Source organism: Dendrobates tinctorius, unplaced genomic scaffold, assembly GCF_039654945.1.
Source record: "Dendrobates tinctorius isolate UK_male_01 unplaced genomic scaffold, ASM3965494v1 ptg000004l, whole genome shotgun sequence".
NCBI lineage: Eukaryota > Metazoa > Chordata > Amphibia > Anura > Dendrobatidae > Dendrobates > Dendrobates tinctorius.
The window spans coordinates 39,409,558-39,481,646 of record NW_027361672.1 but is presented as its reverse complement, the minus strand read 5'-3'; positions in this window follow the sequence as shown (position 1 = coordinate 39,481,646).

The following is a 72,089-nucleotide window of genomic DNA, read 5'->3' as shown; positions in this document are numbered from 1 at the left end:
ACTGTCTATTAGCCATAAATCATGCAGCTACTTAGACAAAACCTAAATCTCCAGGCACGCCAAAATACTCGGGGGTCACCCAAGCATGCTCGGGAAAACCCAAGCAACGAGTAAACTCGCTTTTCACTACTGCCGAGGTATAACAACATCTTCCTGGTACATGAAAATATACTGTTTGTGTTTTTCACATGTATATCTTCTATACACAACTCCTAGTATAACATAACCATATCTAAAGCCCCCGTCAAACACAGCGATCTCGCTAGCAAGATCACTACTGAGTCACAAGTTTTGTGACGCAACAGCGATCTCACCAGCGACATCGCTGTGTGTGACACCTATCAGCTACCGGCCCCCCTGCCGGGTATCGCTGATTGTTGTGGAAAGCCCTGGACTTATTTTTGATCGTTGGTCTTCCGCTGGCCAGCACGCATCGCTGTGTTTGACAGGGAAAGCGACGAGCGACCTCAAAACTACAGGTCTGAGAGACAGGGTCCCAACGACCATCATATCGTTCCGTATCGTTGCCTCTTCATTGTTGGATCTGACTGTTTGACATCTCACCAGCGACCTCGTAGCGATGCACCAGCAATCCCTACCAGGTCACATCATTGTCGGGATCACTGGTGCGTCGCCAAGTGTGACAGTACCCTAAGGATTGACTGAGCACAGCATTTTTGCTCGGTGTGGAACTACTGACCACATTTCCAGTAGACCAGAAGACTGTGTACTGAATGACCACAACATTTACACTAGAGTATGGGCTTACTGACCACAGCATAGACTGTGGACTGATTGGCAAAATTTACAGTAGCCATGGAGTGACAGACGAAAACTTTTACACTAGTCAGTGGATGAATGATCATAGCATTTACATTAGTTTGAAGCCGGCCTAACCACAATATTTACACTAGGTATAGACTGCCTGGCCACATTTCCAGAAGACTTTGGGCTGCCTGAGCACAGCATTTGCACATCTGCACTTGTTTAAGAGACATAAGGCCCTTTTACATTTAGCGATGCACCAGCGATCCAACCAGCGATCCGACCCGGTCAGGATCGCTGGTGCATCGCTACATGATCGCTAGTGAGCTTTCATACAGAAAGATCTCACAGCGATGCAGCAGCGACGCAGCGGACGATACTTACCATTCACACACAGCGATCCTGCGTCCTCCCGCCCGCGTCCACGCGTCGCTCGTCGTCACAGCAGGAAGCCCAGCAGGAAGCGCCCGACGAGAAATGGAGCCGGACATTCTCGCGCGATCAGCGATGAGCAGCGGGGTAGCCGGTCGCTGGTAAGTATCACACATAGCGATATCGCTAGCAATATCGCTATAACGTCACAAAACCAGTGACGTTTTAGCGATATTGCTAGCGATATTGCTTAGTGTAAAACCCCCTATACTGACCATGTCATTTACATTAGATTTGGACTGCTTGACCACATTTCTAGCAAAGTTTGAGCTGACTGACTAACATTTACACTAGTCTAAGTACTGACTGACCACAGCATTCATGCTAGGTTTGGAATTTCTGACATTTCTAGTAGACCAGAGACTATAGACTGAATGACCACAACATTAACAGTAGAATGTGGACTGACTGACCATTTTAGAAAGGACTGTGGACTGGCGAGCTTAAGCTTTTACACTAATTTATGGACTGACCATAGCATTTACAGTAGGTGTGGACTGCCTGACCACATTTCCAATAAACTGAAGTCAAATTATAACATTTACAGAAGACTATAGAATGACTGAACATAACATATACAGCAAACTACCAAATGCCTGACTACAGTTTTCACACTAAACTGGCCACAGTCCTTAGACCTGATATAAGTAATTTTATCCTTAGTGTGTTATATTTTTCTTTGTGTATAGCATGCAGCAGAAACATATTATCACACCTTTGACTATTTACAGGTGACTGACACCCAGTGAGATGGCAGAATAAGAAATATTACTTGTAGATTTCAAGAAGAGAATAAGAAAAATCTCATCACAGGTAATTAATTTTTATATTAATTACTGATAATCGTCAGTTTAGGCCTAATTTCTAGGCCTGCTGAGGTGTAATAACACCTTCCTGGTACAAGACAATATACTGTTTGTGTTTTTCACATGTAACATGTATATCTTCTATACACAACTACAAGTATAACATAACCATATCTCAGGTACAGAGGTAAGGAACATTTCTTATCCTTAAGGCCCCGTCACACTAAGCGACTTACCAGCGATCCCGACACCGATATCAAGGTGTCAGGATCGCTGGTAAGTCGCTATGTGATCGCTGGTGAGCTGTCACACAGACAGCTTCACCAGCGATCTGCACAGCGATGCCGAGCGCCCGGCATCGCTTGCCATCGCTGTAAAAAATAGAATCAAAATAAAAAATATAGTTATTCTCACCTTCCGACGTCCCGTTCAGCCATCCTGCCTCTCTCCACGCTCCGGTCCCAGTAATCCTTTGCACGAATGACCACGAGATGTCACGGTCTCGCGGGAGCGCGAAGTCTCGCGGTCATTCATGCAAATGATTACTGGGACCGGATTGTGGAGAGAGGCAGGATGGCTGAACGGGACGTTGGAAGGTGAGAATAACTATATTTTTTATTTTTTTATTATTTTTTACACCTGATCGCTGGTCTCCCGCCTGTCACACACAGCGATGCGTGCTCGCCAGCGGGAGACCAGCGACCAAAGAAATGTCCAGAGGTTTCTTCCAGCAATCAGCGATACCGGCAGGGGGGGGGGGCGCTCGCTGATCGCAGTCACACATAGCGATCTCGCTGGTGAGATCGCTGTTACGTCACAAAAGTTGTGACTCAGCAGCGATCTCGCTACCGAGATCGCTTAGTGAGACGGGGCCTTTATCCTCTGTTTTCTAAAATAAGAAAATGTTCCTATTTGTCATAGAAAAGGCTTCTTATCAGCGGTATAACATTCAATGACTCAATAATAAGATACTGATGTCATCATTTACTTTAGACTGTTGACCGACTGACCACAGCATTTTCTCTAGACTGTCGATCGACTAACCACAACATTTACACCAGACTGTGAACCAACTGAACACAGAATTTACACTAGACTGTGGACTGATTCACGACAGTATTTATGATAGAATGTGGACCGACTGACAACATGACTTACACTAGACTGTGGACTGATTCACCACAGTATTTATACTAGACTCTGGACCGACTGACATGATTTATACTAGACTGTGAACTGACTGACTGGCCACATTTATAGTACACCTTGGACCGTCTGAGTATAACAATTACACTACAGCGTGGACATTTTAGATGGACAAACCTAAATAAAATGGGAATGGTTGGTGATATCAACTTCCTGTTTGCGGCACATTAGTATATGGGAGGGAAATACTTTTCAAGATGGGAGGTGACCATGGTGGCCATTTTGAAGTTGGCCATTTTGGATTAAATCTCTATTAATGGCCAAGCCAGGTTTCTTTATATAGATGGCCCACCCTGTAGTCTAAGGACTGATTGATCACAGCATTTATGCTAGGTGCGGAATTTCTGAAAACTTTTCTATTAGACCAGAAGACTATAGACTTAATGACTGCAACATTTACATCAGAATGTGGACTTAATGACCTCTTTTAAAGTGGAATGTGGACTGATGGACCAAAACTGTTACACTAATTTATGGACTGACTGACCATATGTCACGCCGCGCTCACCTGGGGGCGGGACCGATGTCCCTACGTCATCTCTTCCGGAGCCGCGGTCACTCCGGGGGTCCCGCCGGGTGCGCATGCGCACCTCTCGTACCTAGGTCCCTGACTCTTTCATGTTATGTCTGCGCTTGCGCGCTTTTCACAGTTCTGTCTCCAGGTCAGTCCTCTCTATGGTACTGGAGGACTTGACCCGGAAGCTCTCGTGATCATGTGCTATATCAGGCTACCTCTTCCTAGGGGAGGTGCCTGATTATTGTTGTGCTTCCTGGCTTGGTCTGCCGTGTCCCTGCCTGGCTGTGTGCTGCATTCGGGTCCCCTGCCTTGCACTCTGTTGTGCCTCTTGGCACACGCTCTGAACCTGCAATGCACTCTGCCTTGTGCTCGGTTGTGCCTCCTGGCACACGCTCTGACCCTGTGCTCTGTCTTGTACTTAGTTGTGCCTCCTGGCACACACTCTGATCCTGTGCTCTGTCTTATATTCAGTTGTGCCCTCTGGCACACACCCTGCTCCTGTACTCTGTTACACCTCCTGGCACACCTGCTGCCTGACTCAGTGCTCTGACGTGCTCCTTGCACGCATCCTGCTTCACTCACACCCGGACGTACGAAGTCTCTGTATACCACGTGTTCCCGTCTCCACTCTTTACACGTTCCTGCAGACACACTCACCCACTCGTGTCTCCTGTGAGCCGGCCGCATGGTGCCAGCAGTCGTGGTACCTCACCCCCTGGGGCTTGCCCCTGACACTCCCTGTATAGGGGGTGGTCTTCACTAGGTCTGCTCGCCCTGGGAGGGTTGGTGCCACGACCCAGAGGGTCCACTCCAGGAGTCGTCACACCATATCATGTGGACTAGATGTGGACTGTCCGACCACATTTCCAGTAAATTGTAGTCTAACTATAACATTTACAGCAGACTAATAGTAGAATAACTGAACACAACAGATGACTGTAGAATGACTGAACATAACATATACAGTAAACTATTGACTGACTGACTACAGTTTTCACACTAAAATGGCCACAGTCATACCTGGGATAAATAATTTTAGCCCTAGTGTGTTATATTTTTCTTTGAGTATAGCATGTAGCTGGAACATATTATCACACCTTTGACTATTTACAGGTGACTGGCGCCCAGTGAGATGATAGAACGTGAAATTTTTACTTGTGGATTTCAAGAAGAGAATAAAAGAAAAATTTCATAACAGGTAATTAATATTTATATTAATTACTGATAATCGTGGGTTTAGACATAAGTTCTAGGCCTGCCGAGGTGTAATAACACCTTCCTGGTACATGAGAATATACTGTTTGTGTTTTTCACATGTATATCTTCTATACACAACTCCAAATATAACATAACCATATCTCAGGTACAGAGGTAAGGATCATTCTTTCTCCTTATCCTCTGTCTTAAATTATAAAATGTTCCTTTTTCTCATAGAGTAGGCTTCTTATCAGAGGTATAACATTCAATGCCTCAATTATAAGATACTGATCTCATCATTTCCAATAGACTGTGGACCGACTAACAACATCAATTACACTAGACTGTGGACCGACTGACCACAGCATTTTCTCTAGACTGTCGATCGACTAACCACAACATTTACACCAGACTGTGAACCAATTGAACACAGAATTTACACTAGACTGTGGACTGATTCACCACAATATTTACACTAGAGTGTGGGACTGACTGACAACATGATGTACACTAGACTGTGGACCGACTGACCAAAGCATTTATTATAGACTGTGAACCGACTGACCACCTCATTTACACTAGACTGTGGACTGACTGACCTCAGCATTTATACTACACTGTGGACCGCGAAAAAAACAAATATATAGTAGACAGTGGACAGACTGACCACATCATTTACACTGCACTTTGGACTAACTGGCCACATTTACAGTAGATCTTGAACTGCCAGACAAAAACTTTTATACTAGTCTGTGGATGAATGGTCAAATCATTTACATTAGTCTGAAGACTGACTAAGGCTAGTTTCACACTAGTGTTTGGCAGAGCTGTGGAGGGCTGCGTAGTTCCTCTGTGAAGCTCCGCCCACTGCCGCACCTCCTTGGATCAGCTCGGCCTACGCCTGCATGCGTCCTGCGTACCTATCTTTAACATTGGGGACACAGTCTGTGCGGATGTATGCGGATACGTCCGCATGCGTCATTTTCACAATGCGTCGACCACAACAAATTGCAACACGTTGCGTTCGACGAGGGTCGCAGCATCTTCAAACGACACATGCGGAGGCATTCGCATACATCCGCATGGTCTGTGCACTCGATCTTAAAGATAGGCCGCATGCAGACGTAGGCGGAGCTGACCGGAGGAGGTACGTCAGTTTGTGGAGCTTCACGGAGGAACTACGAAGCCCTCCGCAGCCCTGCCGAATGTAAATATGAAGCCGGCCTAACCACAGCATTTTCACTAGGTATAGACTGCCTGGCCACATTTCCAGAAGACTTTGAGCTGACTGAGCACAGCATTTGCACATTTGCACTTGTTTAAGGACTTACTGACCATGTCATTTACATTAGATTTGGGCTGCTTGACCACATTTCTAGTAAAATTTGACGTGACTGACTATAACATTTACACTAGTCTAAGAACGGATTGACCACAGCATTTATACTAGGTGTGGAATTTAATTTCACACTAAACTGGCCACAGTCCTTAGACCCGAGATAAGTAATTTTAGCCCTAGTGTGTTATATTTTTCTTTGTGTATAGCATGTAGCAGGAACATATCACACCTTTGACTATTTACAGGTGACTGGCGCCCAGTGAGATGGTGGAAAGTGAAATTTTACTTGTGGATTTCAAGAAGTGAATAAGAAAAATTTCATAACAGGTAATTAATATTTATATTAATTACTGATAATCGTCGGTTTAGGCATAAGTTCTAGGCCTGCTGAGGTGTAATAATACCTTTCTGGTACATGAGAATATACTGTTTGTGTTTTTCACCTGTATATATTCTATACACAACTCCAAGGATAACATAACTATATCTCAGGTATAGAGATAAGGATCATTCCTTCTCCTTATCCTCTGTCTTCTAAAATAAGAAAATGTTCCTATTTATGATAGAATAGGCTTCTTAGCAGAGGTGTAACATTCAATGACTCAATTATAAGATACTGATATCATCATTTACTTTAGACTGTGGAGCGACTGACCACAGCATTTCCACTAGACTGTGGACTGACTAAGAACAACATTTACACCAGACTGTGAACCAACTGAATACAGAATTTACAACAGGCTGTGGACTGATTCACCACAGTATTTACACTAGAGTGTGGACTGACAACATGATGTACACTAGATTGTGTACCTACTGACCAAAACATTTATTCTAGACTATGAACCGACTGATCACATCATTTACACTAGACTGTGGACTGACTGACCTCAGCATTTATACTACACTATGGAACGCCTAAAAAAATAATTTATAATAGACAGTGGATAGACTGACCACATCATTTACACTGCATCTTTGTTATGAATGACCACCACAAAAGAAAACGCGGACGGCACCACTGTTACCGTGTACTTGCTGGTGATGTCTGTCAATCAGTGAACCAACACATGGATTCCGGGTGCTTGACCTCGAAGCAATCACGTCTGAAATCCTTGAAGAAAGCAGGTTGCACTCCACGGGATGAATTATTCAAATTTATTGACACATATATGTTACATGTCAGGGTTGGGAGGGTGACATCTAGAGTGCAAAAGACTGACAACGGCCGTTTCGGGCTGCTCAAGTGCTTCAACGGGTCCCGTTGACCCGTTGAAGCACTTGAGCAGCGTGAAACGGCCGTTGTCAGACTTTTGCACTCTAGATGTCACCCTCCCGACCCTCACATGTAACATATATGTGTCAATAAATTTGAATAATTCATCCCGTGGAGTGCGACCTGTTTTCTTTGTTATGAATGAGTCACCGAGGAGGAAAAATCAGAAAGCAAGCTAAGCTCAGAAAACCGGAGAGGTTGGTAATTAGCGGATTGCAGACCCCTGATCCTATCCACAACAACTAGCAGTAGCCGTGGAGCGTGCCTACGGTGGTCCTAGACACCTCGTCATGGCCGGAGGACTAAATAAGCCTAAAGAAAGAAAGGGAAAATCTAAACTGCCCCAGACCAAACCCCAAAGCAATAGACAGCCCCCAACATGTATTGTCGGTGAAACAAGATGAAAACACAGACACAGGTAGAAAGATAGGCTGAGCAAACGATGGGGCCCTCGCTAACTAGAAAGGACAGGAAAGAAAAGCTGCTGTCTGCAATCACGCAAAAAACCCTGCCAAACAGAATGTCCAACACGTCTGATAGAAAAAGGCCCTGAAGTCGCTAGTCTTCAAATCACTATATCAGCACTCAGGTATATTCTGAAGATAGAGCAAAAGAGATCAACTGATCAGAGACAAAATGGGGATTCAGCCCAGTCCAAGCCAGGGCTGGCTGAATGCAAAACTAAGTAAACCAGACAAAAACTCATATGAACAATAGCAGAGAAAACTTAGCTTTAGGAAGGCAGGAACCAAACTGGAAACCAAAAGCCACAGTCAGGAAAAATCACCAGCAAGAAACTATGGAGTCGGCTGCCTTAAATCCAATCAGAAACTCCTGATGTACAATCACAGTCCTCTTCCTCAGGTGGCCCGTCTCTGCCATTTAGATCAGCTTCATTACCTCCCTTCACCAACAGAGGGAGTCCAGATAGAGAACTCACTACTCCTCTGTCAGCACAGCCAGCTCCATAACCCTCACCAGAAGCCAGAGGCATACCCGAAAATGAGCTCACAATAGTACCCCCCCTTGAGGAGGGGTCACCGAACCCTCATCCACGCCACCGGGCTAATCAGGATGGGCCCGATGAAAAGCATGAATCAATCTATCGGCATAAATATCAGAGGCAGAGACCCAAGAATTGTCCTCCTGGCCATAACCCTTTCACTTGACCAAATACTGGAGTCTCCGTCTAGCCAGACGAGAATCCAGTATTTTCTCTACCTCATATTCCACATTACCTTCAACCAATACAAGGTCAGGAGGTGCAGCCATAGGGACTACTGGCTCAACATATCTCTTCAACAGCGACTTATGAAACACGTTATGGATCTTAGACGTAACAGGAAGAACCAATCGAAAAGAAACCGGATTAAGAATCTCCAAAATCTTGTAAGGTCCAATAAATCTTGGCTTGAACTTTGGAGAAGCCACCTTCATAGAGATATTCTTTGATGACAACCAAACCATATCACCCACTTTAAACCGGGGACCAATGGTACTATGCCGGTTAGAACACCGCTGGGCCTTTTCCTGGGAGAGAGACAACTTATGCACTACTCGGTCCCAAATCTGCTGCATTCTCTCTACCACAGTGTCAACACCTGGGCAGACTGAAGATTCCACTTGCCCTTAAGAAAAGTGAGGATGAAACCCAAAGTTACAGAAAAAGGGCGACATCAAGGTGGCAGAACTAGCTCTATTATTTAAAGCAAATTCGGCCAAGGGCAAAAATGAAACCCAATCATCCTGATCAGCGGAAATAAAAATCTCAAATACGACTCCAAGGTCTGGTTTGTTCTCTCCGTCTGCCCATTGGTCTGAGGGTGAAACGCAGAGGAGAAGGACAACTGAATTCCCAGCTTGGAACAAAAGGCTTTCCAGAATCTGGAAACAAACTGAACTCCTCTGTCCGATACAATGTTCTCAGGAATCCCATGCAACTGAACCACCTGTTGTATAAGCAAGGGTACCAACTCTGAGGAAGATGGCAACTTTGGGAGTGGTTCAAGATGGACCATCTTAGAGAATCTATCACAAATCACCCAGATAACAGTCATTCTCTGAGAGACAGGAAGATCAGAAATAAAATCCATTGAAATATGGGTCCATGGCCTCTTAGGCACCGGCAAGGGCATCAACAACCCACTAGAGCGAGAACAGGGTTTAGACCGGGAACAAGTCCCACAGGACTGCACAAAATTCCTGACATCACAAGATAAGGCGGGCCACCAAAAAGACCGACTCACCAAATCTCTGGTACCAAAAATACCTGGATGACCAGCCAATGCGGAGCAATGAGCTTCAGACATCACTCTCTTCCTCCACTGGTCAGGAACATACAATTTTCCCAAAGGACAACACTCAGGTTTGTCCTCCTGGAATTCTTCCAGAGCAAGTCTCAAATCGGGCGAGATGGCAGAAAGAACTACCCCCTCACCTAGGATGGTAGTAGGCTTGGTCACAATAGGAGAATCAGCAAAGAAACTCCTAGAAAGGGCGTCTGCCTTAACATTCTTAGTGCATGGAAGAAAGGAGACCACAAAATCAAAGCGCATAAAAAACAAGGCCCACCTAGCCTGTCTAGGATTCAATCGTTTGGCCGACTCAAGGTAAATCAAATTCTTGTGGTAGGTGAGGACCACAATTTGATGTCTAGCTCCCTCCAACCAATGTCTCCACTCCTCAAATGCCCATTTCATGGCTAACAATTCCCGATTCCCCACATCATAGTTGCGTTCAGATGGGGAGAACTTTCAGGAAAAGAAGGCACAGGAATTCATTTTAGACGTCACTGGATCTTTTTGGGACAAAACAGCTCCTGCACCAGTCTCTGAAGCGTCTACCTCCACCTGAAAAGGAAGTGAGACATCAGGTTGCCGCAAAACTGGAGCAGAAGTGAACCTCTGCTTCAGCTCCTGAAAGGCCGAAACAGCCTCTGAAGACCAATTAAGCACATCAGGACCCTTCTTAGTTAAATCAGTCAGTGGTTTAGCGATACCAGAAAAATTAGCTATAAATTTACGATAAAAATTAGCAAAACCCAAAAAGTTTTGGAGAGCCTTCAAAGAAGTGGGTTGAACCCAATCATAAATGGCCTGTACCTTGGCCGGGTCCATTTCAATAGTTGACGGAGACAAAATAAATCCCAAAAATGAAATCCTCTGTACACCAAAAAGGCACTTCGATCCCTTAACATACAAGGAATTCTCCCTCAAAATCCGGAACACTGTCCGAACATGTTCCACATGAGAATCCCAATCCCTGGAAAAGATCAAAATATCATCCAGATAGATGATCAAAAACTTATCCACAAAGTCCTGGAAAATATCATTCATGAAGGATTGGAAGACAGAAGGGGCATTACTGAGCCCAAAAGGCATCACCAGGTACTCAAAATGTCCCTCCGGAGTATTAAACGCCGTCTTCCATTCATCCCCATGCTTGATGCGAATAAGATTATACGCCGCCCTGAGGTCAAGCTTAGTAAACCAGCAAGCACCTTTAACTCTGGAGAATAAATCAGATATCGGGGGTAACGGATACTGAAATGTAACCGTAATTTTGTTGAGGGAATGATAGTCAATACAAGGCCTTAATGAACCATCCTTCTTGGCCACAAAAAAAAACACAGCACTTAAGGGTGAAGAGGATGGTCTAATATGACCCTTCTCCAACGACTCCTTAATATAAGATGGCATAGCCTTGTGTTCGGGTACAGATAAATTGAAAAGTCGACCCTTGTGAAATTTACACCCAGGTCTCAACTCAATTGCACAGTCATACCTCCTATGAGGAGGCAAAGACGAAGACTTACTCTTACTAAATACATCATAAAAATCAGCCAAATATACATCATGCGACTGAGGACAGGTGGAGAAAACAGGAGTGTCACCAAGAGCACACTGACAACCCCAACTCACCACTGACACAGACTTCCAATCCAAAACAGGATTATAGATTTGCAACCAGGGAAAACCCAGAACAATGGTATCATGTAAATTATGCTACACCAAAAATCTGCAATTTTCTTGGTGGTCTGGGGCGACCCGCATTATCACCTGGGTCCAAAACTGTGGTTTATTATTCGCCAAAGGAGTAGCATCAATACCTCTCAAAAGAATAGGCGACCGCAGAGGTGTCATAGGAAAACCACAACGTTTAGCAAAATCCAAGTCCATTAGATTCAAGGCCGCTCCTGAATCCACAAAAGCCTTCGCAGAAAATGTGGATAAGGAGCAGATCAGAGTAATTGCCAAAAGAAACTTAGGTTGTACACCACCCACAGCAAATGTGTGTGCAAAACGCTTCTTTCATTTAGGACAGACAGAAATAACATGAGAGGCATCTCCACAGAAAAAACACAGCTTATTACGCCTTCTAAACTCCTGACGTTGCGCCCTAGACAAAAATCCATCACATTGCATAGGTTCAGACATTTGTTAAAAATGTGGCAGCGCCTCCCGTGTAGTCTTGCGTTCACGCAAACGCCGATCAACTTGAATGGCTAATGACATAGAATTGTCAAGACAAGAGATAACAGGAAATCCTACCAATTGTATCTTTTAAAGTCTCAGACAAACCCTTCCGAAAGAGAGCTGCCAATGCACTATCATTCCATGTAGTAAAGACCGCCCACTTTTGGAATTTCTGACAGTATAACTCTGCAGGATCCTGACCCTGGTTCAATGCCAATAGGGCTCTCTCAGCTTGATCAATAGCATTAGGTTCATCATATAACAACCCCAAGGCTTAAAAAAATGCATCCACATTAGTCAAAACAAGATCTTCAGGTGTCAAAGAAAATGCCAAATCCTGGGGATCGCCGTTCAGCAAGGAGATGACAATTTTAACCTGCTGCGCAGAGCTCCCCGATGTTTTAGGCTTCAAGGCAAGAAATAATTTACAATTATTCTTCAGATTCAAAAATTTAGACCGATCCCCAGAAAACACATCAGGAGCAGGGATCCTTGGTTCAACTGCATGTGAATGAGTGAGATAGGCGGAAATTCCCGATCAGACAATTGCTTAATCTCCATCAAGGAGAAAAAAAAAAGAATCCTACGGCCCCAGAGAAAAAGAGGAGAAAATATACATATAAAAAAAAATTCTGATACTTTTTTTTTTTACAATTCTCTCCTGCTTTTGAGTACCCTAGAATCTGTGGTATGGCTGGTGATTCTGTTATGAATGAGTCACCGAGGAGGAAAAAACAAAAAGCAAGCTAAGCCCAGAAAACCAGAGAGGTTGGTAACTAGCGGATTGCAGACCTCTGATCCTATCCACAACATCTAGCAGTAGCCGTGGAGCTTGCCTACAGTGGTCCTAGATGCCTCGTCACAGCCGGAGAACTAAATAAGCCTAAAGAAAGAAAGGGAAAATCTAAACTGCCCCAGACCACACCCCAAAGCAATAGACAGCCCCCAACATGTATTGTCGGTGAAACAAGATGAAAACACAGACACAGGTAGAAAGATAGGCTGAGCAAACGATGGGGCCCTCGCTAACTAGAAAGGACAGGAAAGAAAAGCTGCGGTCTGCAATCACGCAAAAAACCCTGCCAAAAAGATTGTCCAACACGTCTGATAGAAAAAGGCCCTGAAGTCGCTAGACTTCAAATCACTATATCAGCACTCAGGTATATTCTGAAGACAGAGCAAAAGAGATCAACTGATCAGAGACAAAATGGGGATTCAGCCCAGTCCCAGCCAGGGCTGGCTGAACACAAAACTAAGTAAACCAGACAAAAACTCATATGAACAATAGCAGAGAAAACTTAGCTTTAGGAAGGCAGGAACCAAACTGGAAACCAGGAGCCACAGTCAGGAAAAATCACCAGCAAGAAACTAGGGAGTCGGCTGCCTTAAATCCAATCAGAAACTCCTGATGTTCAATCGCAGTCCTCTTCCTCAGGTGGCCGGTCTCTGCCATTTAGATCAGCTTCATTACCTCCCTTCATCAACAGAGGGAGTCCAGATAGAGAACTCACTACTCCTCTGTCAGCACAGCCAGCTCCATAACCCTTACCAGAAGCCAAAGGAAAACCCGAAAATGAGCTCACAACAGTACCCCCCCAGAGGAGGGGTCACCGAACCCTCATCCACGCCACTGGGCTGATCAGCATGGGCCCGATGAAAAGCACGAACCAATCTATCGGCATGAATATCAGAGGCAGAGACCCAAGAATTGTCCTCTTTGCCAAATCCCTTCCACTTGACCAAATACTGGAGTCTCCGTCTAGCCAGACGAGAATCCAGTATTTTCTCTACCTCATATTCCACATTACCTTCAACCAATACAGGGTCAGGAGGTGCAGCCATAGGAACTACTGGCTCAACATATCTCTTCAACAGCGACTTATGAAACACGTTATGGATCTTAAACGTAACAGGAAGAGCCAATCAAAAAGAAACCGGATTAAGAATCTCCAAAATCTTGTAAGGTCCAATAAATCTTGGCTTGAACTTTGGAGAAGCCACCTTCATAGAGATATTCTTTGATGACAACCAAACCATATCACCCACTTTAAACCGGGGACCAATGGTCCTATGCCGGTTAGAACACCGCTGGGCCTTTTCCTGGGAGAGAGACAACTTATCCACTACTTGTTCCCAAATCTACAGCATTCTCTCTACCACAGTGTCAACACCTGGGCAGACTGAAGATTCCACTTGCCCTTAAGAAAAGCGAGGATGAAACCCAAAGTTACAGAAAAAGGGCGACATCAAGGTGGCAGAACTAGCTCTATTATTTAAAGCGAATTCGGCCAAGGGCAAAAATGAAACCCAATCATCCTGATCAGCAGATATAAAACATCTCAAATAGGTCTCCAAAGTCTGGTTTGTTCTCTCCGTCTGCCCATTGGTCTGAGGGTGAAACGCAGAGGAGAGGGACAACTGAATTCCCAGCTTAGAACAAAAGGCTTTCCAGAATCTGGAAACAAACTGAACTCCTCTGTCCGATACAATGTTCTCAGGAATCCCATGCAACTGAACCACCTGTTGTATAAGCAAGGGTACCAACTTTGAGGAAGATGGCAACTTTTGGAAGTGGTACAAGATGGACCATCTTAGAGAATCTATCACAAATCACCCAGATAACAGTCATTCTCTGAGAGACAGGAAGATCAGAAATAAAATCCATTGAAATATGGGTCCATGGCCTCTTAGGCACCGGCAAGGGCATCAAAAACCCATTAGAGCGAGAACAGGGTTTAGATCGGGAACAAGTCCCACAGGACTGCACAAAATTCCTGACATCACGAGATAAGGCGGGCCACCAAAAAGACCGACTCACCAAATCTCTGGTACCAAAAATACCTGGATGACCAGCCAATGCGGAGCAATGAACTTCAGACATCACTCTCTTCCTCCACTGGTCAGGAGCATAAAATTTTCCCATAGGACAACGCTCAGGTTTGTCCTCCTGGAATTCTTCCAGAGCACGTCTCAAATTGGGCGAGATGGCAGAAAGAACTACCCCCTCACCTAGGATGGCAGTAGGCTTGGTCACAATAGGAGAATCAGCAAAGAAACTCCTAGAAAGGGTGTCTGCCTTAACATTCTTAGTGCCTGGAAGAAAAGAGACCACAAAATCAAAACGCGTAAAAAACAAGGCCCACCTAGCCTGTATAGGATTCAAGCGTTTGGCCGACTCAAGGTAAATCAAATTCTTGTGGTCAGTGAGGACCACAACTTGATGTCTAGCTCCCTCCAACCAATGTCTCCACTCCTCAAATGCCCATTTCATGGCTAACAATTCCCGATTCCCCACATCATAGTTGCATTCAGATGGGGAGAACTTTCGGGAAAAGAAGGCACAGGAATTCATTTTAGATGTCACCGGATCTTTTTGGGACAAAACAGCTCCTGCACCAATCTCTGAAGCGTCTACCTCCACCTGAAAAGGAAGTGAGACATCAGGTTGCCGCAAAACTAAAGCAGAAGTGAATCTCTGCTTCAGCTCCTGAAAGGCCTAAACAGCCTCTGAAGACCAATTCAGCACATCAGCTCCCTTCTTTGTTAAATCAGTCAGTGGTTTAGCAATACCAGAAAAATTAGTTATATATTTCCGATAAAAATGAGCAAAACCCAAAAACTTCTGGAGAGCCTTCAAAGAAGTGGGTTGAACCCAATCATAAATGGCCTGTACCTTGGCCGGGTCCATTTCAATAGTTGATGGAGACAAAATAAATCCCAAAAATGAAATCCTCTGTACACCAAAAAGGCACTTCGATCCCTTAACACACAAGGAATTCTCCCTCAAAATCCGGAACACAGTCCGAACATGTTCCACATGAGAATCCCAATCCCTGGAAAAGATCAAAATATCATCCAGATAGATGATCAAAAACTTATCCACAAAGTCCTGGAAAATATCATTCATGAAGGATTGGAAGACAGAAGGGGCATTATTGAGCCCAAAAGGCATCACCAGGTACTCAAAATGTCCCTCCGGAGTATTAAACGCCGTCTTCCATTCATCCCCATGCTTGATGCGAATATGATTATACGCCCCCCTGAGGTCAAGCTTAGTAAACCAGCAAGCACCTTTAACTCTGGAGAATAACTCAGAAATCAGGGGTAACGGATACTGAAATTTAACCGTAATTTGGTTGAGGGAACGATAGTCAATACAAGGCCTTAATGAACCATCCTTCTTGGCCACGAAAAAAACCACAGCACCTAAGGGCGAAGAGGATGATCTAATATGACCCTTCTAAAACGACTCCTTAATATAAGATTGCATAGCCTCATGTTCGGGTACAGAAAAATTGAAAAGTCGACCCTTGGGGAATTTACACCCAGGTCTCAACTCAATTGCACAGTCATAACTCCTATGAGGAGGCAAAGATGCAGACTTGCTCTCACTAAATACATCATAAAAATCAGCCAAATAGTCAGGAACATCATGCGACTGGGGAGAGGTGGAGAAAACAGGAGTGTCACCAAGAGCACACCGACAACCCCAACTCACCACTGACACAGACTTCAAATCCAAAACAGGATTATGGATTTGCAACCAGGGAAAACCCAGAACAATTGTATCATGTAAATTATGCAACACCAAAAATCTGCAATTTTCTTGGTGATCTGGGGCGACCCGCATTATCACCTGGGTACAAAACTGAGGTTTATTCTTCGCCAAAGGAGTAGCATCAATACCCCTCAAAGGAATAGGCGTCCGCAGAGGTGTCATAGGAAAACCACAACGTTTAGCAAAATCCAAGTCCATTAGATTCAAGGCCGCTCCTGAATCCACAAAATCCTTCACGGAAAATGTGGATAAGGAGCAGATCAGAGTAATTGCCGAAAGGAACTTAGGTTGTACACCACCCACAGCAAATGTGTGTGCAAAACGTTTCTCTCATTTAGGACAGACAGAAATAACATGAGAGGCATCTCCACAGAAAAAACACTGCTTATTACACCTTCTAAACTCCTGACGTTGCGCCCTAGACAAAAATCCATCACATTGCATAGGTTCAGACATTTGTTCAAAATGTGGCAGCGCCTCCCATGTAGTCTTGCGTTCACGTAAACGTCGATCAATTTGAATGGCTAATGACATAGAATCGTCAAGACCAGAGGGAACAGGAAATCCTACCATAGTATCTTTTAAAGCCTCAGACAAACTCTTCCGAAAGAGATCTGCCAATGCACTATCATTCCATATAGTAAAGGCCGCCCACTTTTGGAATTTCTGACAGTATAACTCTGCAGGATCCAGACCCTGGTTCCATGCCAATAGGGCTCTCTCAGCTTGATCAATAGCATTAGGTTCATCATATAACAACCCCAAGGCTTAAAAAAATGCATCCACATTAGTCAAAGCAGGATCTTCAGATGTCAAAGAAAACGCCAAATCCTGGGCATCGCCGCGCAGCAAGGAGATGACAATTTTAGCCTGCTGCGCAGAGCTCCCCGATGAGTTAGGCTTCAAGGCAAGAAATAATTTACAATTATTTTTAAGATTCAAAAATTTAGACCGATCCCCAGAAAACACATCAGGAGCAGGGATCCTTGGTTCAACAGCATGTGAATGAGTGAGATAGGCGGAAATTCCCTGCACTTCAGCAGCGAGCTGCTCCACATGATCAGACAATTGCTTAATCTCCATCAAGGAGAAAAAAAAGAATCCTCCTACGGCCCCAGAGAAAAACAGGAGAAAATATACATATAAAAAAAAATTCTGACCCTTTTTTTTTTTTTTTTACAATTCTCTCCTGCTTTTGGGTACCCTAGAATCTGCGGTATGGCTGGTGATTCTGCTATGAATCAGTCACCGAGGAGGAAAAAACAAAAAGCAAGCTAAGCCCAGAAAACCGGAGAGGTTGGTAACTAGCGGATTGCAGACCCTGATCCTATCCACAACAACTAGCAGTAGCTGTGGAGTGTGCCTACGGTGGTCCTAGACGCCTCGTCATGGCCGTAGAACTAAATAAGCCTAAAGAAAGAAAGGGAAAATCTAAACTGCCCCAGAGCAGACCCCAAAGCGATAGACAGCCTGCAACATGTATTGTCAGTGAAACAAGATGAAAACACAGACACAGGTAGAAAGATAGGCTGAGCAAACGATGGGGCCCTTGCTAACTAGAAAGGACAGGAAAGAAAAGCTGCTGTCTGCAATCACGCAAAAAACCCTGCCAAAAAGAATGTCCAACACGTCTGATAGAAAAAGGCCCTGAAGTCGCTAGACTTCAAATCACTATATCAGCACTCAGTTATATTCTGAAGACAGAGCAAAAGAGATCAACTGATCAGAGACAAAATGGGGATTCAGCCCAGTCCCAGCCAGGGCTGGCTGAACACAAAAACTAAGTAAACCAGACAAAAACTCATATGAACAATAGCAGAGAAAACTTAGCTTTAGGAAGGCAGGAACCAAACTGGAAACCAGGAGCCACAGTCAGGAAAAATCACCAGCAAGAAACTAGGGAAACTAGGGAGTCGGCTGCTTTAAATCCAATCAGAAACTCCTGATGTCCAATCGCAGTCCTCTTCCTCAGGTGGCCGGTCTCTGCCATTTAGATCAGCTTCATTACCTCCCTTCACCAACAGAGGGAGTCCAGATAGAGAACTCACTACTCCTCTGTCAGCACAGCCAGCTCCATAACCCTCACCAGAAGCCAGAGACAAACCCGAAAATGAGCTCACAACAATCTTGGACTGACGGCCACATTTACATTAGACCTTGAACTGACAGACCAAAACTTTTATACTAATCTAGGGATTAATTATCAAAGCATTTACATTAGCCTGAAGACTGACTAAGGCTAATTTCACAATAGCATTTGGCAGAGTTGCGGAGGGCTGTGTAGTTCCTCAGTGAAGCTTCGCCTGCTGCCGCACCTCTTCCCGTCAGCCCCGCCTACATCTGCATGCGGACTACGTACCCATCTACCACTGGGTACTCAGGCCATGCGAATGCGTTTGAATGCATGTTTTTGGCGATGCGTCGATCACAACAAATTACATGATGCATTTGCCGCGGGTCGCCGCATCGTCATAACGATGCATGCAGAGGTATCCGCATACATCCGCACTGCCTACATACCCAATGTTAAAGATATGTATGCAGACCACATCCAGACGTAGGCGCTGCTGCCCGAAGGAGGTGCGGCAGTGGGTGGAGCTTCACGGAGGAACTAAGCAGCACTCTGCAGCTCTGCCGAATGCAAATGTGAAGCCGGTCTAACCACAGCATTTACACTAGGTATAGATAGACTGGCCACATTTCCAGAAGACTTTGGGCTGACTGAGCACAGCATTTGCACATTTGAATTTTTTTAAGGAATTATTGAGCATGTCATTAACATTAGATTTGGACTGCTTGACCACATTTCTAGTAAAGTTTGAACTTTACACTAGTCTAAGGACTGACTGACAACACAGCATTCATGCTAGGTGTGAAATTTCTGACATTTCTAGTAGACCAGAAGACTATAGACTGAATGACCACAACATTAACAGTAGAATGTGGACTGACTGACCATTTTAGAAAGGACTGTGGACTGGCGAGCATAAGCTTTTACACTAAGTTATGGACTGACCTTAGCATTTACAGTAGGTGTGGACTGCCTGACCACATTTCCAATAAACTGAAGTCAAATTATAACATTTACAGAAGACTATAGAATGACTGAACATAACATATACAGCAAACTACCAAATGACTGACTACAGTTTTCACACTAAACTGGCCACAGTCCTTAGACCTGATATAAGTAATTTTACCCTTAGTGTGTTATATTTTTCTATGTGTATAGCATGCAGCAGGAACATATTATCACACCTTTGACTATTTACAGGTGACAGACGCCCAGAGAGATGGCAGAATAAGAAATATTACTTGTGGATTTCAAGAAGAGAATAAGAAAAATCTCATCACAGGTAATTAATATTTATATTAATTACTGATAATAGTCTGTTTAGGCCTAATTTCTAGGCCTGCTGAGGTGTAATAACACCTTCCTGATACATGAGAATATACTGTTTGTGTATAACATAGCCACATCTCAGGTACAGAGGTAAGGAACATTTCTTATCCTTATCCTCTGTCTTCTAAAATAAGAAAATGTTCCTATTTGTCATAGAAAAGGCTTCTTATCAGCGGTATAACATTCAATGCCTCAATTATAAGATACTGAAATCATCATTTACTTTAGACTGTTGACCGACTGACCACAGCATTTTCTCTAGACTGTGGACGGACTAACCACAACATTTACACCAGACTGTAAACCAACTGAACACGGAATTTACACTAGACTGTGGACTGATTCACGACAGTATTTATACTAGACTATGGACCGACTGACAACATGACTTACACTAGACTGTGGACTGATTCACGACAGTATTTATACTAGACTATGGACCGACTGACAACATGACTTACACTAGACTGTGGACTGATTCACGACAGCATTTATACTAGACTATGGACCGACTGACTGGCCACATTTATAGCACACCTTGGAACGACTGAGTATAACAATTACACTACAGCGTGGACATTTTATTTGGATAAACCTAAACAAAATGGGAATGGTTGGTGATAGCAACTTCCTGCTAGTGGCACATTAGTATATGGGAGGGAAATACTTTTCAAGATGGGAGGTGACTATGGTGGCCATTTTGAAGTTGGCCATTTTGGATTAAAGCTCTATTAATGGCCCAGCCAGGTGTCTTTATATAAATGGCCCACCCTGTAGTCTAAGGATTGATTGATCACAGCATTTATGCTAGGTGCAGAATTTCTGAAAACTTTTCTATTAGACCAGAAGACTATAGACTTAATGACCGCAACATTTACATCAGAATGTGGACTTAATGACCTCTTTTAAAGTGGAATGTGGACTGATGGACCAAAGCTGTTACACTAATTTATGGACTGACTGACCATATCATGTGCACTAGATGTGGACTGTCCGACCACATTTCCAGTAAATTGTAGTCTAACTATAACATTTACAGTAGACTAATAGTAGAATAACTGAACATAACAGATGACTGTAGAATGACTGAACATAACATATACAGTAAACTATTGAATGACTGACCACAGTTTTCACACTAAACTGGCCACAGTCATATCTGGGATAAATATTTTTAGCCCTAGTGTTTTATATTTTTCCTTGTGTATAGCATGTAGCAGGAACATATTATCACACCTTTGACTATTTACAGGTGACTGGCGCCCAGTGAGATGATGGAACGTGAAATTTTTACTTGTGGATTTCAAGAAGAGAATAAGAAAAATTTCATAACAGGTAATTAATATTTATATTAATTACTGATAATCATGGGTTTAGACATAAGTTCTAGGCCTGCCGAGGTGTAATAACACCTTCCTGGTACATGAGAATATACTGTTTGTGTTTTTCACATGTATATCTTCTATACACAACTCCAAGTATAACATAACTATATCTCAGGTACAGCGGTAAGGAACATTTCTTATCCTTATCCTCTGTCTTCTAAAATAAGAAAATGTTCCTATTTATCATAGAATAGGCTTCTTATCAGAGGTAGAACATTCAATGACTCAATTATAAGATACTGATATCATCATTTACTTTAGACTGTGGACTGACTAAGAACAACATTTACACCAGACTGTGAACCAATTGAACACAGAATTTACACTAGACTGTGGACTGATTCACCACAGTATTTACACTAGAGTGTGGGACTGACTGACAACATGATGTACACTAGACTGTGGACCGACTGACCAAAGCATTTATTATAGACTATGAACTGACTGATCACATCATTTACACTAGACTGTGGACTGACTGACCTCAGCATTTACACTACACTGTGGAACGCCTAAAAAAATAAGTTATAATAGACAGTGGATAGACTGACCACATCATTTACACTGCATCTTGGACTGACGGCCACATTTACAGTAGACCTTGAACTGACAGACCAAAACTTTTATACTAGTGTATGGATTAATGATTAAAGCATTTACATTAGCCTGAAGACTGACTAAGGCTAGTTTCACAATAGCGTTCGGCAGAGCTGCGGAGGGCTGCGTAGTTTCTCAGTGAAGCTCCGCCCTCTGCTGCACCTCTTCCCGTCAGCTCCGCCTACATCTGCATGTGGACTACGTGCCTATCTTTAACACTGGGTACGCAGGCCGTGCGGATGTATGCGTATGCATTTGAATGCGTGATTTTAACGATGCGTCGATCGCAACAAATTACAACATGTTGCGCTCGCCGCGGTTCGCCGCATCGTCACAACGATGCATGCAGAGGTATCCTCATACATCCGCACTGCCTACATACCCAATGTTAAAGATAGGTACGCAGACCACATCCAGACGTAGGCGGTGCAAACCGAAGAGATGTGGCAGTGGGTGGAGCTTCACGGAGGAACTAAGCAGCCCTCTGCAGCTCTGCCGAGCGCAAATGTGAAGCCGGTCTAACCACAGCATTTACACTAGGTATAGATGGACTGGCCACATTTCCAGAAGACTTTGGGCTGACTGAGCACAGCATTTGCACATTTGAATTTGTTTAAGGAATTATTGAGCATGTCAATAACATTAGATTTGGACTGCTTGACCACATTTCTAGTAAAGTTTGAGCTGACTGACTATAACATTTACACTAGTCTAAGTACTGACTGACCACAGCATTCATGCTAGATGTGGAATTTCTGACATTTCTAGTAGACCAGAAGACTATAGACTGAATGACCACAACATTAACAGTAGAATGTGGACTGACTGACCATTTTAGAAAGGACTGTGGACTGGCGAGCATAAGCTTTTACACTAATTTATGGATTGACCATAGCATTTACACTAGGTGTGGACTGCCTGACCACATTTCTAGTATCTGAAGTCAAACTATAACATTTACAGAAGACTGTAGAATGACTGAACATAACATATGCAACAAACTATTGAATGACTGACTACATTTTTCACACTAAACTGGCCACAGTCCTTAGACCTGAGATAAGTAAGTTTAGCCCTAGTGTGTTATATTTTTCTTTGTGTATAGCATGTAGCATGAACATATTATCACACCTTTGACTATTTACAGGTGACTGACGCCCAGTGAGATGGCGGAATGTGAAATTTTACTTGTGAATTTCAAGAAGAGAATAAGAAAAATCTCATAACAGGTAATTAATATTTTTTTTAATTACTGATAATCGTCAGTTTAGGCCTAAGTTCTAGGCCTGCCGAGTAGTGATGAGTGAGTATACTCGTTGGTCGGGTTTTCCCGAGCATGCTCGGGTGTCCTCTGAGTATTTTGGCGTGCTCAAAGATTTAGTTTGTGTCGATGCACAGCATGATTTGTGGCTGCTGGACAGGCAGAATACATGTGAGGAATGTCTGTATGCTAGGGAATCTTCAAATGAATTTCAGACTGTCTATTAGCCAGAAATCATGCAGCTACTTAGACAAAACCTAAATCTCCGGGCACGCCAAAATACTCGGGGGTCATCCGAGCATGCTCGGGAAAACCCAAGCAACGAGTAAACTCGCTTTTCACTACTGCCGAGGTATAACAACATCTTCCTGGTACATGAAAATATACAGTTTGTGTTTTTCACATATATATCTTCTATACACAACTCCTAGTATAACATAACCATATTTAAAGCCCCCGTTACACACAACAATCTCGCTAGCAAGATCACTGCTGAGTCACAAGTTTTGTGATGCAACAGCGATCTTACCAGCGAGATCGCTGTGTGTGACACCTATCAGCTACCGGCCCCTCTGCCGGGTATCGCTGATCGTTGTGGAAAGCCCTGGACATATTTTTGATCGTTGGTCTCCCGCTGGCCAGCACGCATCGCTGAGTTTGACAGGGACAGCGATGAACGACCTCAAAACTACAGGTCTGAGAGACAGGGTCCCAACGACCATCATATCGTTCGCTGTCGTTGCCTCGTCGTTGTTGAGATCTGACTGTTTGACATCTCACCAGCAACCTCGTAGCGATGCAAAAGCGATCCCTACCAGGTCACATCATTGTCGGGATCACTGGTGCGTCGCCAAGTGTGACAGTACCCTAAGGATTGACTGAGCACAGCATTTTTGCTCGGTGTGGAACTACTGACCACATTTCCAGTAGACCAGAAGACTGTGTACTGAATGACCACAACATTTACACTAGATTATGGGCTGACTGACCACAGCATAGACTGTGGACTGATTGGCAAAATTTGTAAATAGACTGTATACTGATTGGCAAAATTTACAGTAGCCATGGAGTGACAGATGAAAATTTTTACACTAGTCTGTGGATGAATGATCAAAGCATTTCCATTAGTCTGAAGCCGGCCTAACCACAGCATTTACACTAGGTATAGATGGACTGGCCACATTTCCAGAAGACTTTGGGCTGCCTGAGCACAGCATTTGCACATTTGCACTTGTTTAAGGGACATACTGACCATGCCATTTACATTAGATTTGGACTGCTTGACCACAATTTGAGCTGACTGACTATAACATTTACACTAGTCTAAGTACTGACTGACCACAGCATTCATGCTAGATGTGGAATTTCTGACATTTCTAGTAGACCAGAAGTCTATAGACTGAATGACCACATTAACAGTAGAATGTGGACTGACTGAGCATTTTAGAAAGAACTGTGTACTGGAGAGCATAAGCTTTTACACTAATTTATGGACTGACCATAGCATTTACAGTAGGTGTGGACTGCCTGACCACATTTCCAATAAACTGAAGTCAAATTATAACATTTACAGAAGACTATAGAATGACTGAACATAACATATACAGCAAACTACCAAATGACTGACTACAGTTTTCACACTAAACTCGCCACAGTCCTTAGACCTGATATAAGTAATTTTAGCCTTAGTGTGCTATATTTTTCTTTGTGTATAGCATGCAGCAGGAACATATTATCACACCTTTGATTATTTACAGGTGTCTGACTCCCAGTGAGATAGCAGAATAAGAAATATTACTTGTGGATTTCAAGAAAAGAATAAGAAAAATCTCATCACAGGTAATTAATTTTTATAATAATTACTGATAATCGTCTGTTTAGGCCTAATTTCTAGGCCTGCTGAGGTGTAATAACACCTTCCTGTTACAAGACAATATACTGTTTGAGTTTTTCACATGTATATCTTCTATACACAACTCCAAGTATAACATAACCATATCTCAGGTACAGAGGTAAGGAACATTTCTTATCCTTATGCCTCAATTATAAGATACTGATATCATCATTTACTTTAGACTGTTGACCGACTGACCACAGCATTTTCTCTAGACTGTCGATCGACTAACCACAACATTTACACCAGACTGTGAACCAACTGAACACAGAATTTACACTAGACTGTGGACTGATTCACGACAGTATTTATACTAGAATGTGGACCGACTGACAACATGACTTATACTAGACTGTGGACTGATTGACTACAGCATTTATACTAGACTATGGACCGACTGACATGATTTATAATAGACTGAGAACTGACTGACTGGCCACATTTATAGTACACCTTGGACCGAATGAGTATAACAATTACACTACAGCGTGGACATTTTATATGGATAAACCTAAATAAAATGGGAATTGTTGGTGATATCAACTTCCTGTTTGTGGCACATTAGTATATGGGAGGGAAATACTTTTCAAGATGGGAGGTGACTATGGTGGCCATTTTGAAGTTGGCCATTTTGGATTAAATCTCTATTAATGGCCCAGCCAGGTGTCTTTATATAAATGGCCCACCCTGTAGTCTAAGGACTGATTGATCACAGCATTTATGCTAGGTGCGGAATTTCTGAAAACTTTTTTATTAGACCAGAAGACTATAGACTTAATGACCGCAACATTTACATCAGAATGTGGACTTAATGACCTCTTTTAAAGTGGAATGTGGACTGATGGACCAAAACTGTTACACTAATTTATGGACTGACTGACCATATCATGTGCACTAGATGTGGACTGTCCGACCACATTTCCAGTAAATTGTAGTCTAACTATAACATTTACAGTAGACTAATAGTAGAATAACTGAACACAACAGATGACTGTAGAGTGACTGAACATAAAATATACAGTAAACTATTGAATGACTGACCACAGTTTTCACACTAAACTGGCCACTGTCCTTAGACACGAGATAAATAATTTTAGCCCTAGTGTTTTATATTTTTCTTTGTGTATAGCATGTAGCAGGAACATATTATCACACCTTTGACTATTTACAGGTGACTGGCGCCCAGTGAGATGGTGGAACGTGAAATTTTACTTGTGGATTTCAAGAAGCGAATAAGAAAAATTTCATAACAGGTAATTAATATTTATATTAATTACTGATAATCGTGGGTTTAGACATAATTTCTAGGCCTGCCGAGGTGTAATAACACCTTCCTGGTACATGAGAATATACTGTTTGTGTTTTTCACATGTATATCTTCTGTACACAACTCCAAGGATAACATAATTATATCTCAGGTACAGAGGTAAGGATCTTTCCTTCTCCTTATCCTCTGCCTTAAATAATAAAATGTTACTTTTTCTCATAGAATAGGCTTCTTATCAGCAGTATAACATTCAATGCCTCAATTATAATATACTGATCTCATCATTTCCACTAGACTGTGGACCGACTGACCACAGCATTTTCTCTAGACTGTCGATCGACTAACCACAACATTTACACCAGACTGTGAACCAATTGAACACAGAATTTACACTAGACTGTGGACTGATTCACGACAGTATTTATACTAGAGTGTGGGACTGACTGACAACATGATGTACACTAGACTGTGGACCGACTGACCACAGCATTTTCTCTAGACTGTCGATCGACTAACCACAACATTTACACCAGACTGTGAACCAATTGAACACAGAATTTACACTAGACTGTGGACTGATTCACCACAGTATTTATACTAGAGTGTGGGACTGACTGACAACATGATGTACACTAGACTGTGGACCGACTGACCAAAGCATTTATTATAGACTGTGAACCGACTGACCACATCATTTACACTAGACTGTGGACTGACTGACCTCAGCATTTATACTACACTGTGGACCGCCCAAAAATTTTTTTTTATAATAGACAGTGGACAGACTGACCACATCATTTACACTGCACTTTGGACTTACTGGCCACATTTACAGTAGATTTGGAACTGACAGACCAAAACTTTTAAGCTGTGTGCCCATGATGCGATTTTTAAGCGTTTTTGCCGCGATTTTTGGCGCGAAAACGCTGCGAAAATGTTTAAAAATCTTTTACATGACGCACCCCATGCATTCCTATGGCATTCCGCACATGCTGTGCTAATGCTGCGCTTTTTTCCACGGCGGAATCGCATCACGGAAAAAATCGCAGCATGATCATTCTTTTGTGCGGAATCGCAAAGAATTGCCGCGATTCCGCACCTATAGGAATGCATGAGAATCGCTTACTTCCCGCATGTGTCTATGTCCACCATGCGGGAAGTTAAGCGTCTCATGTGCGGTTGGTACCCACGGTGTGGAGGAGAGGAGACTGTCCTCCAGGCCGTGGGTACTATACCCCTGTAAAAAAAGAATAAAAAATAAAAAATCGGGGTATATTTACCTTCCGACGTCCCGCGCCGCATTCCCGGGCCTCAGCGTTCCCAGTAATGCCTTGCGGCAAGGTCCTGTGATGACGTAGTCTCGCGTGACTCTAGCGGTCTCGCGAGATCGCTATAGTAACGCGAGACCAACGTCATCACAGGTCTCGCAAGGCATTGCTGGGAACGCTGAGGCCCGGGATGGCAGCGCGGGACGTCGGAAGGTAAATATACCCCGATTTTTTATTTTTTTATCATTTTTTACATTTTATCTTTTACTATTGAAGCCGCATAGGCGGCCTCAATAGTAAAATGCTGGTCACACTTGTCAAACACTATGTTTGACGAGTGTGACCAACCTGTCAATCACTTTCCAAGCAATGCTTCAAATCGCTTGGAAAGTGCTTGAGAAAATCGCGGCAAAATCGCAAACAGAATCACGGTAAAATCGCAGTGAAATTGCGCTGAAAAAAACACGCGATTTCTGGGAAGGAGTCCGGTTTTCATTGTGCATTTTAAAACGTTACGTGTGCCCATAGCCTTATACTAGTCTGTGGATGAATGGTAAAAGCATTTACATTAGCATGAAGACTGACTAAGGCTAGTTTCACACTAGTGTTTGGCAGAGTTGCGGAGGGCTGCGTAGTTCCTCTGTGAAGCTCCGCCCACTGCCGCACCTCCTTGGGTCAGCTCCGCCTATGCCTGCGTGCGGCCTGCGTACCTATCTTTAACATTGGGTACACAGTCTGTGTGGATGTCATTTTCACAATGCGTCGACCACAACAAATTGCAACACGTTGCGTTCGACGCGGGTCGCAGCATCTTCAAACGACACATGCGGAGGCATTCGCATACATCCGCATGGTCTGTGCACCAGATGTTAAAGATAGGCCGCATGCAGACGTAGGCGGAGCTGACCGGAGGAGGTACGTCAGTTTGTGGAGCTTCACGGAGGAACTACGCAGCCCTCCGCAGCTCTGCCGAATGTAAATGTGAAGCCGGCCTAACCACAGCATTTCCACTAGGTATAAACTGCCTGGCCACATTTCCAGAAGACTTTGAGCTGATTGAGTACAGCATTTGCACATTTGCACTTGTTTAAGGACTTACTGACCATGTCATTTACATTAGATTTGGGCTGCTTGACCACATTTCTAGTAAAGTTTGAAGTGACTGACTATAACAATTACACTAGTCTAAGAACAGATTGACCACAGCATTTATACTAGGTGTGGAATTTAATTTCACACTAAACTGGCCACAGTCTTTAGACCCGAGATGATTTTAGCCCTAGTGTGTTATATTTTTCTTTGTGTATAGCATGTAGCAGGAACATATTATCACACCTTTGACTAGTTACAGGTGACTGGCGCCCAGTGAGATGGTGGAACGTGAAATATTACTTGTGGATTTCAAGAAGTGAATAAGAAAAATTTCATAACAGGTAATTAATATTTATATTAATTACTGATAATCGTCGGATTAGGCATAAGTTCTAGGCCTGCCGAGGTGTAATAACACCTTTCTGGTACATGAGAATATACAGTTTGTGTTTTTTACATGTATATCTTCTATACATAACTCCAATGATAATATAACCATATCTCAGGTGCAGAGGTAAGGATCTTTCCTTCTCCTTATCCTGTGTCTTAAATAATAAAATGTTCCTTTTTCTCATAGAATAGGCTACTTATCAGCGGTATAAAATTCAATGCCTCAATTATAAGATACTGATCTCATCATTTCCACTAGACTGTGGACCGACTAACAACATCAATTACACTAGACTGTGGACCGACTGACCACAGCATTTTCTCTAGACTGTCGATCGACTAACCACAACATTTACACCAGACTGTGAACCAATTGAACACAGAATTTACACTAGACTGTGGACTGATTCACCACAGTATTTATACTAGAATGTGGGACTGACTGACAACATGATGTACACTAGACTGTGGACCGACTGACCAAAGCATTTATTATAGACTGTGAACCGACTGACCACATCATTTACACTAGACTGTGGACTGACTGACCTCAGCATTTATACTACACTGTGGACCGCCCCAAAAATTTTCTTTATAATAGACAGTGGACAGACTGACCACATCATTTACACTGCACTTTGTACTTACTGGCCACATTTACAGTAGATCTTGAACTGACAGACCAAAACTTTTAGGCTGTGCACCAACGATGCGATTTTTAAGCGTTTTTGCCGCGATTTTTGGTGCAAAAACATTTCAAAATCTTGTACATGACGCACCCCATGCATTCCTATGGCATTCCGCACATGCTGTGCTAATGCTGCGCTTTTTTCCACGGCGGAATCGCATCGCGGAAAGAAATCGCTGCATGATCATTCTTTTGTGCGGAATAGCAAAGAATTGCCGCAATTCCGCACCCATAGGAATGCATGAGAATCGCTTACTTCCCGCATGTATCTATGCCCACCATGCGGGAAGTTAAGCGTCTCATATGCGGTTGATACCCACGGTGTGGAGGAGAGGAGACTGTCCTCCAGGCCCTGGGTACCATACCCCTGTAAAAAAAAATAAAAAAATCGGGGTATATTTACCTTCCGACGTCCCGCGCTGCATTCCCGGGCCTCAGCGTTCCCAGTAATGCCTTGGGGCAAGGTCCTGTGATGATGTAGTCTCGCGTGACTCTAGCGGTCTCGCAAGATCGCTACAGTAACGCGAGACCAACGTCATCACAGGTCTCGCAAGGCATCGCTGGGAACGCTGAGGCCCGGGATGGCAGCGCGGGACGTCGGAAAGTAAATATACCCCGATTTTTTATCATTTTTAACATTTTATCTTTTACTATTGAGGCCGCATAGGCGGCCTCAATAGTAAAATGCTGGTCACACTTGTCAAACACTATGTTTGACGAGTGTGACCCACCTGTCAATCACTTTCCAAGTGATGCTTCAAATCGCTTGGAAAGTGCTTGAGAAAATCACGGCAAAATCGTGAACAGAATCACGGTAAAATCGCGGTGAAATCGTGCTGAAAAAAACCACGCAATTTCTGGGAAGGAGTCCGGTTTTCATTGTGCGTTTTAAAACGCTACGTGGGCCCAAAGCCTTATAATAGTCTGTGGATGAATGGTCAAAGCATTTACATTAGCCTGAATACTGACTAAGGCTAGTTTCACACTAGTGTTTGGCAGAGCTGCGGAGGGCTGCGTAGTTCCTCTGTGAAACTCCGCCCACTGCCGCACCTCCTTGGGTCAGCTCCGCCTATGCCTGCGTGCGGCCTGCGTACCTATCTTTAACATTGGGTACACAGTCTGTGTGGATGTATGCGGATACGTCCGCATGCGTCATTTTCACAATGCGTCGACCACAACAAATTGCAACACGTTGCGCTCGACGCGGGTCGCAGCATCCTCAAACGACACATGCGGAGGCATTTGCATACATCCGCATGGTCTGTGCATCCGATGTTAAAGATAGGCCGCATGCAGACGTAGGCGGAGCTGACCGGAGGAGGTACGTCAGTTTGTGGAGCTTCACGGAGGAACTACGCAGCCCTCCGCAGCCCTGCCGAATGGAAATGTGATGCCGGCCTAACCACAGCATTAACACTAGGTATAGACTGCCTGGCCACATTTCCAGAAGACTTTGAGCTGACTGAGCACAGCATTTGCACATTTGCACTTGTTTAAGGACTTACTGACCATGTCATTTACACTAGATTTGGGCTGCTTGACCACATTTCTAGTAAAGTTTGAAGTGACTGACTATAACATTTACACTAGTCTAAGAACAGATTGACCACAGCATTTATACTAGGTGTGGAATTTAATTTCACACTAAACTGGCCACAGTCCTTAGACCCGAGATAAGTAATTTTAGCCCTAGTGTGTTATATTTTTCTTTGTGTATAGCATGTAGCAGGAACATATTATCACACCTTTGACTATTTACAGGTGACTGGCGCCCAGTGAGATGGTGGAACGTGAAATTTTACTTGTGGATTTCAAGAAGTGAATAAGAAAAATTTCACAACAGGTAATTAATAATTATATTAATTACTGATAATCGTCGGATTAAGCATAAGTTCTAGGCCTGCCGAGGTGTAATAACACCTTTCTGGTACATGAGAATATAATGTTTGTGTTTTTCACATGTATATATTCTATACACAACTCCAAGGATAACATAACTATATCTCAGGTACAGAGGTAAGGAACTTTCTTTCTCCTTATCCTCTGTCTTCTAAAATAAGAAAATGTTCCTATTTATCATAGAATAGGCTTCTTATCAGAGGTATAACATTCAGTGCCTCAATTATAAGATACTGATATCATCATTTACTTTAGACTGTGAAGTGTTAGCAGCGGATTAATCAGCGTAACGTCCAGAGTCAGCAACACAGAATGTAGATTTATTCATATCCAGGTTGAACAGCTTACAGCATGAAATGAGATCAGTCTGGTATGTGCTGTGGCTTGCAGCATGGGAGCATTACAACAACAAGAAGGGAAGAGAAGGAGGGGGCTTCCTGTCTGTTTTTTTTTGGCACTGAACTTTCTTAACAATCTCACAATATGCACAATATATAAAACAGTACAGTAGTAGTTGTTGCAATACATACAGATCAATATGCTTTATTCCAACACCCCCACTCAACAAGTACTTATCCTCTTAGTCCCAGTGTGGTCCACAATTCTTGGATCCTGGCTCGTGGCAATGGCTTTGTCATAATGTCAGCTGCCATCTTATCAGTTTCACAATAGATGAACTGAATTATGCCACGATCTATCAAATCACGTAAGTGATGATGTCTGACGTCAATGTGCTTGGTTCTAGCACTGATCTTTTCACTGCATGCAAATTTAATGCATCCTTGGTTGTCCTCATAAATCACTGTCGGCTGAGTTGATGGTGTGCCAAGATCATCCATCAATTGTCTTAGCCAAATGACCTCCTGGCTTGCATAGGCTGTGGACACATACTCCGCTTCTGTAGATGATAAGGCAACAGACACTTGTTTCCTACTAGACCAGGAGATTAAACTTTCTCCAACTTTAAACAAGTATCCGCTTGTGGATTTACGATCATGCGAATCACCAGCCCAATCTACATCTACATAGCCGGTGAGTTCTAGATCTCCCGTTGCAGACAGCTATAAATTTACATCTTGCGTTTCTTTTAAATATCGGAGAAGTCTCTTAACAGCATTCCAGTCTCTTTGGCGTGGTTTTTCCACATCTCTGCGAAGGATTAGAACTGTTGTTGTGATATCCGGTCGAGTCATACTTGATATGTATAGAAGTGCCCCCCACTGCCTGATGATATTTCTCATTGTTTGGCAACAGGTCATCTTCTTCCAGCTTCAGGTAGGATGGTTCCATTGGGGTTGATATACCTTTGGCTTCTGACATTCCAAACTGATTCAGAATCGAATTAATTTTTGCGCTTTGGTTTAGAAGAAAACTTCCATCTTCCTCTCTCTGGATTTGGATTCCTAGATAATATGTCACATTTCCAAGGTCTTTCGTTTCAAAATGCAAAATGCTGGTTCAGAATTTCAGCCATTTTGACAATTTCTGCGTCTTCCTGATGAACTACAATCACATCGTCCACATATAAGAGAATATATATCCACTTTCCATCTGTGTATTTTGTGTATAAGCATGGATCCGCTTGACCTCTTTTAAAACCTTCTTCCAACAAGACCTTATTCATCTTGGTATTCCATGCTCTTGCTTATTGCTTAAGACCATAAAGGGATTTTTGTAGTTTGCAAACAAGATTCTTTTCACCCCGTTTTACATAACCTTCAGGTTGAGTCATGTATAAGTCCTCCTCAATGTCACCATTTAAAAAGGCAGTTTTTATATCCAAATGTCTGACATTCATCTTTTGTACAGCAGCTACAGCTAACAAAGCTCTGAACCTGGTCTGTTTAGCGACTGGAGCAAACGTAGCATCGTAATCTTCGCCTTACTTTTGAGAATATCCTTTTGCCACCAACCTTGCTTTAAATCTGTGGACTTTACCTTCAGAGTCATTTTCGGTTTTGAAGACCCACTTGCACTTGATTGCCTTTTTGCCCTGTGGCAGCTTGGTGAGTTTCCAAGTTTGAAGTTGATGAAGCGATTTGATTTCCTCATTAGCAGCATTGATCCACTTTCCTCTTTCATGGACAGGTAGTTCTTGCATTTCATCCCATGACTGCGGCTCTGATTCAGGTAGTGTCTTGACTATGTAGGATAGACGTTTAGCTGGTACGCCTCTGTTTGATCTTGAAGATCTCCTGATTTCAGATTCACCTGATTTTTCTGTTGTTCCTTCAGTGGTTGAAGAATCCAGCCAGACCTCTACATCCTCTTTAGTATTGTCTTGTAATTGTGACTTCAGCTGGACTACTGGCGTGATGTCACAAAACTTGGGGGACACAAAGTTCTCATCAATCACTACATCTCTACTTATTGTGACCTTGTTTGTTTCTGGGTGTAGAATCCTATAACCTTTCTGGGTTTCACTGTAGCCTACCAGGATCTCTTCCTTAGCGTGAGATTCCCACTTAGTTCGCCTTTCTTTGGGAACATGTACAAGCACTTTACTTCCGAATATTCTTATATGATGTAGTTTTGGCTTTCTGCTGTTCCATTGCTCAAACTGAGTTTTCTCTGTAGCTTTACCTGGTAGTTTGTTCTGAAGATAGCAAGCTGTCATGATTTGCTGTGGGCAGATTTGCATCAAACAACATACTTCTTCCACTTTCACAGAGTGTTCGGTTCCTTCTTTCTGCGACACCATTTTGCTCAGGATTGTACGGTACAGTGGTCTGAAATAGGATTCCATTTTTCTTTAAAATGCTCTGTGTCTCATTACTTGTGTATGCAGTCCCATTATCTGCTCGTAGAATCTTTGGCATTCTCCCAAATTTATTATATACCTCAGCTAGATATACTTCAAGTTTCTCTGGAACTTCTTTCTTGCTGTGAAGCAGATGGACAACTGTATATCTTGAATGATCATCAATAAATGTGAGAAAATATCTCTTCTTCCCAGGAGTCTGAGTGCTCATTGGACCACAGACATCTGTATGTATTAAATCTAGTGTCTGTTCTGTTCTTGTAGTACTTCTCTTAGGAAAAGCTTTTCTAGACATTTTCCCTTTGATGCAGCTAGTACATTTCATTATCTGGTTACATAGATCAATTGTAATGTCCTCAGCTAGTTGCTTTTGAACTAACTTCCTTATTGCTTCTGGGTCGCTGTGTGCTAGGCGCCTATGCCATACATGAATGCAGTTATTGTGCCTTTCTTCCTGAGCAGTATACACACACTCTTTGCATTTAAGCTGGTAAAGTTCATTTGTGATTTTTCCTTCTGCTAGTGTGTGGCCCTCTTTTGAGATGATGCAGCTATCATGCTTAAATGTAACTTCGTTTCCTTGTTTTGTGAGTTTCTTCACAGATAGTAAATTACTCTCAAGACTAGGCACATAGAGCACATCTTTTACTGGGATCTTCTTGCTTTGTGTTGGTGAGATTTGACAATCAATATAACCATCTTCTATACCTTGTGAAGTCATGTACTGACCATTAGCCATAATCACTTTCTCTGACTTACTTTGGTTAAGCTTAGAAAAGAAGTCCCTGTTATTAGTCATGTGACTAGTTTCTCCAGAGTCTATACACCATGCATGCTTTGATGTATTTACACTAACAGTAAATGCAGTTTCAGTATTCACAGAATCATTTTCTGCATATACAGCACTTTTAACCATTTGAAGACTGCTTTGCTTTTTAAGCTGATTCATTCTAGCTTTCCAAACTCTGCAGTCGGCTTTCAAATGTCCTGATTTCTTGCAAACAAAACATTCACGTGTTTCTTTTAGGTGCTTTCTGTTATCATTTAGGTTTTGTGTCTGTAAAGCAGATTCTGCATCGCATGTCCTGCTGTCTACACCTTCCGCTTTCCGCTTATATTCATCTATGAGGTTCCCTCTGACATACTCCAATGTAAGCTCATCATCTGGGCGCGCATCTAGTGCAGTTACAAGCGTGTCATAGTTTTCTGGAAGACCACTAAGCAGTAATGCGGCAACATGAAAGTCCTTCAAATCTTCCCCAATGCCTCTCAGGCGTTCTAAAATCTCTAGAATGCTTGTTATGTAGTCCTGCATATCTTGGCCATTCTGTAGTTTAGACTGGTACAATTTTCTCATGAGATAAAGTTTATTGCTTAAATTTATCCTCTCATGCACCTTTTGCAGCTGCTCCCACATTTCTCTTGCAGTTTCACTTTTACACACATGCACAATCTGATCATCATCTATACTGAGTGATATGGTACTTTGTGCTTTCTGATCCATCTCTATCCACTCCTGTGAAACTGGGTCAGGTTTAGGCTCCTTTGTGTATTTCCACGTACCTTCTCTTATCAGCAGCATTTTCACTTTGAATTTCCAGGATTGATAATTTTGGTTAGTGAGACTTGGTACTGTAAACTTCATGGAGTTGCTGCTGCTGGTGGCCATCTTTGCTGTCTTCCTTTCTTTTCTTTTCTCTGTGCTCTGGGGATCTGGGATTCTAGGACTCTGGGCCCATAACCTGTTAGCAGCGGATTAATCAGCGTAACATCCAGAGTCAGCAACACAGAATGTAGATTTATTCATATCCAGGTTGAACAGCTTACAGCATGAAATGTGATCAGTCTGGTATCTGCTGTGGCTTGCAGCATGGGAGCATTACAACAACAAGAAGGGAAGAGAATGGGGGGGGGCTTTCTGTCTGTTTTTTTTTGTCACTGAACTTGGTTAACAATCTCACAATATGCACAATATATAAAACAGTACAGTAGTAGTTGTTGCAATACATGCAGATCAATATGCATTATTCCAACATGGAGCGACTGACCACAGCATTTCCACTAGACTGTGGACTGACTAAGAACAACATTTACACCAGACTGTGAACCAACTGAACACAGAATTTACACTAGACTGTGGACTGATTCACCACAGTATTTATACTAGAGTGTGGACTGACAACATGATGTACACTAGACTGTGTACCGACTGACCAAAGCATTTATTATAGACTATGAACCGACTAATCACATCATTTACACTAGACTGTGGACTGACTGACCTCAGCATTTATACTACACTGTGGAATGCCTAAAAAAAATAATTTGTAATAGTGGATAGACTGACCACATCATTTACACTGCATCTTTGAATGACGGCCACATTTACAGTAGACCTTGAAGTGACAGACCAAAACTTTTATACTAGTCTATGGATTAATTATCAAAGCATTTACATTAGCCTGAAGACTGACTAAGGCTAGTTTCACAATAGCGTTCGGCAGAGCTGCGTAGTTCCTCAGTGAAGCTCTGCCAGCTGCCACACCTCTTCCCGTCAGCTCCGCCTACATCTGCATGTGGACTACGTACCTGTCAGGATTCTGACAGTGCCGACGTACAGCCCTCGCTGAGCAGGAACTCACCAGTGCTGTTGGGATCCCAGGGACAGTAACAGCTGGAAAGTACAGACGCACAGGACCTGAACGCTGAAGTGTTAGCAAGCAGGCACGGGACCTACGGTCATGTGACCACAAGGGGGCGGGGCTTAGCGTCCTGCTTGCTACGATGGAAGAACACTCAGAGTCGGGCAAACCAGAGATCATACACAATATGGACGAACGAGGTACAGGAGGGATAAGCAGATGGGAGGTCAGATGAAGCCAAAGGTCATACACGAGAGGACGGAGCGGTACAAGAGGGTATGGCAGAACTTGTAACATGGACAGAACCAGATCACAACCAAACAATCAACAAGTTATCAGGCACAAGGCACATGTATACAAGAGGTCACTTAACTCAGCCGAGGGCAGGAGTATAACTGACACCGGATCTAGGTCCAGTGAGCATTAACTAGCCGCCCTCTGCCAGAGAGAGGCAGAAACAATTAACCCCCTGTCTGACCAGGACGGGCCAAAGCGAAACCCCGTCCTGGATAATGACAGTACCTATCTTTAACACTGGGTACACAGGCCGTGCGGATGTATGCAGATGTGTTTGAATGCGTGATTTTGACGATGCGTCGATCGCAACAAATAACAACATGTTGCGTTCACCGCGGGTCGCCGCATCGTCATAACGACGCATGGAGAGGTATCCGCATACATCCGCACTGCCTACATACCCAATGTTAAAGATAGGTATGCAGACCACATCCAGACGTAGGCGGTGCTGCCCAAAGGAGGTGCGGCAGTGGGTGGAGCTTCACGGAGGAACTAAGCAGCCCTCTACAGCTCTGCCGAGCGCAAATGTGAAACCGGTGTAACCACAGCATTTACACTAGGTATAGATGGACTGGCCACATTTCCAGAAGACTTTGGGCTGACTGAGCACAGCATTTGCACATTTGAATTTGTTTAAGGAATTATTGAGCATGTCATTAACATTAGATTTGGACTGCTTGACCACATTTCTAGTAAAGTTTGAACTGACTGACTGACATTTACACTAGTCTAAGGACTGACTGACAACACAGCATTCATGCTAGGTTTGGAATTTCTGACATTTCTAGTAGACCAGAAGTCTGTAGACTGAATGACCACAACATTAACAGTAGAATGTGGACTGTCTGACCATTTTAGAAAGGACTGTGGACTGGCAAGCATAAGCTTTTACACTAATTTATGGATTGACTGACCATAGCATTTACACTAGGTGTGGACTGCCTGACCACATTTCTAGTAAACTGAAGTCAAACTATAACATTTACAGAAGACTATAGAATGACTGAACATAACATATGCAACAAACTATTGAATGACTGACTACAGTTTTCACACTAAACTGGCCACAGTCCTTAGACCTGAGATAAGTAAGTTTAGCCCTAGTGTGTTATATTTTTCTTTGTGTATAGCATGTAGCAGGAACATATTATCACACCTTTGACTATTTACAGGTGACTGACGCCCAGTGAGATGGCGGAATGTGAAATTTTACTTGTGAATTTCAAGAAGAGAATAAGAAAAATCTCATAACAGGTAATTAATATTTTTATTAATTGCTGATAATCGTCAGTTTAGGCCTAAGTTCTATGCCTGCCGAGTAGTGATGAGTGAGTATACTCGTTGGTCGGGTTTTCCCGAGCATGCTCGGGTGTCCACCGAGTATTTTGGCGTGCTCGAAGATTTAGTTTGTGTCGATGCACAGCATGATTTGTGGCTGCTGGACAGGCAGAATACATGTGAGGAATGGCTGTTTGCTAGGGAATCCTCAAATGTTTTCATACTGTCTATTAGCTATAAATCATGCAGCTACTTAGACAAAACCTAAATCTCCGGGCACGCCAAAATACTCGGGGGTCACCCGAGCATGCTCGGGAAAACCCAAGCAATGAGTAAACTCGCTTTTCACTACTGCCGAGGTATAACAACATCTTCCTGGTACATGAAAATATACTGTTTGTGTTTTTCACATGTCTATCTTTTTTACACAACTCCTAGTATAAAATAACCATATCTAAAGCCCCCGTCACACACAGCGATCTCGCTAGCAAGATCACTGCTGAGTCACAAGTTTTGTGACGCAACAGCGATCTCGCCAGCGAGATCGCTGTGTGTGATACCTATCAGCTACCGGCCCCCCTGCCGGGTATCGCTGATCGTTGTGGAAAGCCCTGGACATATTTTTGATCGTTGGTCTCCCGCTGGCCAGCACGCATTGCTGTGTTTGACAGGGACAGCGACGAACGACCTCAATACTACATGTCTGTGAGACAGGGTCCCAACGACCATCATATCGTTCCGTATCGTTGCCTCGTCGTTGTTGAGATCTGACTGCTTGACATCTCACCAGCGACCTCGTAGCGATGCACCAGCGATCCCTACAAGGTCACATCATTGTCAGGATCACTGGTGTGTCGCCAAGTGTGACGGTACCCTAAGGATTGACTGAGCACAGCATTTTTGCTTGGTGTGGAACTACTGACCACATTTCCAGTAGACCAGAAGACTGTGTACTGAATGACCACAACATTTACACTAGATTATGGGCTGACTGACCACAGCATAGACTGTGGACTGATTGGCAAAATTTGTAAATAGACTGTGGACTGACTGGCAAAATTTACTGTAGCCATGGAGTGACAGAGGAAAACTTTTACACTAGCCTGCGGATGAATGATCAAAGCATTTACATTAGACTGAAGCCGACCTAACCACAGCATTTACACTAGGTATAGACTGCCTGGCCACATTTCCAGAAGACTTTGGGCTCCCTGAGCACAGCATTTGCACATTTGCACTTGTTTAAGGGACATACTGACGATGTAATTTACATTAGATTTGGACTGCTTGACCACATTTCTAGCAAAGTTTGAGCTGACTGACTATAACATTTACACTAGTCTAAGTACTGACTGACCACAGCATTCATGCTAGATGTGGAATTTCTGACATTTCTAGTAGACCAGAAGTCTATAGACTGAATGACCACAACATTAACAGTAGAATGTGGACTGACTGACCGTTTTAGAAAGGACTGTGGACTGGCAAGCATAAGCTTTTACATTAATTTATGGACTGACCTTAGCATTTACAGTAGGTGTGGACTGCCTGACCACATTTCCAATAAACTGAAGTCAAATTATAACATTTACAGAAGACTATAGAATGACTGAACATAACATATACAGCAAACTACCAAATGACTAACCACAGTTTTCACACTAAACTGGCCACAGTCCTTAGACCTGATATAAGTAATTTTAGCCTTAGTGTGTTATATTTTTCTTTGTGTATAGCATGCAGCAGGAACATATTATCACACCTTTGACTATTTACAGGTGACAGATGCCCAGTAAGATGGCAGAATAAGAAATATTACTTGTGAATTTCAAGAAGAGAATAAAAAAAATCTCATCACAGGTAATTAATTTTTATATTAATTACTGATAATCGTCTGTTTAGGCCTAATTTCTAGGCCTGCTGAGGTGTAATAACACCTTCCTGGTTCAAGACAATATACTGTTTGTGTTTTTCACATGTTTATCTTCTATACACAACTACAAGTATAACATAACCATATCTCAGGTACAGAGGTAAGGATCATTTCTTATCCTTATCCTCTGTCTTCTAAAATAAGAAAATGTTCCTATTTGTCATAGAAAAGGCTTCTTATCAGCGGTATAACATTCAATGCTTCAATTATAAGATACTGATATCATCATTTACTTTAGACTGTTGACCGACTGACCACAACTAGGGATGGGCGAATCTACTCGTTAGGACTCGTTACTCTGCGAGTAGTAGGGGACTCGCAGGAGTCGGTACTCTGCGAGTTTCCAAGCGATTACTCGCACAGTAACGAGTCCAATGCAAATAAGGCTAAGTGCACACGTACCGGAACTCTCGCGGAAATTACCGTGAGAATTCCGGAATTCCATTCCACGGGAAAATCGCATTTTAAATTCCCGCGATTTTCCCGTGGAAAAACTAGCATTTTGCAAGCGTAATTAGCTTGCAAAATGCTAGCGTTTTCCAAGCGATCTGTAGCATCGCTTGGAGAACTGATTGACAGGTTGGTCACACTCGTCAAACATAGTGTTTGACAAGTGTGACCAACTTTTTACTACTGAGGCCGCCTATGCGGCATCAGTAGTTAAAGATAAAATGTAAAAAAAAATAAAAAATGGTGTTATTCTTACCCTCCGACGTCCCGCGCAGCCTTCCCGCCTCTCCACGCATCCGTTCCCAGTAATCCTTTGCGAAAATGCCCGCGATGATGTCCGTTCTCGCGGGATCGCGATGTCTCGCGGTAATTCGCGATGACGTCGCGTGAATGACCGCGAGACTTCGCGATCCCGCGAGAACGGACGCCATCGCGGGCATTTTCGCAAAGGACTACTGGGAACGGATGCGTGGAGAGGCGGGAAGGCTGCGCGGGACGTCGGAGGGTGAGAATAACAATATTTTTTATTTTTAAATTCTATTTTTTACAGGGATATGGTGCCCAAAGCCCGGAGGACAGTCTCCTCTCCTCCGGACCGTGGGTACCATCCGCAATTGTTCTGCTTACTTTCCGCATGGTGTGCACAGCCACATGCGGGAAGTAAGCGGAACAAAAAAAATGGCAACACAGGAATCGCTGCAATACTCACATCCCCATTCATTAACATTGGACTCGCTAGACTCGCAACGAATAGCGAGTTTCTGAGTCGGACTCGTTAGAGTCTAGCGATTCCGAGTATTTCAGGATTCGCCCATCCCTAACCACAGCATTTTCTCTAGACTGTCGATCGACTAACCACAACATTTACACCAGACTGTGAACCAACTGAACACAGAATTTACACTAGACTGTGGACTGATTCATGACAGTATTTACTGTATACTAGAATGTGGACCGACTGACAACATAACTTACACTAGACTGTGGACTGATTGACTACAGCATTTATACTAGACTATGGACCGACTGACATGATTTATAATAGACTGAGAACTGACTGACTGGCCACATTTATAGTACACCTTGGACCGACTGAGTATAACAATTACACTTCAGCGTGGACATTTTATATGGACAAACCTATATAAAATGGGAATGGTTGGTGATATCAACTTCCTGTTTGCGTCACATTAGTATATGGGAGGGAAATACTTTTCAAGATTGGAGGTGACCGTGGTGACCATTTTGAAGTTGGCCATTTTGGATTAAATCTCTATTAATGGCCCAGCCAGGTGTCTTTATATAGACGGCCCACCCTGTAGTCTAAGGACTGATTGATCACAGCATTTATGCTAGGTGCGGAATTTCTGAAAACTTTTCTATTAGACCAGAAGACTATAGACTTAATGACCGCAACATTTACATCAGAATGTGGACTTAACAACCTATTTTAAAGTGGAATGTGGACTGATGGACCAAAACTGTTACACTAATTTATGGACTGACTGACCATATGTCACGCCGCACTCACCTGGGGGCGGGACCTCAGTCCCGACATCATCTCTTCTGGAGCTGCGGTCACTCCGAGGGTCCCGCCGGGTGTGCACGCCCACCTCTCGTACCTAGATCCCTGTCTCTTTCATGTTATGTCTGCGCTTGCACGCTTTTCTCAGTTCGGTCTCCAGGTCAGTCCTCTCTATGGTACTGGAGGACTTGACCCGGAAGCTCTCGTGATCATGTGCTATATCAGGCTACCTCTTCCTAGGGGAGGTGCCCTGATTATTGTTGTGCTTCCTGGCTTGGTCTGCCGTGTCCCTACCTGGCTGTGCGCTGTATTCGGGTCCCCTGCCTTGCACTCTGTTGTGCCTCTTGGCACATGCTCTGAAACTGCAGACACACTCACTTTACACGTTCCTGCAGACACACCCACTCGTGTCTCCTGTGAGCCGGCCGCCTGGTGCCAGCAGTCGTGGTACCTCACCCCCTGGGGCTTGCCCCTGACACTCCCTGTATAGGGGGTGGTCTTCACTAGGTCTGCTCGCCCTGGGAGGGTGGGTGCCACGACCCAGAGGGTCCACTCCAGGAGTCGTCACAGTATAAACAGGCCATGGACCCCGCTGGTACCACCGCCTCCGTCCAAAAAGAACTGGTGTTCCTACGGGAGAGTCAGACCAGGATCATGTCCTCTCTGAAATCCATGGAATCCCGTTTGTCGGCCATGCAGTCCTCTGACCCTGGGAATGCTTCCCGGCTGGCCAGCCTCCAGCAAGAACTCACACAGCAACGCGACACCCAGGTCCATATCCTCAACTATATGGCGTCGGTAGACAGTCGGCTTCTTTCCATACAAGCCGTTTCTGCCCAGTCCTCGGACCCGCACCCGCTGCTGCGCCTTGGCAAGCCACCCCGATATAGCGGGGTCCCTAAGTTTTGTCGAGGATTTCTGAACCAATGCCGGTTACATTTTGAGCTTTTGCCGCAGCACTATCCCACTGAGCGCGCCCAAATTGCCTTTATTGTTTCACACTTAGAGGGGGAGGCGTTAGCATGGGTGAACCCCCTCTGGGAGCGCAATGACCCACTCATCTCCACCTTTTTGGACACCTTCCGCAAGGTGTTCGACGAGCCGGGTCGGCTGGCCTCTACCACCGAGTCTCTCTTTAACCTCCAACAGGGTTTGCTACCGGTGGGACAGTATGCCATCTGTTTTCGTACCTTGTCCTCTGAACTCGGTTGGAACAACGAGGCTCTCGTAGGGATCTTTTGGCGTGGCTTGTCCGGTCGGATCAAAGACGAACTGGCAGGTCGGGATAGTCCCACATCTTTAGAGGATCTGATCTCTCTGGCGACACGCATTGACCTGCGGTTTCAGGAACGTGCCCGTGAATCAGCCAGAGAGAGGAGCTCCTCTCACCTCCTTCGTTCCTGCCCCAAGAAGCCGGGAAACTTCTCCGCCTAGGGTTGGTAGGAGAGGCCTCCCTAGGTGTACGTGATCCCTCTCCTCCCCTGCTCGTGTCCGTGTTATTGAATCTCAGTGCCAAGCGTTATTCTGAAGAGGCTTTTCTCGATTCTGGAGCGGAGGGTAATTTTACCACACTCGAGGCGGTTAAAAAATACCGGATTCCTGTCAGATCCCTGGAGACTCCTCGGTCGATAGTTTCGGTCAATGGTACGTCCGTGCAGGAGACCGTTACCCAGGCCACTGAAGGCAACGAGCTGCAGATCGGAGCCCTGCACCGGGAGAAGATCTCCTTCCTCGTCTTGTCTACCATGTCTCACACGCTTCTTCTAGGTCTCCCTTGGCTACGGACTCATAAGCCAACCCTGGACTGGCGGTCAGGTGAGATACTCCGTTGGGGACCATCCTGTCAGGAGAAGTGCCTGTTGCCCGTCCATCCGATGAACTCTGCCTGTCCATCCCCGGCACCTACAGGTCTGCCGTCGGCTTACTAGTCCTTTGCGGATGTCTTCGACAAGAAGGAGGCAGAGAATCTGCCCCTCCATCGGCCATATGACTGTCCGATTGACCTCATTCCTGGTTCTACGCCACCCAGGGGTAGAATATATCCGCTATCCCCTGCTGAAACCCAAGCTATGTCTGAGTATATCCAGGAGAACCTTGCGAAAGGTTTTATCCGTAAGTCCTCCTCGCCCGCGGGAGCGGGATTTTTCTTTGTCAAAAAGAAGGACGGCTCCCTCTGTCCTTGCATAGACTACCGAGGCCTGAACAATATCACGGTCAAGAACAAGTATCCATTGCCATTGATCCCGGAACTCTTTGACCGGCTTAGAGGAGCTCGAATTTTCACCAAACTGGATCTTCGTGGGGCCTACAACTTGATCCGCATTCGTTCCGGTGATGTGTGGAAGACCGCCTTTAACACCAGAGACGGTCACTACGAGTACTTGGTCATGCCCTTCGGCCTCTGCAATGCCCCAGCGGTGTTCCAGGAGTTTGTGAATGACATCTTCCGGGATATGCTGTGCTCCTGTGTGGTAGTCTATCTGGATGACATCCTTGTTTTTTCTCCAGACCTCTCCGCCCACAGAAAGAACGTGCGTCAAGTCCTCCAGCGCCTGAGGGAGAACCGCCTCCTTTATGCCAAGCTCGAGAAATGTGCCTTCGAGCAAACGTCCCTGCCATTCTTGGGGTACATTATCTCAGAATCAGGTCTACGCATGGATCCGGCAAAGGTGTCCGCCGTCCTCGATTGGCCACAGCCCCATGGGGTGAAGGCAATGCAAAACTTCCTTGGTTTTGCGAACTACTACCGACAGTTCGTTCCTCATTTCTCCTCGTTGGTTCGCCCCATCTCATCCCTTATCTGCGGGGGTAGCTAACCCAAAGGCTTGGCCCTTTGAGGCTGAAGAGGCTTTCCAGTCGTTGAAACAAGCCTTCGCCGCTGCTCCGGCGCTTCACCGACCTGAGGTTAGTAGACCTTTCACTCTCGAGGTGGACGCATCCTCTACCGGGGCTCGTGTAGTCCTTCTGCAGAAATTCTCTTCTGAACGTTTTGTCACCTGTGGCTTCTTTTCTAAAGTATTTTCCTCCACTGAACAGAACTACTCCATTGGCGACAAAGAGCTATTGGCCATTAAATTGGCCTTGGAGGAGTGGAGGTACTTACTGGAAGGCGCCATACATCCATTCAAGATCTTCACGGACCATAAGAACCTGGCGTACATCCTGTCCGCACAGAGGCTCAATCCTCGGCAAGCCAGGTGGTCCCTATTCTTTGCCCGCTTTGACTTTGAACTACATTTTCGGCCCGGCGATAAAAACGTTAGAGCGGATGCGTTGTCAAGATCATTCCTGTCATCTGATGCAGAGGAAGAACCCTCTCATATCATTGATCCATCAAAAGTAATTACCGTGGCTCCTGTCAAGTTAACCACGTTACCTCCGGGACGAACCTTTGTGGCTGAGAATAACCGAAAACGAGTGTTAAATTGGGGACATTCATCCAAGATTGCCGGCCACGTTGGTGTCCAAAAGACTTTGGACTTAATCTCTCACTATTATTGGTGGCCTTCACTCTCCCAGGATGTTAAAGACTTTGTGGCATCTTGCCCGCCCTGTGCCCAGAACAAGATATCCAGACAACCACCCTCTGGTCTTCTGCTCCCGCTTCCCCTTCCGTCGGCTCCATGGCAGCACATAGCCATGGATTTCATTACTGATCTGCCTTGTTCTTCCGGTTGTACTGTGGTCTTGGTGGTTGTAGACCGATTTTCAAAGATGGCCCACTTCATTCCTCTTCCCGGACTACCCTCTGCTCCTGACTTGGCGAAGATCTTTATTTCCCATATCTTCAGGATTCACGGCTTCCCCCAGCACATCGTGTCAGACAGAGGGGTCCAATTCACCTCTCGGTTCTGGAGAGCTCTATGCGGACTCATGAAAGTGTCATTGGATTTCTCTTCCGCCTATCACCCCCAAACCAATGGGCAGGTGGAACGTACCAACCAGGTCCTTACATCCTACCTCCGGCATTTTTCTAATGCTCATCAGAATGACTGGGTCGGTCTACTTCCTTGGGCTGAGTTCGCCTACAATAATCACTCCAGTGAATCGTCTACCAAGTCTCCTTTCTTCATCGTCTTTGGACAGCATCCCAATGTGCCTCTACCGGTACTTCCTGTCTCGGGGGTACCTTCTGCCGATTCTCTGTCTGTGGAGTTCTCCAGGGTATGGCAGGAGACCAAAACCGCTCTCGAGAAAGCACGGGACAGAATGAAATTACACGCTGACAAGAGGCGCCTGGATGTTCCTCCATTTCTCCCTGGTGACAAGGTGTGGCTCTCCACCAAATACGTCCGCCTTAAGGTACCATCTTACAAACTGGGTCCCCGTTACATTGGTCCTTTTGAGGTCCTCAGGCGGATTAATGATGTTTCTTACAAATTGAAGCTGCCTCCTTCACTCCGTATTCCCAATTCCTTCCATGTGTCTCTCCTTAAACCTGCGGTTCTTAGACGATTTCATCCTTCTCCAGGCCACACACCCCAGCCTGTTGGCTTGGGGGATGATTTTGAGGTGAATGACATTTTGGCCATGAAGAAGGTAAGAGGGAGAACCATCTTCTTGATTGATTGGAAAGGTTTTGGCCCCGAGGAGAGGTCATGGGAGCCCAGGGAGAATATCCACGCACCCCAGATTTTGTCTAAGTTCCTCTCCAGTTTTAGAAAGAGGGGGCGTAAAGGGGGGGTACTGTCACGCCGCGCTCACCGACGTCATCTCTTCCGGAGCCACGGTCACTCCGGGGGTCCCGCCGGGTGTGCACGCGCACCTCTCATACCTAGGTCCCTGTTTCTTTCATGTTATGTCTGCGCTTGCGCGCTTTTCTCAGTTCGGTCTCCAGGTCAGTCCTCTCTATGGTACTGGAGGACTTGACCCGGAAGCTCTCGTGATCATGTGCTATATCAGGCTACCTCTTCCTAGGGGAGGTGCCTGATTAATGTTGTGCTTCCTGGCTCGGTCTGCTGTGTCCCTGCCTGGCTGTGCGCTGTATTCGGGTCCCCTGCCTTGCACTCTGTTGTGCCTCTTGGCACACGCTCTGAACCTGCACTCTGCCTTGTACTCGGTTGTGCCTACTGGCACACGCTCTGACCCTGTGCTCTGTCTTGTACTTAGTTGTGCCTCCTGGCACACACTCTGATCCTGTGCTCTGTCTTATACTCAGTTGTGCCCTCTGGCACACACCCTGCTCCTGTACTCTGTTACACCTCCTGGCACACCTGCTGCCTGACTCAGTGCTCTGACGTGGTCCTTGCACGCATCCTGCTTCACTCACACCCGGACGTACGAAGTCTCTGTATACCACGTGTTCCCGTGTCCATGCTTTACACGTTCCTGCAGACACACTCACCCACTCATGTCTCCTGTGAGCCGGCCGCCTGGTGCCAGCAGTCGTGGCACCTCACCCCCTGGGGCTTGCCCCTGACACTCCCTGTATAGGGGGTGGTCTTCACTAGGTCAGCTCTCCCTGGGAGGGTTGGTGCCACGACCCAGAGGGTCCACTCCAGGAGTCGTCACACCATATCATGTGCACTAGATGTGGACTGTCCGACCACATTTCCAGTAAATTGTAGTCTAACTATAACATTTAAAGTAGACTAATAGTAGAATAATTGAACACAACAGATGACTGTAGAATGACTGAACATAAAATATACAGTAAACTATTGAACGACTGACTACTGTTTTCACATTAAACTGGCCACAGTCATACCTGGGATAAATAATTTTAGCCCTAGTGTGTTATATTTTTCTTTGAGTATAGCATGTAGCCGGAACATATTATCACACCTTTGACTATTTACAGGTGACTGGCGCCCAGTGAGATGGTGGAACGTGAAATTTTTACTTGTGGATTTCAAGAAGAGATTAAGAAAAATTTCATAACAGGTAATTAATATTTATATTAATTACTGATAATCGTGGGTTTAGACATAAGTTCTAGGCCTGCCGAGGGGTAATAACACCTTCCTGGTACATGAGAATATACCGTTTGTGTTTTTCACATGTATATCTTCTATATACAGCTCCAAGTATAACATAACTATATCTCAGGTACAGAGGTAAGGAACATTCCTTCTCCTTATCCTCTGTCTTAAATAATAAAATGTTCCTTTTTCTCATAGAGTAGGCTTCTTATCAGCGGTATAACATTCAATGCCTCAATTATAAGATACTGATCTCATCATTTCCACTAGACTGTTGATCGACTAACCACAACATTTACGCCAGACTGTGAACCAACTGAACACATAATTTGCACTTAACTGTGGACTGATTCACCACAGTATTTACAGTAGAGTGTGGGACTGACTGACAACATGATGTACACTAGACTGTGGACCGACTGACCAAAGCATTTGTTATAGACTGTGAACCGACTGACCACATCATTTACACTAGACTGTGGACTGACTGACCTCAGAATTTATACTACACTGTGGACCACCAAAAAATTTTTTTTATAATAGACAGTGGACAGACTGACCACATCATTTACACTACACTTTGGACTAACTGGCCACATTTACAGTAGACCTTGAGCTGACAGACGAAAATTTTTATACTAGTCTGTGGATGAATGGTCAAAGCATTTACATTAGTCTGAAGACTGACTAAGGCTAGTTTCACACTAGTGTTTGGCAGAGCTGTGGAGGGCTGCGTAGTTCCTCTGTGAAGCTCAGCCCACTGCCGCACCTCCTCGGGTCAGCTCCGCCTATGCCTGCATGCAGCCTGCGTACCTATCCTTAACATTGGGTACACAGTCTGTGTGGATGTATGCGGATACGTCCGCATGCGTCATTTTCACAATGCGTCGACCACAACAAATTGCAACACGTTGCGTTCGACGCGGGTCGCAGCATCTTCAAACGACACATGCGGAGGCATTCGCATACATCCGCATGGTCTGTGCACCCGATGTTAAAGATAGACCGCATGCAGACGTAGGCGGAGCTGACCGGAGGAGGTACGTCAGTTTGTGGAGCTTCACGGAGGAACTACGCAGCCCTCCGCAGCCCTGCCGAATGTAAATGTGAAGCCGGCCTAGCCACAGCATTAACACTAGGTATAGACTGCCTGGCCATATTTCCAGAAGACTTTGAGCTGATTGAGTACAGCATTTGCACATTTGCACTTGATTAAGGACTTACAGACCATGTCATTTACATTAGATTTGGGCTGCTTGACCTCATTTCTAGTAAAGTTTGAAGTGACTGACTACAACATTTACACTAGTCTAAGAACAGATTGACCACAGCATTTATACTAGGTGTGGAATTTAATTTCACACTAAACTGGCCACATTCCTTAGACCCGAGATAAGTAATTTTAGCCCTAGTGTGTTATATTTTTCTTTGTGTATAGCATGTAGCAGGAACATATTATCACACCTTTGACTATTTACAGGTGACTGGCGCCCAGTGTGATGGTGGAACGTGAAATTTTACTTGTGAATTTCAAGAAGTGAATAAGAAAAATTTCATAACAGGTAATTAATATTTATATTAATTACTGATAATCGTCGGTTTAGGCATAAGTTCTAGGCCTGCCAAGGTGTAATAACACCTTTCTGGTACATGAGAATATAATGTTTGTGTTTTTCACATGTATATATTCTATACTCAACTCCAAGGGTAACATAACTATATCTTAGGAACAGAGGTAAGGAACATTCCTTCTCCTTATCCTCTGTCTTCTAAAATAAGAAAATGTTCCTATTTATCATAGAATAGGCTTCTTATCAGAGGTATAACATTCAATGCCTCAATTATAAGATACTGATATCATCATTTACTTTAGACTGTGGAGTGACTGACCACAGCATTTCCACTAGACTGTGGACTGACTAAGAACAACATTTACACCAGACTGTGAACCGACTGACCACATCATTTACACTAGACTGTGGACCGACTGACCAAAGCATTTATTATAGACTATGAACTGACTGATCACATCATTTACACTAGATTGTGGACTGACTGACCTCAGCATTTACACTACACTGTGGAACGCCTAAAAAAATAATTTATAATAGACAGTGGATAGACTGACCACATCATTTACACTGTATCTTGGACTGACGGCCACATTTACAGTAGACCTTGAACTGACAGACCAAAACTTTTATACTAGTCTATGGATTAATTATCAAAGCATTTACATTAGCCTGAAGATTGACTAAGGCTAGTTTCACAATAGCGTTCGGCAGAGCTGCGGAGGGCTGCGTAGTTCCTCAGTGAAGCTCCGCCCGCTGCCGCACCTCTTCCCGTCAGCTCCGCCTACATCTGCATGCGGACTACGAGCCTATATTTAACACTGGGTACGCAGGCCATGCGGATGTATGCGGATGCATTTGAATGCGTGATTTTGACGATGCGTCGATCGCAACAAATTACAGCATGTTGCGCTCGCCGTGGGTCGCCGCATAGTCATAACGACGCATGCAGAGGTATCCGCAGACATCCGCACTGCCTACATACCCAATGTTCAAGATAGGTACGCAGACCACATCCAGACGTAGGCGGTGCTGCCCGAAAGAGGTGCGGCAGTGGGTGGAGCTTCACGGAGGAACTAAGCAGCCCTCTGCAGCTCTGCTGAGCGCAAATGTGAAGCCGGTCTAACCACAGCATTTACACTAGGTATAGATGGACTGGCCACATTTCCAGAAGACTTTGGGCTGACTGAGCACAGCATTTGCACATTTGAATTTGTTTAAGGAATTATTGAGCATGTCAATAATATTAGATTTGGACTGCTTGACCACATTTCTAGTAAAGTTTGAACTGACTGACTGTAACATTTACACTAGTCTAAGGACTGACTGACAACACAGCATTCATGCTAGGTGTGGAATTTCTGACATTTCTAGTAGACCAGAAGACTATAGACTGAATGATCACAACATTAACAGTAGAATGTGGACTGACTGACCATTTTAGAAAGGACTGTGGACTGGCGAGCATAAGCTTTTACACTAATTTATGGATTGACCATAGCATTTACACTAGGTGTGGACTGCCTGACCACATTTCTAGTAAACTGAAGTAAATCTATAACATTTGCAGAAGACTGTAGAATGACTGAACATAACATATGCAACAAACTATTGATTGACTGACTACAGTTTTCACACTAAACTGGCCACAGTCCTTAGACCTGAGATAAGTAAGTTTAGCCCTAGTGTGTTATATTTTTCTTTGTGTATAGCATGTAGCAGGAACATATTATCACACCTTTGACTATTTACAGGTGACTGACGCCCAGTGAGATGGCGGAATGTGAAATTTTACTTGTGAATTTCAAGAAGAGAATAAGAAAAATCTCATAACAGGTAATTAATATTTTTATTAATTACTGATAATCGTCAGTTTAGGCCTAAGTTCTAGGCCTGCCGAGTAGTGATGAGCGAGTATACTCGTTGGTTGGGTTTTCCCGAGCATGCTCGGGTGTCCTCCAAGTATTTTGGCGTGCTCGAAGATTTAGTTTGTGTCGATGCACAGCATAATTTGTGGCTGCTGGACAGGCAGAATACATGTGAGGAATGCCTGTTTGCTAGGGAATCCTCAAATGTATTCAGACTGTCTATTAGCCATAAATCATGCAGCTACTTAGACAAAACCTAAATCTCCGGGCACGCCAAAATACTCGGGGGTCACCCGAGTATGCTCGGGAAAACCCAAGCAATGAGTAAACTCGCTTTTCACTACTGCCGAGGTACAACAACATCTTCCTGGTACATGAAAATATACTGTTTGTGTTTTTCACATGTATATCTTCTATACACAACTCCTAGTATAACATAACCATATCTAAAGTCCCCGTCACACACAGCAATCTCGCTAGCAAGATCACTGCTGAGTCACAAGTTTTGTGACGCAACAGCGATCTTACCAGCGAGATCGCTGTGTGTGACACCTATCAGCTACCGGCCCCCCTGCCGGGTATCGCTGATCATTGTGGAAAGTCCTGGACATATTTTTGATCGTTGGTCTCCCGCTGGCCAGCACGCATCGCTGAGTTTGACAGGGAAAGCGACGAACGACCTCAATACTTCAGGTCTGAGAGACAGGGTCCCAACGACCATCATATCGTTCCATATTGTTGCCTCGTCGTTGTTGAGATCTGACTGTTTAACATCTCACCAGCGACCTCGTAGCGATGCACCAGCGATCCCTACAAGGTCACATCATTGTCAGGATCACTGGTGCGTCGCCACGTGTGACGGTACCCTAAGGATTGACTGAGCACAGAATTTTTGCTCGGTGTGGAACTACTGACCACATTTCCAGTAGACCAGAAGACTGTGTACTGAATGACCACAACATTTACACTAGAGTATGGGCTTACTGACCACAGCATAGACTGTGGACTGATTGGCAAAATTTACAGTAGCCATGGAGTGACAGACGAAAACTTTTACACTAGTCTGTAGATGAATGATCAAAGTATTTACATTAGTCTGAAGCCGGCCTAACCACAGCATTTACACTAGGTAAAGATGGAGTGGCCACATTTCCAGAAGACTTTGGGCTGCCTGAACACAGCATTTGCACATTTGCACTTGTTTAAGGGACATACTGACCATGTCATTTACATTAGATTTGGACTGCTTGACTACAATTTGAGCTGACTGACTATAACATTTACACTAGTCTAAGTACTGACTGACCACAGCATTTATGCTAGATGTGGAGTTTCTGACATTTCTAGAAGACCAGAAGACTATAGACTGAATGACCACAACATTAACAGTAGAATGTGGACTGACTGACCATTTTAGAAAGGACTGTGGACTGGAGAGCATAAGCTTTTACACTAATTTATGGACAGATCATAGCATTTACAGTAGGTGTGGACTGCCTGACCACATTTCCAATAAACTGAAGTCAAATTATAACATTTACAGAAGACTATAGAATGACTGAACATAACATATACAGCAAACTACCAAATGCCTGACTACATTTTTCACACTAAACTGGCCACAGTCCTTAGACCTGATATAAGTAATTTTAGCCTTAGTGTGTTATATTTTTCTTTGTGTATAGCATGCAGCAGGAACATATTATCACACCTTTGACTATTTACAGGTGACTGATGCCCAGTGAGATGGCAGAATAAGAAATATTACTTGTGGATTTCAAGAAGAGAATAAGAAAAATCTCATCACAGGTAATTAATTTTTATATTAATTACTGATAATCGCCTGTTTAGGCCTAATTTCTAGGCCTGCTGAGGTGTAATAACACCTTCCTGGTACAAGACAATATACTGTTTGTGTTTTCACATGTAACATGTATATCTTCTATACACAACTCCAAGTATAACATCACCATATCTCTGGTACAGAGGTAAGGAACATTTCTTATCCTCATCCTCTGTCTTGTAAAATAAGAAAATGTTCCTATTTGTCATAGAAAAGGCTTCTTATCAGAGGTATAACATTCAATGCCTCAATTATAAGATACTGATATCATCATTTACTTTAGACTGTTGACCGACTGACCACAGCATTTTCTCTAGACTGTCGATCGACTAACCACAACATTTACACCAGACTGAGAAGCAACTGAACACAGAATTTACACTAGACTGTGGACTGATTCACGACAGTATTTATACTAGAATGTGGACCGACTGACAACATGACTTACACTAGACTGTGGACTGATTGACTACAGCATTTATACTAGACTATGGACCGACTGACATGATTTATACTAGACTGTGAACTGACTGACTGGCCACATTTAGGCTAAGTGCACACGTTGCAGAAAATTTCTGCTCAAAATCTTGACTCCCTTCCCAGAAACCGCACCTTTTTTGTCTTCGCGTTTTCCACTCGTTTTTTGTCACGGTTTTTGTGCATTTTTTGCGCAGTTTTGATGCGTTTTTTTCCGCAGCGTTTTCAAAATGCATTGAACAAACCAGAAACGCGGAAAAATCAGCAAAATAACGAGCATGCTGCATTTTTTACCGCGATGCGTTTTTTTCGCGCTAAAAAACGCATCAATATGCACAAAAAGTGCAAAATGCATAGAATTTAATGGGAAGCTTATTTTTAGCGGTTTTATAGCGGTTTTAGAGACAAAACTGCGTGAAAAACCACTAAAAAAGCTGTGTGTGAACACAGCCTTATAGTACACCTTGGACCGACTGAGTATAACAATTACACTACAGCGTGGACATTTTATATGGACAAACCTAAATAAAATGGGAATGGTTGGTGATATCAACTTCCTGTTTGTGGCACATTAGTACATGGGAGGGAAATACTTTTCATTATGGGAGGTGACCATGGTGGCCATTTTGAAGTTGGCCATTTTGGATTAAATCTCTATTAATGGCCCAGCCAGGTATCTTTATATAAATGGCCCACCCTGTATTCTAAGGACTGTTTGATCACAGCATTTATGCTAGGTGCGGAATTTCTGAAAACTTTACTATTAGACCAGAAGACTATAGACTTTATCCAACATTTACATCAGAATGTGGACTTAATGACGTCTTTTAAAGTGGAATGTGGACAGATGGACCAAAACTGTTACACTAATTTATGGACTTACTGAACATATCACGTGCACTAGATGTGGACTGTCCGACCACATTTCCAGTAAATTGTAGTATAACTATAACATTTACAGTAGACGAATAGTAGAATAACTGAACACAACAGATGATTGTAGAATGACTGAACATAAAATATACAGTAAACTATTGAATGACTGACTACAGTTTTCACACTAAACTGGCCACAGTCATACCTGGGATGAATAATTTTAGCCCTAGTGTGTTATATTTTTCTTTGTGTATAGCATGTAGCAGGAACATATCACACCTTTGACTATTTACAGGTGACTGGCGCCCAGTAAGATGATGGAACGTGAAATTTTACTTGTGGATTTCAAGAAGAGAATAAGAAAAATTTCATAACAGGTAATTAATATTTATATTAATTATTAAAAAAATTATAGTAATTATAGTAATTAATATTTATATTAATTACTGATAATCGTGGGTTAAACATAAGTTCTAGGCCTGCCGAGGTGTAATAACACCTTCCTGGTACATGAGAATATACTGTTTGTGTTTTTCACATGTATATCTTCTATACACAACTCCAAGTATAACATAACCATCTCTCAGGTGCAGAGGTAAGGATCTTTCCTTCACCTTATCCTCTGTCTTAAATAATAAAATGTTCCTTTTTCTCATAGAATAGGCTTCTTATCAGCAGTATAACATTCAATGCCTCAATTATAAGATACTGATGTCATCATTTCCACTAGACTGTGGACCGACTGACCACAGCATTTTCTCTAGACTGTCGATCGACTAACCACAACATTTACACCAGACTGTGAACCAATTGAACACAGAATTTACACTAGACTGTGGACTGATTCACGACAGTATTTATACTAGAGTGTGGGACTGGCTGACAACATAATGTACACTAGACTGTGGACTGATTCACCACAGTATTTACACTAGAGTGTGGGACTGACTGACAACATGATGTACACTAGACTGTGGACCGACTGACCAAAGCATTTATTATAGACTGTGAACCGACTGACCACATCATTTACACTAGACTGTGGACTGACTGACCTCAGCATTTATACTACACTGTGGACAGCCAAAAAAATTTTTTTATAATAGACAGTGGACAGACTGACCACATCATTTACACTGCACTTTGGACTAACTGGCCACATTTACAGGAGACCTTGAACTGACAGACCAAAACTTTTATACTAGTCTGTGGATAAATGGTCAAAGCATTTAGATTAGTCTGAAGACTGACTAAGGCTAGTTTCACACTAGTGTTTGGCAGAGCTGCGGAGGGCTGCGTAGTTCCTGTTATTGTTAGCGCTCAGCTAAGTAGGGCGGACTTCCCGGAGTGGACCCTCTGGACCGTGGCACCGAGGGGACCCCAGACGAGCAACCAGGTGGAGCCGACCCCTATACAGGGATCGTTAGGAGCAGGTCCAGGGGTTCGAATGCCACGGCAGCCGGAACCAAGAGGGGCGGCTCGGAATGGACTGCAGGGACTAACACGGGAAAACAGGACTGGAGTAGGACTGCAGGTATGGACATAGATTGGCAGGACCGGAGTAGGACTGCAGGTACGGACACAGAAAACAGGACTGGAATCAGACAGCGGGTGTGGACACCGGAAGGCAGGACTGGAGTCAGACAGCGGGCATGGACACGGAAGGCAGGACTGGAGTCAGACAGCGGGCACGGACACGGAAGGCAGGACTGGAGTCAGACAGCGGACACGGACACGGAAGGCAGAACTGGAGTCAGACAGCGGGTGTGGAGACAGGGCTGCAAGGAAGCACAAAGAGATCAATAGGAGTCAGCCTAATGCGGGGGAACCACAGAACATAGAGGATGTAGCATAACCATGATCAGGCGCCTCCACTAAGGGAGGTCGGCCTGATATAGAAGCCGATGTGCCCCCATTGGTCCGGCGGTGCTGCCGGTTCAGGGAGATAGGATCAGGAGAAATGAGTCCCCGGCCCACGGCGCATGCGCAGGGCCTGCAATGACGTCGCCGGCCGCGGGCCGATCAGAGGAGGACGCCGAGGCCGGAGGGAGCGAGGCTGCAGGGCGCGGTAAGTACGAGCGCGCGTGACGGGGGGCCCGGTGAGGTGCGCAGCAGGAAGGCGGGGGACCATGACAGGGACCGTGACAGTACCCTCCCCCTTAAGCCGCCCCCGCTGCGATTGGGAAAAAATCTCCTGAGAATGTGGGGAGCGTTGATGTTCTCCCGGGGCTCCCAGGACCTTTCCTCAGGACCAAAGCCTCTTCAGTCCATAAGGAAAAAGGTCCTCCCTCTAACTTTCCTCATGGCGAGAATATCTCTTACCTCAAAGGTGTCGTCAGAACCCTCCGGCTGAGGAGCAGGGCAAGGCGAGGGATGGAACTGATTTAGAACCACAGGTTTCAGAAGAGAGACGTGGAAGGTGTTCGGGATGCGGAGCGAAGCAAGCAACCTCAACTTGTGGGTGACTTCATTGACACATCCCAGGATCTCAAAGGGGCCAATGTACCGGGGACCCAGCTTGTAAGAGGGCAATTTTAGCCGGATGCACTTGGAAGAGAGCCAGACCTTATCCCCGATGCGAAACGGAGGAGGATCCAACCTTCTTTTGTCTGCGTGATTCTTCATTCGCTCGCTGGCCTTCTTGAGGGCCGTGTTGGTCTCGGACCGGACTTTAGAGAATTCTTGGAACAAGGAGTTGGCTGCCGGTAACTCGGAGGTCTTGGGTACCGGAAGAGGTATATTAGGATGTTTGCCGAACACCACAAAAAAGGGCGACTTGGTTGAGGATTCACCGGCATGATTGTTGTAGGCGAACTCCGCCCATGGAAGCAGATCAACCCAGTGATTCTGATGGGCGTTGGAGAAATGCCGAAGATATGTAGTCAAGGTCTGGTTGGTTCGCTCTACTTGCCCATTGGTCTGCGGATGATAGGCTGATGAAAAATCCAGGGATATATTCAAAAGTTTACAAAGCGCCCTCCAAAACTTAGCAGTAAACTGGACTCCACGATCAGACACGATCCGTCGAGGTAGGCCGTGAAGCTTGAAAATCTGATGGACGAAAATCTTGGCTAATTCAGGTGCAGAAGGGAGACCGCTCAAAGGAATGAAATGTGCCATTTTGGAAAAGCGGTCTACAACCACTAGAATTACGGTACAGCCTGAAGAGTGGGGCAGATCAGTGATAAAGTCCATGGCAATATTCTCCCAAGGAGACGTAGGCGCCGGCAAAGGAAGCAGTAGGCCAAACGGAGACCGACGAGGTGTCTTATTCCTAGCACAGGAGGAACAGGATGCAACGAAGTCTGTCACATCTTGGCGGAGAGTTGGCCACCAATAATACTGAGCTATGAGAGCAAGGGTCTTCCCAATTCCGGCATGACCAGCCAATCGGGAGGAATGCCCCCACTGTAGAACTCTGCTTTTGGCATTCTCCGGCACGAGAGTCTTGCCTGGAGGTGGAGAGAGCAGAGTCAACGGGGCCACAGTGATAATCTTCGTGGGCTCAATGATGTGGGAAGGTTCCTCCCCAACCTCTGTCGGTTGAAAGACTCTGGAAAGAGCATCGGCTTTGGTGTTTCTGTCCCCCGGGCGAAAGTGAAGCTCAAAATCAAAGCGAGTGAAAAACAATGACCATCTGGCTTGTCGAGGATTAAGTCTCTGGGCGGACTGAAGGTAGGACAGGTTCTTGTAGTCTGAGTAAATAACAAACGGATGGACAGCTCCCTCCAGAAGGTGACGCCACTCCTCCAATGCCAATTTGATGGCCAAAAGCTCGCGGTCGCCAATCGAGTAATTGCACTCGGATGAGGAGAAAGCTTTGGAGAAGAATCCACAGGGGCGTAGACGAGTCGACGCTGTCTTCTGGGATAAGACTGCCCCAGCTCCTGTAGAGGTTTGCTGCTCTCAGGATGGGAAAACACAGGAGCCGTGGAAAAAGCCCGTTTTAACGACTGGAAGGCCTCCTCGGCCTCTCGGCCTCTAGCGTCCAGGAGTTAAAAGAGGTCCCCTTACAGGTAAGGGCGGAGATGGGCTTGGAGAGCGAGGAAAAGTGCGGAATAAACTGTCTGTAGTAGTTGGCAAACCCGAGGAAACGTTGGATGGCTCTGAGGCCGACGGGGCGGGGCCATTTGAGAATGGCGGACAGTTTCTCGGGATCCAACTGTAGACCAGCGTCAGAGACAATGTAGCCCAGAAATGGCAGAGACGTTTGTCGAATAGGCACTTCTCCATCTTGGCATACAAACGATTCTCCCGAAGACGCTGAAGAACCAGGCGGACCGTTCTCCTATGGGATGGAAGATCTGAGGAGAAGACAAGGATGTCATCCAAGTATACTACCACACAGGAGTACAGGAGATCCCGAAAGATCTCATTGACGAACTCCTGGAACACAGCCGGAGCGTTGCACAGACCGAATGGCATCACCAGGTACTCATAGTGGCCGTCACGGGTGTTAAAGGCGGTCTTCCATTCATCACCGGCACGGATGCGGATGAGGTTGTACGCCCCCCTGAGGTCCAACTTGGAGAAGATCCGTGCCCCTCGGAGATGATCGAACAACTCCGGGATGAGTGGGAGTGGGTACCGGTTCTTGATAGTGTTGTTGTTTAAACCTCTATAGTCGATGCATGGGCATGGGCGAACCGTCCTTCTTTTTGACAAAGAAAGAAACAGCTCCTGCGGGGGAGGAAGATTTCCGAATAAATCCCTTGGCGAGGTTCTCTTTGACATATTCCAACATAGCTGCGGATTCTGCGGGAGACAGTGGATAAATCCTACCCCTAGGAGGAGTGGAATTAGGGATTAACTCAATAGGACAATCGAAGAACCGGTGTGGTGGTAGGACCTCTGCCTCCTTCTTGTCAAAGACATCTGCATAGGACCAATAGGCTGAAGGAAGCCCCGAGAGCTCCCGGGGAGGTCGTGCGGGAATAGCCAGACGAATAAGATTCAGACAGCGACCATGGCACAGGTCTCCCCAGCGCAAGACTTCCCCATACAACCAGTTAATTATCGGCTGATGAGTACATAGCCACGGAAGACCAAGTAGAATGGCTTGAGACAGATCAGGCAACATGTAGAAAGCCACTCTCTCTCGGTGGAGAGTGCCCACTTGCAAAACAACCTCCTCCGTGACTGTAGTAATGGGTTCTCGTAGCGGTCTGCCATCAACGGAAGCAATCACACGAGGGTTCTTCAAGGTAATCACGGGAATCCGATATTTGTCCACTACTTCACGCCGGATGAAGTTGCCTGCTGAGCCCGAATCCACGTAGGCCACCTCGGACCCATGTCTCTCTCCTGAAAGTAAAAGAACAGATAATGTGAGAGCTTGAGAGGAATCATTATCACCTAGGGAGACCTCTCTTACCTGACCTAGGTGGAAGAGTTTCCCAGTCTCTCAGGACAAGAGCGGATGAAGTGGGATGCTCCCCCACAATAAAGACAGAGACCCTTCTCCCGTCATTCTTTCTGACGTCTCTCTGCCATCCGGACCCGGTCTACCTGCATGGGCTCGGGAGGCGGAGTGTGAAGGGAACCGGCCCGTCGTGGGGTAAAGGACCGATTTGCGGTTGGGACTGACCTAATGGGTCTTCTGTCCCTCGCTGATTCCCAGGCACGCTCCTGGAACCGGAGGTCTATTCGAGTGGCCAGGGAGATGAGGTCCTCGAGAGTGGTGGGAGTATCCCGACCCGCCAATTCATCCTTTATCCTACCCGACAATCCACGCCAAAAGGCCCCGACCAAAGCCGCATTATTCCACCCCAATTCGGAAGACATGGTGCGGAACCGGATGGCATACTGACCGACTGTCAGGGTGCCCTGGTGAAGATTGAAAAGCGACTCAGTGAGAGAGGCTACCCGTCCAGGCTCATCAAACACCTTATGAAAGGTGTCTAGAAAAATCAGGATATTAGAGACCATGGGATCATCCCTCTCTCAGAGAGGGTTTAGCCAAGATAAGGCCTCCCCCTCCAGATGGGACATGATAAAGGCCACCTTGGCCCTATCGGAGGGGTAATGGTGAGGCTGAAGCTCGAAATGCAGGCTACATTGCTTTAGAACCCCTCTACACTGTTTGGGGTCTCCACTGTACCGGGGTGGTTTGGCAAGGCGAGGATAGGGAAACGAAGCAGGAGCGGGGAAGGCGGCCGAGACTGCAGCGGCGGACTGGAGGTCCCCCAAACAGTTGTCTACCGAGGCCATATATGACAGGATATGGGACTGGGCATCACACTGTTGGCCCAGTTCCTGCTGGAGGCTGGCCAGTTGGGCAGCATTCCCCGGATCGGCAGCCTGAAGGGCCGACAAGCGGGACTCCATAGACTTCATTACCGACATGATGCGCCCCTGGTTCTCCCGTAAGAAGAGCAACTCTTTTTGACCGGGAGCCGAGATTCTGGCGGGATCCATGACCTGATCGTACTGTTACTGTTAGCGCTCAACTAGGTAGGGGGGACTTCCCGGAGTGGACCCTATGGACCGTGGCACCGAGGGGACCCCGGACGAGCAACCAGGTGGAGCCGACCCCTATACAAGGATCGTCAGGAGCAGGTCCAGGGGTTCGAATGCCACGGCAGCCGGAACCAAGAGGGGCGGCTCGGAATGGACTGCAGGCACTAACACGGGAAAACAGGACTGGAGTAGGACTGCAGGTACGGACATAGATTGGCAGGACCGGAGTAGGACTGCAGGTACGGACACAGAAAACAGGACTGGAATCAGACAGCGGGTGTGGACACCGGAAGGCAGGACAGGAGTCAGACAGCGGGCATGGACACGGAAGGCAGGACTGGAGTCAGACAGCGGGCACGGACATGGAAGGCAGGACTGGAGTCAGACAGCGGGCACGGACACGGTAGGCAGGACAGGAGTCAGACAGCGGGAACGGACACGGAAGGCAGGACTGGAGTCAGACAGTGGGCACGGACACGGAAGGCAGGACTGGAGTCAGACAGTGGGCACGGACACGGGAGGCAGGACTGGAGTCAGACAGCGGGTGTGGAGACAGGGCTGCAAGGAAGCACAAAGAGATCAACAGGAGTCAGCCTAATGCGGGGGAACCACAGAACATAGAGCAAGTAGCATAACCACGATCAGGCGCCTCCAATAAGGGAGAGCGGCCTGATATAGACGCCGCTGTGCCCCCATTGGTCCGGCGGTGCTGCCGGGTCAGGGCACCGCTGGAGATAGGATCAGGAGAAATGAGTCTGCCGCGGCCCACGGCGCACGCGCAGGGCCTGCAATGACGTCACCAGCCGCAGGCCGGTCAGAGGAGGACGCCGAGGCTGGAGGGAACGAGGCTGCAGCACGGGGTAAGTACGAGCGCGCGTGACGGGGGGCACGGTGAGGTGCGCAGCAGGAAGGCGGGGGACCATGACAGGGACCGTGACAGTTCCTCTGTGAAGCTCCGCCCACTGCCGCACCTCCTCAGGTCAGCTCCGCCTATGCCTGCATGCAGCCTGCGTACCTATCCTTAACATTGGGTACACAGTCTGTGTGGATGTATGCGGATACGTCCGCATGCGTCATTTTCACAATGCGTCGACCACAACAAATTGCAACACGTTGCGTTCGACGCGGGTCGCAGCATCTTCAAACGACACATGCGGAGGCATGCGCATACATCCGCATGGTCTGCGCACCCGATGTTAGGCCACATGCAGACGTAGGCGGAGCTGACCGGAGGATGTACGTCAGTTTGTGGAGCTTCACGGAGGAACTACGCAGCCCTCCGCAGCCCTGCCAAATGTAAAAGTGAAGCCGGCCTAACCACAGCATTTACACTAGGTATAGACTGCCTGGCCACATTTCCAGAAGACTTTGAGCTGATTGAGTACAGCATTTGCACTTGTTTAAGGACTTACTGACCATGTCATTTACATTAGATTTGGGCTGCTTGACCACATTTCTAGTAAAGTTTGAAGTGACTGACTATAACATTTACACTAGTCTAAGAACGGATTGACCACAGCATTTATACTAGGTGTGGAATTTAATTTCACACTAAACTGGCCACAGTCCTTAGACACGAGATAAATAATTTTAGCCCTAGTGTGTTATATTTTTCTTTGTGTATAGCATGTAGCAGGAACATATTATCACATCTTTGACTATTTACAGGTGACTGGCGCCCAGTGAGATGGTGGAACGTGAAATTTTACTTGTGGATTTCAAGAAGTGAATAAGAAAAATTTCATAACAGGTAGTTAATATTTATATTAATTACTGATAATCGTCGGTTTAGGCATAAGTTCTAAGCCTGCCGAGGTGTAATAACACCTTTCTGGTACATGAGAATATACTGTTTGTGCTTTTCACATGTATATATTCTATACACAACTCCAAGGATAACATAAATATATCTCAGGTACCGAGGTAAGGATCATTCCTTCTCCTTATCCTCTGTCTTCTAAAATAAGAAAATGTTCCTATTTATCATAGAATAGGCTTCTTATCAGCGGTATAACATTCAATGCCTCAATTATAAGATACTGATATCATCATTTACTTTAGACTGTGGACCGACTAAGAAAAACATTTACACCAGACTGTGAACCAACTGAACACAGAATTTACACTAGACTGTGGACTGATTCACCACAGTATTTACACCAGACTGTGGACTGACAACATGATGTACACTAGACTGTGGACCGACTGACCAAAGCATTTATTATAGACTATGAACCGACTGATCACATCATTTACACTAGACTGTGGACTGACTGACCTCAGCATTTACACTACACTGTGGAACGCCTAAAAAAATAATTTATAATAGACAGTGGATAGACAGACCACATCATTTACACTGCATCTTGGACTGACGGCCACATTTACAGTAGACCTTGAACTGACAGACCAAAACTTTTATACTAGTCTATGGATTAATTATCAAAGCATTTACATTAGCCTGAAGACTGACTAAGGCTAGTTTCACAATAGCGTTCGGCACAGCTGGGAGAGCTGCGTAGTTCCTCAGTGAAACTCCGTCCGCTGCCGCACCTCTTCCCGTCAGCTCCGCCTACATCTGCATGCGGACTACGTGCCTATCTTTAACACTGGGTACGCAGGCCGTGCGGACGTATGCGGATGCATTTGAATGCGTGATTTTGACGATGCGTCGATTGCAACAAATTACAACATGTTGGGTTCGCAGCGGGTCGCCGCATAGTCATAATGATGCATGCAGAGGTATCCGCATACATCCGCACTGCCTACATACCCAATGTTCAAGATAGGTACGCAGACCACATCCAGACGTAGGCGGTGTTGCCCGAAGGAGGTGCGGCAGTGGGTGGAGCTTCACAGAGGAACTAAGCAGTCCCCTGCAGCTCTGCCGAGCGCAATTGTGAAGCCAGTCTAACCACAGCATTTACACTAGGTATAGATGGACTGGCCACATTTCCAGAAGACTTTGGGCTGACTGAGCACAGCATTTGCACATTTGAATATGTTTAAGGAATTATTGAGCATGTCAATAACATTAGATTTGGACTGCTTGACCACATTTCTAGTAAAGTTTGAACTGACTGACTGTAACATTTACACTAGTCTAAGGACTGACTGACAACACAGCATTTATGTTAGGTGTGGAATTCCTGACATTTCTAGTAGACCAGAAGTCTATAGACTGAATGACCACAACATTAACAGTAGACTGTGGACTGACTGACCATTTTAGAAAGGACTGTGGACTGGCGAGCATAAGCTTTTACACTAATTTATGGATTGACCATAGAATTTACAGTAGGTGTGGACTGCCTGACCACATTTCAAGTTAACTGAAGTCAAACTATAACATTTACAGAAGACTGTAGAATGACTGAACATAACATATGCAACAAACTATTGAATGACTGACTACATTTTTCACACTAAACTGGCCACAGTCCTTAGACCTGAGATAAGTAAATTTAGCCCTAGTGTGTTATATTTTTCTTTGTGTATAGCATGTAGCAGGAACATATTATCACACCTTTGACTATTTACAGGTGACTGACGCTCAGTGAGATGGAGGAATGTGAAATTTTACTTGTGATTTTCAAGAAGAGAATAAGAAAAATCTCATAACAGGTAATTAATATTTTTATTAATTACTGATAATCGTCAGTTTAGGCCTAAGTTCTAGGCCTGCCAAGTAGTGATGAGCGAGTATACTCGTTGGTCGGGTTTTCCCGAGCATGCTCGGGTGTCCTCCGAGTATTTTGGCGTGCTCGAAGATTTAGTTTGTGTCGATGCACAGCATGATTTGTGGCTGCTGGACAGGCAGAATACATGTGAGGAATGCCTGTATGCTAGGGAATCTTCAAATGTATTCATACTGTCTATTAGCCATAAATCATGCAGCTACTTAGACAAAACCTAAATCTCCGGGCACGCCAAAATACTCGGGGGTCATCCGAGCATGCTCGGAAAACCCAAGCAACGAGTAAACTCGCTTTTCACTACTGCCGAGGTATAACAACATCTTCCTGGTACATGAAAATATACTGTTTGTGTTTTTCACATGTCTATCTTCTATACACAACTCCTAGTATAACATAACCATATCTAAAGCCCCCGTCACACACAGCGATCTCGCTAGCAAGATCACTGCTGAGTCACAAGTTTTGTGACGCAACAGCGATCTTACCAGCGAGATCGCTGTGTGTGAGACCTATCAACTACGGGCCCCCCTGCCGGGTATCGCTGATCGTTGTGGAAAGCTCTGGACATATTTTTGATCGTTGGTCTCCTGCTGGCCAGCACGCATCGCTGAGTTTGACAGGGACAGCGACGAACGACCTCAATACTGCAGGTCTGAGAGACAGGGTCCAAGCGACCATCATATCGTTCCATATCGTTGCCTCGTCGTTGTTGAGATATTACTGTTTAACATCTCACCAGCGACCTCGCAGCGATGCACCAGCGATCCCTACCAGGTCACATCATTGTCAGGATCACTGGTGCGTCGCCAAGTGTGACGGTACCCTAAGGATTGACTGAGCACAGCATTTTTGCTCGGTGTGGAACTACTGACCACATTTCCAGTAGACCAGAAGACTAAGTACTGAATGACCACAACATTTACACTAGATTATGGGCTGACTGACCACAGCATAGACTGTGAACTGATTGGCAAAATTTGTAAATAGACTGTGGACTGATTGGCAAAATTTACAGTAGCCATGGAGTGACAGACAAAAACTTTTACACTAGTCTGTGGATGAATGATCAAAGCATTTACATTAGTCTGAATCCGGCCTAACCACAACATTTACACGAGGTAAAGATGGACTAGCCACATTTCCAGAAGACTTTGGGCTGCCTGAACACAACATTTGCACATTTGTACTTGTTTAAGGGACATACTGACCATGTCATTTACATTAGATTTGGACTGCTTGACCACAATTTGAGCTGACTGACTATAACATTTACACTAGTCTAAGTACTGACTGACAACACAGCGTTCATGCTAGATGTGGAATTTCTGACATTTCTAGTAGACCAGAATACTATAGACTGAATGACCACATTAACAGTAGAATGTGGACTGACTGACCATTTTAGAAAGGACTGTGGACTGGAGAGCATAAGCTTTTACACTAATTTATGGACTGACCATAGCATTTACAGTAGGTGTGGACTGCCTGACCACATTTCCAATAAACTGAAGTCAAATTGTAACATTTACAGAAGACTATAGAATGACTGAACATAACATATACAGCAAACTACCAAATGACTGACTACAGTTTTCACACTAAACTGGCCACAGTCCTTAGACCTGATATAAGTAATTTTAGCCTTAATGTGTTATATTTTTCTTTGTGTATAGCATGCAGCAGGAACATATTATCACACCTTTGACTATTTACAGGTGACAGATGCCCAGTAAGATGGCAGAATAAGAAATATTACTTGTAGATTTCAAGAAGAGAATAAGAAAAATCTCATCACAGGTAATTAATTTTTATATTAATTACTGATAATCGTCTGTTTAGGCCTAATTTCTAGGCCTGCTGAGGTGTAATAACACCTTCCTGGTACAAGACAATATACTGTTTGTGTTTTTCACATGTTTATCTTCTATTCTTCTATACACAACTACAAGTATAACATAACCATATCTCAGGTACAGAGGTAAGGAACATTTCTTATCCTTATCCTCTGTCTTCTAAAATAAGAAAATGTTCCTATTTGTCATAGAAAAGGCTTTTATCAGCAGTATAACATTCAATGCCTCAATTATAAGATACTGATATCATCATTTCCACTAGACTGTGGACCGACTGACCACAGCATTTTCTCTAGACTGTCGATCGACTAACCACAACATTTACACCAGACTGTAAACCAACTGAACACAGAATTTACACTAGACTGTGGACTGATTCACGACAGTATTTATACTAGAATGTGGACCGACTGACAACATGACTTACACTAGACTCTGGACTGATTGACTACAGCATTTATACTAGACTCTGGACCGACTGACATGATTTATACTAGACTGAGAACTGACTGACTGGCCACATTTATAGTACACCTTGGAATGACTGAGTATAACAATTACACTACAGCGTGGACATTTTATATGGATGAACCTAAATAAAATGGGAATGGTTGGTGATATCAACTTCCTGTTAGTGGCACATTAGTATATGGGAGGGAAATACTTTTCAAGATGGGAGGTGACCATGGTGGCCATTTTGAAGTCGGCCATTTTGGATTAAATCTCTATTAATGGCCCAGCCAGGTGTCTTTATATAAATGGCCCACCCTGTAGTCTAAGGACTGATTGATCACAGCATTTATGCTAGGTGCGGAATTTCTGAAAACTTTTCTATTAGACCAGAAGACTATAGACTTAATGACTGCAACATTTACATCATAATGTGGACTTAATGACCTCTTTTAAAGTGGAATATGGACTGATGGACCAAAACTGTTACACTTATTTATGGACTGACTGACCATATCATGTGCACTAGATGTGGACTGTCCGACCACATTTCCAGTAAATTGTAGTCTAACTATAATATTTACAGTAGACTAATAGTAGAATAACTGAACATAACAGATAATTGTAGAATGACTGAACATAACATATACAGTAAACTATTGAATGACTGACTACAGTTTTCACACTAAACTGGCCACAGTCATACCTGGGATAAATAATTTTAGCCCTAGTGTTTTATATTTTTCTTTGTGTATAGCATGTAGCAGGAAAATATCACACCTTTGACTACTTACAGGTGACTGGCGCCCAGTGAGGTGGTGGAACGTGAAATTTTACTTGTGGATTTCAAGAAGTGAATAAGAAAAATTTCATAACAGGTAATTAATATTTATATTAATTACTGATTATCGTCGGTTTAGTCATAAGTTCTAGGCCTGCTGAGGTGTAATAATACCTTTCTGGCACATGAGAATATACTGTTTGTGTTTTTCACATGTATATATTCTATACACAACTCCAAGGATAACATAACTATATCTCAGGTACAGAGGTAAGGAACATTCCTTCTCTTTATCCTCTGTCTTCTAAAATAAGAAAATGTTCCTATTTATCATAGAATAGGCTTCTTAGCAGAGGTGTAACATTCAATGACTCAATTATAAGATACTGATATCATCATTTACTTTAGACTGTAGAGCGACTGACCACAGCATTTCCACTAGACTGTGGACTGACTATGAACAACATTTACACCATACTGTGAACCAACTGAACACAGAATTTACACTAGACTGTGGACTGATTCACCACAGTATTTACACCAGAGTGTGGACTGACAACATGATGTACACTAGACTGTGTACCTACTGACCAAAGCATTTATTATAGACTATGAACCGACTGATCACATCATTTACACTAGACTGTGGACTGACTGACCTCAGCATTTATACTACACTATGGAACGCCTAAAAAAATAATTTATAATTGACAGTGGATAGACTGACCACATCATTTACACTGCATCTTTGTTATGAATGACCACCACAAAAGAAAATGCGGACGGCACCGCTGTTACCGTGTACTTGCTGGTGATGTCCAGCAATCAGTGAACCAACACATGGATCCCGGGTGCTTGACCTCGAAGCAATCATGTCTGAAATCCTTGAAGAAAACAGGTCGCACTCCACAGCATGAATTATTCAAATTTATTGAAACATATACGTTACATATCAGGGTAGGTAGGGTGACATCTAGAGTGCGAAAGACTGACAACGGCCGTTTCGCGCTGCTCAAGCGCTTCAACGGGTCCCGTTGACCCGTTGAAGTGCTTGAGCAGTGTGAAATGGCCGTTGTCAGTGTTTTGCACTCTAGATGTCACCCTCCCGACCCTGACATGTAACGTATATGTGTCAATAAATTTGAATAATTCATCCCGCGGAGTGCGACCTGTTTCCTTTGTTATGAATGAGTCACCGAGGAGGAAAAAACAAAAAGCAAGCTAAGCTCAGAAAACCGGAGAGGTTGGTAACTAGCGGATTGCAGACCCCTGATCCTATCCACAACAACTAGCAGTAGCCGTGGAGCGTGCCTACGGTGGTCCTAGACGTCTCGTCACGGCCAGAGAACTAAATAAGCCTAAAGAAAGAAAGGGAAAATCTATACTGCCCCAGAGCAGACCCCAAAGCAATAGACAGCCCCCAACATGTATTGTCAGTGAAACAAGATGAAAACACAGACACAGGTAGAAAGATAGGCTGATCAAACGATGGGGCCCTCGCTAACTAGAAAGGACAGGAAAGAAAAGCTGCTGTCTGCAATCACGCAAAAAACCATGCCAAAAAGAATGTCCAACACGTCTGATAGAAAAAGGCCCTGAAGTCGCTAGACTTCAAATCACTATATCAGCACTCAGGTATATTCTGAAGACAGAGCAAAAGAGATCAACTGATCAGAGACAAAATGGGGATTCAGCCCAGTCCCAGACAGGGCTGGCTGAACACAAAAGCTAAGTAAACCAGACAAAAACTCATATGAACAATAGCAGAGATAACTTAGCTTTAGGAAGGCAGGAACCAAACTGGAAACCAGGAGCCACAGTCAGGAAAAATCACCAGCAAGAAACTAGGGAGTCGGCTGCCTTAAATCCAATCAGAAACACCTGATGTCCAATCGCAGTCCCCTTCCTCAGTTGGCCGGTCTCTGCCATTTAGATCAGCTTCATTACCTCCCTTCACCAACAGAGGGAGTCCACATAGAGAACTCACTACTCCTCTGTCAGCACAGCCAGCTCCATAACCCTCACCAGAAGCCAGAGGCAAACCCAAAAATGAGCTTACAACAGTACCCCCCCTTGAGGAGGGGTCACCGAACCCTCATCCACGCCACCGGGCCGATCAGGATGGGCCCGATGAAAAGCACGAACCAATCTATCGGCATGAATATCAGAGGCAGAGACCCAAGAATTGTCCTCCTGGCCATAACCCTTGCACTTGACCAAATACTTGAGTCTCCGTCTAGCCAGACGAGAATCCAGTATTTTCTCTACCTCATATTCCACATTACCTTCAATCAATACAGGGTCAGGAGGTGCAGCCATAGGGACTACTGGCTCAACATATCTCTTCAACAGCAGCTTATGAAACACGTTATGGATCTAAAACGTAACAGGAAGAGCCAATCGAAAAGAAACCGAATTAAGAATCTCCAAAATCTTGTAAGGTCCAATAAATCTTGGCTTGAACTTTGGAGAAGCCACCTTCATAGAGATATTCTTTGAGGACAACCAAACCATATCACCCATTTTAAACCGGGGACCAATGGTCCTATGCCGGTTAGAAAACCGCTGGGCCTTTTCCTGGGAGAGAGGCAACTTATCCACTACTTGGTCCCAAATCTGCTGCATTCTCTCTACCACAGTGTCAACACCTGGGCAGACTGAAGATTCCACTTGCCCTGAAGAAAATCGAGGATGAAACCCAAAGTTACAGGAAAAAGGGCGACATCAAGGTGGCAAAACTAGCTCTATTATTTAAAGCGAATTTGGCCAAGGGCAAAAATGAAACCCAATCATCCTGATCAGCAGATATAAAACATCTCAAATAGGACTCCAAAGTCTGGTTTGTTCTCTCTGTCTGCCCATTGGTCTGAGGGTGAAACGCAGAGGAGAAGGACAACTGAATTCCCAGATTGGAACAAAAGGCTTTCCAGAATCTGGAAACAAACTGAACTCCTCTGTCCGATACAATGTTCTCAGGAATCCCATGCAACTGAACCACCTGTTGTATAAGCAAGGGTACCAACTCTGAGGAAGATGGCAACTTTGGGAGTGGTACAAGATGGACCATCTTAGAGAATCTATCACAACTCACCCAGATAACAATCATTCTCTGAGAGACAGGAAGATCAGAAATAAAATCCATTGAAATATGGGTCCATGGCCTCTTAGGCACCGGCAAGGGCATCAACAACCCACTAGAGTGAGAACAGGGTTTAGACCGGGAACAAGTCCCACAGGACTGCACAAAATTCCTGTCATCACGAGATAAGGCGGGCCACCAAAAAGACCGACTCACCAAATCTCTGGTACCAAAAATACCTGGATGACCAGCCAATGCGGAGCAATGAACTTCAGACATCACTCTCTTCCTCCACTGGTCAGGAACTTTCAATTTTCCCATAGGACAACGCTCAGGTTTGTCCTCCTGGAATTTTTCCAGAGCACGTCTGAAATCGGGCGAGATGGCAGAAAGAACTACCCCCTCACCTAGGATGGTAGTAGGCTTGGTCACAATAGGAGAATCAGCAAAGAAACTCTTAGAAAGGGCGTCTGCCTTAACATTCTTAGTGAATGGAAGAAAGGAGACCACAAAATCAAAACGCGTAAAAAACAAGGCCCACCTAGCCTGTCTAGGATTCAAGCGTTTGGCCGACTCAAGGTAAATCAAATTCTTGTGGTAGGTGAGGACCAC